This window comes from Ipomoea nil, unplaced genomic scaffold (genome assembly GCF_001879475.1).
Source record: "Ipomoea nil cultivar Tokyo-kokei standard unplaced genomic scaffold, Asagao_1.1 scaffold1259, whole genome shotgun sequence".
NCBI classification, from domain to species: domain Eukaryota; kingdom Viridiplantae; phylum Streptophyta; class Magnoliopsida; order Solanales; family Convolvulaceae; genus Ipomoea; species Ipomoea nil.
The window spans coordinates 3,079,276-3,151,364 of NW_017617687.1; the positions used below are offsets into that span (position 1 = coordinate 3,079,276).

At 38.5% G+C, this 72,089-nt stretch overlaps 3 protein-coding genes and 3 long non-coding RNA genes across 9 annotated transcripts; 2 read left to right on the forward strand and 4 right to left on the reverse strand.

The window, feature by feature from the left end:
- Positions 1 to 708: 708 nt before the first annotated feature.
- Positions 709 to 5,598, reverse strand: LOC109184383 (potassium channel AKT1-like). 4 transcript variants are annotated; one of them, XM_019334383.1, is made up of 11 exons: positions 5,169 to 5,598; positions 4,048 to 4,404; positions 3,867 to 3,924; positions 3,368 to 3,685; positions 3,042 to 3,287; positions 2,869 to 2,967; positions 2,291 to 2,704; positions 2,128 to 2,203; positions 1,401 to 2,009; positions 1,016 to 1,287; positions 709 to 746 (listed from the first exon to the last, which is right to left on the reverse strand). In XM_019334383.1, exons 1-10 carry the CDS (start codon positions 5,402 to 5,404, stop codon positions 1,022 to 1,024), a joined length of 2,679 nt encoding a protein of 892 aa, XP_019189928.1. In that variant the 5' UTR covers positions 5,405 to 5,598; the 3' UTR covers positions 709 to 746; positions 1,016 to 1,021. The 4 variants fall into 4 exon arrangements, with proteins under 4 accessions (XP_019189928.1, XP_019189930.1, XP_019189929.1 ...); XM_019334385.1 differs by lacking the exon at positions 709 to 746 and having other exon boundaries at positions 913 to 1,275; XM_019334384.1 differs by lacking the exon at positions 709 to 746 and having other exon boundaries at positions 914 to 1,292; positions 1,406 to 2,009.
- A 4,024-nt stretch (positions 5,599 to 9,622) lies between these two features.
- Positions 9,623 to 11,972, forward strand: LOC109184387. Its single transcript, XR_002054768.1, has 3 exons — positions 9,623 to 9,668; positions 9,784 to 9,852; positions 11,934 to 11,972. It is a non-coding gene; the product is annotated as an uncharacterized LOC109184387 (long non-coding RNA).
- A 4,046-nt stretch (positions 11,973 to 16,018) lies between these two features.
- Positions 16,019 to 17,481, forward strand: LOC109184385. The gene is made up of 3 exons (XR_002054766.1): positions 16,019 to 16,150; positions 16,541 to 16,598; positions 17,324 to 17,481. It is a non-coding gene; the product is annotated as an uncharacterized LOC109184385 (long non-coding RNA).
- Positions 17,482 to 32,902: 15,421 nt separating this feature from the next.
- Positions 32,903 to 46,262, reverse strand: LOC109184386. Its single transcript, XR_002054767.1, has 3 exons — positions 46,253 to 46,262; positions 33,046 to 33,184; positions 32,903 to 32,985 (listed from the first exon to the last, which is right to left on the reverse strand). It is a non-coding gene; the product is annotated as an uncharacterized LOC109184386 (long non-coding RNA).
- Positions 46,263 to 46,300: 38 nt separating this feature from the next.
- On the reverse strand, positions 46,301 to 49,192 carry LOC109184353. The gene is made up of 4 exons (XM_019334348.1): positions 49,011 to 49,192; positions 47,999 to 48,924; positions 46,683 to 47,903; positions 46,301 to 46,596 (listed from the first exon to the last, which is right to left on the reverse strand). Exons 1-4 carry the CDS (start codon positions 49,190 to 49,192, stop codon positions 46,301 to 46,303), a joined length of 2,625 nt encoding a protein of 874 aa, XP_019189893.1.
- A 9,028-nt stretch (positions 49,193 to 58,220) lies between these two features.
- On the reverse strand, positions 58,221 to 61,412 carry LOC109184354. The gene is made up of 10 exons (XM_019334349.1): positions 61,272 to 61,412; positions 60,897 to 61,167; positions 60,715 to 60,811; positions 60,504 to 60,631; positions 60,332 to 60,419; positions 60,124 to 60,256; positions 59,217 to 59,498; positions 58,848 to 59,084; positions 58,668 to 58,754; positions 58,221 to 58,307 (listed from the first exon to the last, which is right to left on the reverse strand). Exons 1-10 carry the CDS (start codon positions 61,410 to 61,412, stop codon positions 58,221 to 58,223), a joined length of 1,551 nt encoding a protein of 516 aa, XP_019189894.1.
- Positions 61,413 to 72,089: the final 10,677 nt, after the last annotated feature.

A 72,089-nucleotide genomic window follows, 5' to 3' on the forward strand; every position in this document is an offset into this window, starting at 1 on the left:
CCCATATGGTATTAACTCAATAATTTGCTTTACAATAGTTCTGAAGTGGCGTAAGCCTTAAACAGTTAAACTTTATATAATTGATGGATTCAGTTTCCATGAATTTAAAAAACAAAAGTTTGTTAATTTACTTTTGTATTGGTCTTCACTAGTCTTGTGTGATCACCTAGCCATGTAGGTGGATGGATGGTGTTCTTTCTCTTTAATTTGCACTTTAAAGTTACTGCTGATGCATAATTTTGTAAACTTTATTCTTTTTGTATAACTATTTGTTTAGAAATTAAAAAATAGGTTGAAAACAATTAAGATACTAAAACAAATTTGATATTTCAAATTGCACAAATTAGAAGCTCACAACAAATCCTTATAGACAATGTGCATATCTTAAAAGATTTTTTTTTAAAAGAAAAAATAAATAAATAAAAGAAAAAAAAAATAAATTTCTATGTGATAAGAAAATATAATAGCTAAGTTGATTGTTAATTTTTAAAAACCTTTTGACTCAGCACTCTTTGGGTGAAAAATTACATTGATCCAGCTAAGATTTGATATACAATTGTCTAAACCTAGCTAAAATGTAAAATTTCACCACTGGGCTGTATAAAAAGTAGGATTGAAGCTATTATTATTGCAAAGTTTTATATTATGTTAATATAAAAAAAAAATATTATATATACATACAGATGAGACAGTGATAAGAGGAAGTAGGAATTACAAATTGTAACCACCACCTAAGAAAAAAAAAGATTCGCTCCGTCCTATTTTACTTGTCTTACTTTCTTTTATAATTTGTCCTAATATAATGTTCTCTTTTCAAAATTGAACATAATTATCATTCTATATTTCTCAAATTATTCTTTTGGACTTTTTCACATTTTTAGACAATTAATGAGATAAGTACAATTGTACTTTGTACAAATGACACTTGGGACAAAACTGAAAAATTAGCAACATTTGTTTTGTTGCATTAAAAACGCAAAAAGCAAATGTGACGAGCAATTAGGGACGGAGGGAGTAATTATTAATCTGTATGATCAGAAGCAAGAGCTAGAACATCTCCATCCCTGATGACAGCAATGTCATCAATCAAAGCTCCCTCAGTGTTTAAAACTTTTGTGGGAGTAAACCCAAATTTCTGTGCTCCAATTTCCAACAGCTCTTTGATGGACTGAGGCAATGCCACCATCCTCCCACCTTTTTCACCCTTTTCTGGACAATTAATGGTCACTCTGGCTTGACTCTGCTGACCTCGGACTCTGAATGCTCCCTTTCCCTCTGCAAATGTTTCTGAAATGGGGGTTTCACACAAATGGTTAGTGCAACATTCTTATTATAAAAGGTCAAAAGTTGTGTCCTGGCTACTAGCTATAGCGGTTTTGGTAAGCGGTTAACATTCTCACCTTCGTTTGCAGAAGTGGGAACGGACATGAAGCCGATGAGTGATTTTCGATGGCCCCATTTAGGATTGGAAACAGTGCTACCTCCTCTAACATAAGCTGGCAATGATGGCCGGCCCTGAGACGACGAGGAGGGCCTTTGTTCTTGTATATCTCTAGAGTGCAACTGGGGAATTGCAGACTCACTCTGGAACTTCATGAGGGTATAATGCCCCTTTGGATGCTGAGGGGGCGGCTTAGACAAATCTGCAGTGAACACTTCCTTGATCTCTTCATTGGCTTGGTAATCAGCCAGTGCCCGGGGTGACCACCCGTGGACATCTGGCTTATCAACATCAGCTCCTTGTTCCACCAGGAACTTAACAATCTCCACATTCTCTTCAGAAACCGCCATGTGAAGTGCTGTCGTTCCCAAGCTGTTGAGAAGCGTCGGGTCCCCTCCGTATTTCACAAAGTCCTTTAGCAGTTCTAAGTTGGCTTGCTCGACTGCAGAGCACGCGAAGTGGGCAACGTCCCCTGACGATAAGGTTGCCCCATTGTCTATCAGTAGTGTTATAACAGCTCCATGCTTCTCAGTTATTGCATCCCATAAAGGGACAATGCCTTCTGAATCTGCATTGTTATATAGTATATGTTGAGCATATTCGTCAAGGTGGAGATGGTTGAGTTTGTCTCATACTAGGAATAAGAGTGAAACGGGTAATCCAGCATAAACAACAACAACCTTTACCTCTTTTATTTGGATCAGCTCCATAATCCAGGAGTAAAAGTACACATTCTAGGCTTCCTTTTGATGCTGCAATGTGCTGCAATATAGAATATATGAGTGATGCAAAAGTGGAAATTGAGAGGAAACTAAAAGTTGAAGCTAATTAAGAGTTAAGACGACGTACGAGAGCTGTACGTCCATTGGCATCAGACTCATCGGGATCCATGCCCCGTTTGAGCATTTGGTTCAACAACAGATCATCCCCTCTATTAGCTGCAAAGCATAAACTGAGAGGCATATCCATTCTTCCCTGAGCCAACATGTGCTCAGTCTCTGCCAAGATCGATTCCATCATTGGGTCTCTTCTTTCTTTCAGATGCTGAAGGAGATTGTTCATTATAGTTGTGCCATCCCCTACATTTGCTTTAACAGTATTGAAGAACGAAGTTCGATCCAAACGTAGCAGCTGGCTAAGTCTTTTTGTGCGAATCGTAAACAGTTGTGGGCGGTAGCATAGGATCCCTATTTCTCCACACACATCTCCTGCCTTCAACTCTCCCACCACCTGATGTACTCCATTCCTTTGAGATATCACTTCCTACATGCCACAAACATATTCAAAAACCTTAATTCAATCCAACTAACTAATTCAAATCTGTTATGTTAGTTGGTGCTGCTAATTGAAGCATGTGCTCCATCTCAACTAAAAGCCTAAGCTGATAGTTGGATTGCACATTAATGGCTATATGCTCAACTGCTTACCAGTGAGCCGGTTACAAGTATGTACAAATCTGTTGGTGCTTCATTTTGCAATATCACATCTTCTCTTGGAGGGAAATACTCCGCTTTCATCAAAGACACCTTCAAATATAACATAACATTGAGTAAGACTGAAAATGGTGATTATTGAAAGAATTGAAATGAAATTGTATTACCAATTGAAAGAGCAAATCGTCTGAGACTCCGTGGAACAAATAGACCTTATCAACAAGGGAATAGAATAGAAAATGAGAAATGCTGGATCTAATGGCTTTTGGCAGTGCATCTAGTGTTTCTTGCTGCTGCAGCCCTTCTGCATCGGTTCTATACCTCAAACTCAAGTGGGCTAACATCTGATCCTGTAGCCGAACTGGCAATTGGTTTCTTTGCCCGAAACTCGTTGCAGCTTGAATACTATCCCTCTGTTGTTGCAGATCAGAGAAGACTGAGGATTAGGATTAGGATTTGATTAAGGTACATATATGTATCTATTAATACTCACAAATTTCCTGGTTCTACTGGTTACATGAACAACCAAGTTGGTCATGTTCCCAATCAGATAAGCTGTCAACCCGAGATCAAACAGCATGTAAACCATCACAAATATCATTTCTGTCGTCGTCACCGCGTGCAAATCCCCATACCCAGTTGTTGTAAGGGTTGTAATGGACCAGTATATTGATGTCACATAAAGAGTCCAAATGCTATCATTCACACCACCATTCATGGTTAACGAAAGCCACGTTTCTTTTCGATTCGGGTTCAGCGTACCAATATGATAGTAAAAACACCCTGCACAGTGAACTGTAAACAGAGTAACCTGCATTGCAAACCCCCCCAAAACAAGCTAAATTAATCAAACAACTTTATTTCTGTAACACATTTTCAAGATGTTGGGTGCTGAATTTAGCCTTTTAAGCCACCGGCTGCTAGACTTGGCCTTTACTGGCCTCTGCCCAACAATATACAATCTTAGATACGATGATATATAAAACACTTACACTTATAAGCTTTGCAACCCGAACCCAAAAATAACTAAAGTTCTTATCTTTCTCCAACCTGCAATACCAGACAGACAGATTATATGGTGAGGTGAAATCACTTTCATATATATATATATATATATATATATATATATATATATATATATCTTAGAAGAGAAGAAAAACATATTAATTATACCTTGCAAACATGGAACTGACCCTCCTAAGACGCCAGAGGCGAAGCATAGTAAAGTAGCCATAGGGTTGTAAGTAGCCATGGGGTACAACTTCAGAAGGGATTGTGGAAATCACATCAAAAAAGAAACCGCTTTTTATGTATCTCCAAGCAATCTTTTTTGGGTCATCAATGAGAAGATAAGTAGTTTTATCAAGGTAAGCAACAAAGAATGTCAACACAATATCTATAGCAAAAACTGCATTCACAACATTGTCACAGATAGCAAGAGGTCCATTTGGCGTTTCTAGGAACCCAAACTCAAAAGGAGATACCCATGCTGTGTAGAACACAAGTAGTACTAGAAATGTCTCCCAGTTCCTGCATCCATTAGTATAATTATATATTACTTACAAACTCTCTCTAAATATATCACAAAAACAATATATTGTTCTCAAAATTTAAAACCCAAATTCAAAAACAATATATACACTCTTCATCACATATAATATATGCAACAAAACTCTGGTCTCCGGGAACCCTTCGCCTTAAAATCATTTAAATCATATCTCACATACCCAGAATATATAAGAAAAATGGGAGCTGAGCTTGGGTAATATAATAATAATGCCTACCCTTTTGCTACAATACACTGCTGAAAATTATGGAATTTCTGACCACCTGAAAGTGATTTTAAATCAAGTCGAAAGCCTTATTCTGACCACTTTTGGTATCCGGAAAAACCTTTGTTACTATTTCCAACCACTTTTTGCTTTCGACTTGATTTAAGATCACTTTCAGGTGGTGGGAAATTCCATAGTTTCCAGCAGTGATATGATGTTTTGTCAAGAAAGGAAATAAGAGATATTTTTTATAAAAGCAAAATACATTCCATTTTCATATTTAGAAAGAGATATGAGAGTAAAACACATTTGAGAATGAAAATTATAATGTGTATATATATGAACATGCATGCATTATATACAAACAGATTGTTGTATTGAAATCTCCACCTTAATTAGCTTGATCAAGATTCAAGATTACATTTTCAAAATATAATCCCACAAATATATGTATATATAAACAAGACATTCATAATTATTCCATATGGAATAGAGGGAGGGAGAGAGAATATATATAAATACCTGTAATAGGGATCAAAGGGGGAGATGATGGCGCTGCGCAGACTAGCCTTGCGGTTGCTGCTAAGAGCTCCAAGAGAAGGAAGAATGTTGTTGTTTAAGCTATATTGAGAGCTCATATGAGAGCTCAAATCATCCTTTGCCGAGAGTCTCTCTATCTCGCAGTCGATTTCTCTCATCCCACACATTAGCTTCCCCTTCCAGGATGCCCCCTTCGTTCTATTCTTTTCACTATTCATTATTATTCTTGCCACACACAAGCATATATTATATTAATATAATATATGCATGTGTCTGGCCGTCTTCCCTCGTACGTCTGCACAGCATGCAGCGGCTCGGCCACCGGAACCGCCGGTCGCCGACCACTACCGCCTCGTCAGAACGTGTCTTTCTTGCCTTCCCTTCTCTAGTTGAAGAAAAGTTTTCTGTTTTCTGTTTTTTCCTCCGGGCTGTTCGTTGCTTCCAACACAATTATATATTTATTGTGATTCTGTGGTTGTGAGGTACGGTCATCAAAAATCACAGACCAATGATTTTGTCGCTGTGGTATTTTGATTTTCCATCTCCGTTTAGGGTATCCCATGCATATTGGTTCTTGCATGGGATTTTCTTGGGCACACCTGTAATTTTGACAATGCCAACCACCTACATTTCATTTAATGCGTCCAATTCTAAAAAAAAAAAAAACAAGTGGATTTAATTTGATTAAGATTCAATATTAAAAAACTGTATGAGAATGAAAAAAAAAAAAAAAAACATTTTGTTTCTTATTACCTATGTATATATATTTTTTGAAAATTTTAAAATTGATCCTATCAAAATATATTGAATTAGAATTATATATATTGTGCTTTATTGGTTATTTGTGCACGTTGTGCTTTATTGGTTTTCATGCATACTCTTGTAATGATTGTGTATTTGGGATGTGCATTTGAATTCAAAAGTGTGTTGTTTTTCATTTTATCTTGTAATTGTGTGTGAAATGTGCAGTGACAACTTCAATTCTTTAAAAAAATTTAAAAATTGCTTCTTTAAACCTTTGTGGGGATTGCATAAGGCCAAACTAGGTTTATATTTCTTGCACCATTGTTTGAGATTCAATCCATTTTTTTCTTGGACCTTGGTATCTTGGATCCTTCCAAATGGGAGTGTACATGAGATTTGGTTAGTGAAAAAATAAGGTAGTATGACCCGGAATTGAACAAAATTTGGTATAACATGAGACAAAATGTAAGGTTTTCTTGTGGTGAGCTTGTGTGAATCCCTATTCCCAAAGAAAAGGCATTAGGGGAGGCAAAAGAGTCAATTGAAAAAGCTGAGACTTTAAGCTATCTTTGCTTGAGTGAGAAAAACATGAGGTGAGTCATCTCGTAGGGCGAGGCAACCATTGCACTCTTCGAATTCGTGTAGAACTCTACGTGAAGGTGGTTGGCTCGACGGTGTGTCCTAGAGGTGTTGAGAAGAAAAGAGATATCTTTCATGCTTAGCCAAAATGCGTGGAGAGGCTCATGTCATACCTTCACATGTGGCAAAGTCGATGAACTTGTGTACATCGTTCCCATTAGTACATTACATTACATTCTTATTGGGTCTTTGGGGCCAAATGTGGCAAAGTTGATGAGCTTGTGCACATCGTTCCCATTAGTCGCTTCTCCTTGGAAGGCCCTTGAGAATTGTGGATTGTTTCCTTTGCTTGCTTGTTTGGTGTGTAGAGAGGTGTCCCATGTGAAAACGTTTAGGAACAACACGTTATTGACTCCTTTTGTATAGCTTGACTACATGACTACTTAAGTTGTATGATTGCATTGAGTGTATTTGGTACTTATATTGGCTTGTCCTTGTATTGTCTTGCTTGAGGGCAAGCAAGGTTAAAGTGTGGAAACTTTGATAAGTGTCAAATACACTACGATTGTGGGATGTTTGGGAGGAGTTTTGTGCTTTAATTGTTGTCTTTAGAATGGTCTAATTGTTATAAATTGAGTTAAGGACTAATTTTGTGTACTTTTGTGTTTGTTAGGCAAAAGGGACCAAAGCAAGGGAAATCTATTTAAGAAAGGAGCCAAATTAGAAAGAACGCGGGATTGGACCATCACGCGAAGCATTACCACGTGACTTAGAGCGTGATACCAACTTTAGAGAGGTGTTTCTGCTATTCATGCCACACATCATGTCGTGGTGAAGCTCATGACACCAACTTCAGAGGACTATTTCTACGAATCATACCACACCTCATGCAGTAGGAGAGCTCGTGATGCAAACTTCAGATAACGATTGTTGCTAATCACGCTAGCCACCACGCGGTAACTCCGCTTGTGATGAGTAGAAGCCACATACTGGTTCTGCTTGTCACGCCTCTCATCACGAGGTAACAGGCCTCGTGATGAGGAGGCAATCACGGTATGATTGGCTCTTCATGTAAGGCATTACTGCGTGAAGAATCGTGTGACGTGGAGTTAAATTTCAGCTATAAATAAGGCCTTGTTCTCATTTGCAAGAGTAATCTAGATTTTTACCAATTGTTCAAAGTTGTACTTTAGAGTTTAGAGAGAGAATCCTCCCTAGGGTTCTTGGAGAAACTTGACACATTGATCTAAAGATTCTAGAGGGATTCCAACTACAACTGATTGAAGAATTGCTTGCATTGCATTGGAGATTGTTCTGGGAGATAAGTTGTTTACTCAGTAAATCAACGATTTGGTCCCTAGATTGTTGGCAAACTGGCAATGTTGTCCCTCAATTCCATATTCATCAATTTGATCCTCGAAATTAATTATTTTTGGTCGAATAAGTACTTGCACTGTGTTCCGTCATTCAACCGGTAAGAAGTCCGATTTAGCATGGCCATTTTGGTCATTTCCAATCTTCATCCCTCTTCTTAGTTGGCGACGTCAGTTCCAACGTGGATGTAAACGAAGTGGGTAAAATCCTACCCAAGAGTATCCGAATTGCCGCTCTAGAGGCAAAGCTCGAGGTCGTCCTGAGAATTCCCCTGAAGACACGCTCGGAATGGGTGTTCGATTGACGGAAGGAAAACGGTGTAGATTACTTTGTTCTCATCACCGTCGTTGTCGCCATGAAGGAAAACTCGTCTCGAAACGGTGTTCCAATCTTGAACCAGTGGCCAAGATCATCTGCAGGTAGTTGGCGACATCGTAGGGGCTTTTCCCTGACGAGCATGTGGCTTCTACTGGCAACTGGTTCAAAAACTTGACATTGTAAACCTATATAGGTTTCATGTAGAAGATGGGGTCCATGCCTTTCCGGACGAGGTCGCGACAGCGTGTCAGTCGGAGAGTGGGGATCGGCAAGAGGATTTCGGATAATCGCAAAATAGAGTAGGTCACGGCTGGAATTTTGCCGCTGGAGAACAGCGGAGTGAACCACATGATCCATTAGGGTTCAGTGGGTGCAGACGAAGAGCACGTCGGAGTCGGAGCCGGAGGCGGCCATCACCGCCTGCTGCGACGGCTTGCCTTTCACTATAACTTTGCCTCCTAACAATGGAGCTATGATAGGAATGATCCATATGGGGAGAAGTAGCCCTTGCTGCGGCGGCTTGCCGTTTAGCAACGCCGTCCCCGGTGTCGGCCGCTTTGCCAGGCAGCCGTCGTGGAAGAATCTTCATCCCTCTTCTTAGTTGAACAAAGTGGCCAGCGATGAAGATCAGAAATGACCAAAATGTCCATGCTAAATAGGACCTCTCACCGGCTGAACGACGAAGCACGGCCAGAAGGACTTATTCGACCAAAATTAATTGATTTTGGGGATCAAATTGATGAATATGGAATTGAGGGATTACATTCAGAATTCGCCAACAATTGAGGGACCAAATTGTTGATTTTTCCTTGCAATTTACTTTCATTTTAAATGCTTCCATTGATTCTTCATTCCAGTTATACAATTGTGACAATGTGTAGCTAATTCTTAATGGATTAGGATTAGGTTTACTTGTTAGGATGCTAGAATGTTCTTCTGACAACCCAAAATTTAATTTTATAAATCCAATTTTAAGAAATTCTAAAATAGTCATTTTCACTCTATTAAATTTTTTTTTTGAGATAAATTGGTGTTGGAATAAAATATTAGGAGTTACATTTTAAATTAATTCAACACCGAAACTTATTTTAATTCCAAATCCTAAATTTTTGGGTACTTCGTGTACCAAGTTTTAAACTGAGAAACCAATATGAGTGAGACCGGGAGAAACCTGAACCAAATGTTTGTTTGGAAGTCATCTTTGGAAAAATCTATTTTTGACCCCCAAACTATTTAAAAGTCATCTTTCTAGACTATGGTTCATGAAGCTTGGTGAACCACATTCCTCCAAAAACCTTCCCTGATTCATCTCTTGGCCAAGCAAATTACCATTTTGCCATCCACCAATCATTGTTGAGCTTCCTAGGGTTTTGTGCCTCTATATATTAGAGAGACATCAGACATTTGCCTCTTGACTCCCAACCTTGTCTTCCCCAAAGCCTTGCAAGAGAACCAAAAGAAAACACAGTAAGTTTTCCCTTCCTCCATTCATCCATTTTCCATCTAGCTTCCATCCCTTATCCTTCTATCTCTGAGGTTCTAGTTCTTAAGAGTTGTTGTGTGGTTTGTTTGTGAAGTCTAGGTGGTGAAGGAGGTAGTGGCTGACTTGGGAAGAAGGAGGAATCCCAACAAGAAGAAGAAGTTTACAAAGGTATAACCCCATGGACTCCCACTTTAGATTTTGGCTCTGTGAAGCCTTGTTTCTTAGGTAGAAATGAGTAGAAATGCCAGATTTTGATGTGTTTGAGCTAGGAAGTGATCTATTACTTGTCTATGATGTGTTGATAATGTTTTGGATGAGTTGGAGTTGTTTGAGCTTGATTTGCATACGGAAGTAGATCATCTGGTGCGCAGACAGTGTGCACCAGATGAAGTGACGGCCCTAGCCAACGGCCCAACAAGGGGACCGTTGGTTAGAGCCGTGGTCGGCCGGGCCTAGGGCACGGCCCTAGGAGAGGGCCGTTGCCTAGGTTCGGCAATCTAACGGCCTGAGGGGGCAGGCCATGCTGAGCCCCGCCCCATGGTCCCTGAGTTATATTTGTGCAGTGGCCGGGCCCTTGTGGCTCAGCCACGTGTCGTTTCAGACCAGGTGTCACGGACCCTTGTGGCTCGGTACCCCGGGGCCGTCTTAGCGCACGTTTTGGCTTTGATTTTGTTGAATTTGGATTAGAAATGAGCATATTATGATGGATTTAGGATGAATTTGCTTCATAATAGTATGAATTGTGTTCAATGCCTTTGGAAATTACTGTGTGTTATCTTCCTAATGCTAGTTGTGTATTAAATAGAGAAGCATGAACACTTTGTGAATAAGAATTATTAGAAAAGCATGACTAGAATGTGTTGTATGATCAATGGGATTTGAAGCCTATTTTGATGGTAGAAATGTACAGAGCATGTCTTTTTGCAAACTAGCATGATTGTATGTTCTTGAGAGTTCTATGTGATATATATGGATTTGTAGCATGTTGTACAGTAATTTGCATTCCAAGTATATCATGTTTTAAAAGTGCATAAGTGGCCAAGGTGAGCCTAAGTATTAATTTCAAAAATTCATGAGCATGTGGTATATCATTATCTTGTTGCATTGAGAAGTTGTTGAGATGTGGCATGCATAGGTTTGGTGCATGATATATATATATATATATATATATATATATTATCCATATCAGTGAGGTTTTAGAGGGCCCGTTGGGACTATGTCCTTTCGGAGTAAAAGAGAAAGTAACGGATATTGCGATCCGACAGATTTATCATGTAACGCGGTGCATTCCCACGTTACGAGGTTGGAGACTGCCCGCCAGGCTTGGAATCCTGGTTAGGGGGTGTGCACACTAAAAGTACGATACCTGATTCCACAGAGTATGAGTATTGGAACCACGAGATTGGTTCTGTGGGCGAGTTGAGTATGTGGCCGGCTAGATTGTCGAGCCGGTTAGGTCCATTCACGATTCGTGAAGACCTACCTCCCCACGAGTTAGAGGTTTCGTAGTTACGGATGTGGCGGATGCACGAGATTGCACCGTACGCTAGGGCTTCGCTGCGGCGGAGTACCTGCCTCGCACAAGAAGAGAAATGAGAAGTATGAGAAAGTTTGAGCAAGAAAGATATCGAGTCAAGAGACTCAAGAGAAAGAAAGCGAGTCTTCGTGACTCTAAGAAACCTCTACAGATCAGAAAAGTATTCTATTTTACAAACGAGTGCATGAGTATACTTATAGTATTGCACGCGATTGCATAATGAGAATGTTTGCACGAGATTGCATTTGAGTATAGTATTGCACTAGTTTGCATATGAGAATGACTAACCGAGATTGTATATTGAGCATGATTGCTTTAGTTACATTTTGGCGTCCTATATATCCAGTTTGCATGATGAGAACTTGAAAGCATGAAGATAATTTCGTATTGGTTGTTAGTATGAGATTGATTGATAGAATGAGTTCGTTATGATGAGATTTTTTATGGGAAATATGTGTTGGAGTATTTATGTTGATGAGCTTTATATATTTGAAGCATGTCTGTTGATATTATTGGTTGCAAGCATATAGAAAGTCTGTGATGTATCTTAAAGTTGTCCAAGTGTTGAGATTGCTTGATTAGAGTTTGTGAACAAATGTTTTTCCAAAGTATATACTGTAGTACTTTACAGGGTTGAGTGTGGTATACTTAGCTTCGTGCTAACGGGTGTTTTCCTCCTTGTCTACGTGTTGTTTTGCAAAACCCTTTTCAGGTGGGCCCAGCGTTTGAGAGATGATCGGGTTAGACTAGTCTAGTAGATCTAGTAGTCCAAACTCTCTTTATTATTATGTTGTTCTTTGACGGATTGTAGACTTTGAAGTTTATGTTTGATGTTAGACATCGGGGTGTTTATCCCCCAAAATGACTTTTAAGTTAAGTAATTCGAATGTTAGTTTGGTTCAATGATTTAGTTCCATCCTTAGCATGTGCAATCACCGTGGAGAGGTGGTTGTGGCGGTGACATTCCCACTAGTTCATTATTTAAGTTATTTATCCGCTGCTTAGTTTATCTTGATTTTGGTATTAGAACTGTAATTAAATTTAAGAAAAGTGGGGCGTTACAGTTTTGATTGCAATTAGGAACTGACTTGATGTATTGACTTAATTCTTGTTTGTTGGAAGTGGACTTTGTATAGACTATTGTATGGTAATGGCCACATTATCATGCAATAGGTATTGGAGGTGTGTAGGTTCTAAGAGATTGGGGCTATACTATAGCGTAATCCACTTGTATTTCCCACCCAGCACCAAGAGGTGGAGCTCGGAAGAAGATGTGGACTCTAAGTGTTCGATGAAATGTCTCAAGTAGTATGGTTGCTATGAGAGTAGGGCTCTACTACTTGATAGGCCAAATAGACCACGAGAGCGTGGCTTTGGCAATGGAAACATCTTCCAAGAATCATGATCAATGCATTACACTACTTCCTATACCTAGGCAATTCTATTACATCCAACCAAGGAACACCTAGTCCAAGTTCCCCTCCATTCACTTGATTTCAATTAGTTTGTTTACTTGATTCATTACATTTGCATGTTACTTTATTATTACATGTTGCTTTAATAATTATTTCTTGGTTAGCCTTTAGACTTAGCTTCCGAGTGCTCCTACGCCCTTGTGCTTAGCCACACATTGTTCCATTTTCATTCGTCATCCTTAGAGAACGACATCCCAGGGAACCTCCACCTTTCCCAACCTTCTTTCCATCCCACGCATACTATGATTATCAAAATGGCACTATTGTTGGGGATGGCAAACGATCTTTAAAAATGTGTTTACATCGGGTTGACATGAGCAAGCTTTCTAGAGAGGGAGTCTAGGACATTTCTTTCCCTTTACTTTTTCTTTTACTTTACCTTTCTATATTGCATTTATTTTACTTTGGCGTGTTTATTTTACGTTGTGTTTTTCATTCTTGTCTTGTGGTGTTCATTTGCTTTTCTTATTCCACTTTTATTACCTAGTTTTGTTGTTTTGTCTTGGTGCTTTTATTTTCTTGTGCTACTTGGTTTGATATTAACACTCTAAGCTTACTTGCAACTACTTTTAATTGCAAAATATTTGTCTTGTCTTTGTGATTGTAGGTTGATCCTTTATGATGTTTTCTTAAACAAGATTTCAGCAAAGGGATTACTATGCGGACCAAGGAGGATGTAGGCCACCAAGGGAGGCTATAATGCTCAACTTTCTAGCCCTATAGTTATGTAGATGATGAGGACAATAGCTCGCTTTTTCAAGGAAGATATGGACCTTCACAAGAAGAATATCAACCAAGAAGGCTACCATTAAGGACTTATGATGAGAAGGCATATGATGATGAGTATGACCAACCAAGGAGGCAACCACCAAGAGCTCAATATGATGATATCGGATATGGTAATTACAACTACTCAAGGAGAGCTTCACCACCACCTCAAGGAAGATCTGCATCTGATGATCCATTAGAGAGCTACCAAAAATCTTATTATGGTCATGATTATAAGCATTCAAGAAGGGCCCAACTACTAGAGAGAGACTTCTCTTAAGATCATTCAAGTGATTACCAACCACCTCGGTATCATTGGAATGATCATGAAGAGAGTTATCATGATCTTGAAGACTATACCTATGAGTACCGAGGAGATAGGAGTAGCAACTCTTATCAACTCGGCTTCCACCACCAAGTGAATGTTGTCCACCTAGAGATGAAGAGCCACAAGAAGGCTTTGAAGAGAAGTTTTTTATGCTAGAGTTGAAAGAAGATATGACTAGATTCCGGCAAGAGTGGAAGCAAGAGTTAAGGCATGAAATGTCCTCCCAAAGGCAAGACACTCAAACCTCACTTAGGGATTTGGAGAATCAAAGTGCTCAAGTGGCCATGTAGGGAAATGAATGGGAAAACACTTGTGTGGAGGAGACAAGTGAAAACGAGGGAGATTTTTAGGAGAAGAGGTAAGAAAAAGAAGAGGAAAGTGATGAAGATCGTGGTAGAAATCGTGTGGGAAAACAAATTGCCTACTTCTGGTGAGACTCTTGATTCACCTTATGGTAACAATCTTGATCCTACTTATGGTAATACCTATTATAGTACTTGTGCTCAAACTTGGGGTGATATGTGTGATGATGAATTTGCTTGTGATGATATTGGTGTGCCTATTTGTATTGATAATTGTAATGTTGATTGTGTTAGTGCTTGTTTTGAAAATATTGTTATTGATGTGATTGGCGAAATTGTGAATGATGAAGAGGATGTGAAATTGGATACCATAGAGGCAGGAGAGTGTGAAAAAGGAGTTGAGGAGAACAAGATGAGTAGTGACGATATTGATAAGATTGAAGAGGCTTTGGAGGAAAATATGTCAATTGAGGAGACTAATTGCAAAATCAATAAAGAAGAAAGGGGAGTGAAGACGAGGAAGTTGAAAAGAGTATGAAAGAAGAAGAAGATGAGGAAAAAGAGAAGAAGGAGGAATGTAAGATGTCTGAAGATTACGACATATTCTTAAAAGTAGTTCATTGCATATATTGGGAGGAGAATATGCATATAATGCACTTTAAGGAGTTTGTGATCACTTGAGAGCATATCTTGAAGATTGAGTGGATGGGGAGAAATCACTATTTTTCATCCAAGTGTTCAAGGATGGTCAGTTGTAAGTCGCGTCAAGCTAATGACGTTAAACGCGACGCTTCTTGGGAGGAAACCCAAGGTTATCTTAAATTTTTGTTGTTCTTTTCTCTTTTTTTTTTTTTTTTATTGTTTTGTGTGATTTTTCATTTGCTAGGCAATCTTTTGTTGGTCCTAGATTTTCGTGAGGAGGTACTTCGATAGAAAAGCAATCAAAGAAGAAGAGGAATGCACTCAAAGAGTAAAAAATAGGTCAGTTTTATTTTAGCTTGATCGCGTAGGGAATCACGCCGTGATAAAGTAAATTATCAATATTGAGGTGGAAACGTGCATTGAGTACTTGTCTCGTAGTATTGATATCAAGTTGATCGTGTAATGTTGACCCAACCTGCCCACATGGATAGGCACTAATGAGTGCCATGTTGTGTTGGCTCAGCCTACATTTTAAAAATCAAAGTATGGTATGACCTAGTTAATCTATTAAAATATTTAAATTCTTAATTTTTAAGTCTATAAACTATAATGAGTAAATACCTAAAATGGTCCCTCGACTATGTCATAATTCACAAATTAGTTCAAGACTATCAATTTTACCAATTAAGTCCTCAACTATTCAATTCGTACTCAATAATTCACAAATCAATCCTTCGTTGAGGACTTTGTTGAGTAAGAATTGAATAGTTGAGGACTTTATTGAGTAAGAATTGAATAGTTGAGGACCTTATTGATTAATGATTGAATAGTTAGGACTTAATTTGCTAAACTTGATAGCGAGGATCAATTTATGAATTTTGCTATAGTCGAGGGACCATTTTGAGTATTAACTCAACTATAATTTATACTTTTTAAATTATAATTATAATTATAAAATTTGATTTTATTGCATATTTATATAATTGTTAAATTGTATTGTTTATCTACAATACAACTTTAATAAGAGCCAATAATGTCAGACCCCTAACGGTCACTAAAAAAATATCGGTATAACAATAGCTATAAAAGATTGTACTCTGTGCTCTTCCAATTGAACAATTCCAACTTAAAATCCTAATATATCCTCACTTTTTTAAGTTTTACCAAACTAAAACTGTCTAATTAAACAGATCTATTAACTTCGGTGGAAATTTTGAGGTTTAGGTGAAATTGGATGGCATTTAACTGCTGGTCTTCTTCAAACAAATTAGGGCAGCAAAAGTAGAAGCGAGAAGCACAATTCTCTCTGCCGACTACCCAAAGGAGAAGCACAAGCCGAGCCATTCGATATCCGACAACCGGAAGAATTTTGGTCTCTGCCGACTACGGAAAGGAGAAGTACAAGCCGAACCAGGTTTTGTTTTTAATCTGTGAAGATATGGCCGAGATTTTGATTTTAAATCCACTAAAGCAGTTCTGCTGGTAGATATCTAAGAATACAAAGCGCAAATAGTTAATAACAAAATATAGATAATACGATAGTATGTAGCGCATTGAACAACAACGATTAAAAATTTTAATGAGAAGAGCATAACCATGTTGGCGGTGGCTGAGCATTTTTTATATTAAAAAGCATTATATTTTTAGAATTTTATAGAATACTGCTGCAAACATGACTACTACTGCAAAGTTATATTTTTAAAGAATACTACAGATTTTTAAAGCATTATTGTTACATGTATCTTAAGAAAAACAATACCTTTAGTGTCCTTTAATTTCAATGTGTATTATTTTCTATGTAGAGGTTACTAAAGAAGTGGAACTTGCATTGACAAAGCTAGCCCTGCCAAAATTAATGCAAGGTTTGGCTTCATATATCATTGCTTATGGTTTTGAGGGAGAGAGTTAATTTTCTCCAATATTGTTTTTTCTGTTCTCATTCAACTATTTAAGCTTCCCTGGAGTTTCAAATATCCACAACTTATTAGGATATGGTGAAAGTGAGCTATGTTGGGATTCCAGAGACCTTTTCCTTCTTTCTTTGTTCTTTGTATCCCCAATATAGAAGGCAATTGCAATTGCTGATCAAGCAAAGTAAGAATTCATGCATCCCATAACTTTTTAAGCTTCTTTGGATTTTGAAATAAACACAATTTCCCTGGATTATGGTGACAGTGCTTTAAGTTGGAATTCTAGAAACCTTTTCTCAATCTCTTTGGTCTATTCCTTTCCTTTTTGTATTCTTATGAATTTTTGACAAGGGAAACACAAAAAGGCAACAGAAAAAAGAAAAAAGGAAAAAGAAAAAATACATAGGAAAAAATCCCCGATTTCCACTCTCAACCAGCAGAATTGTCCTCCTCCGGCCTTCTTGTACGGGTAAATTTTCCTCCCATTAAGTTGTATATGTGTAAACCTTGTTTTTTCATTGGCCTTTTATTGGTACAAGAAGATATTAAAAATATATTTATTTTGGATGAGATTCCAAGGTAATTGCTTCACCTTTTTCCTTCTTGTTTTGAGAAACTTCCTGATTTGCTTATACAATTGAAAGTAACTATTTCTAAAATACTTCATGCTATCTTAGGTTTCTAATGTCAGGAAAAGTTTAAACATCGTGAATTCAGCAGCAGATCAGGCAAACTTTCTTTTTCCCAAACCTTTCTCTACTAGTTTTCTTATATGTAAATTGAAGATATATATCATTGCAGATATGTGTTTCTTGATTATGTTTTCATCATATTAGGGGTTCAGCCAAGTTGTAAAAGAATTATGCAAACAATTAGGTTCCTGATGTGGATTTAGTGTTGTGTAGAATTCAGTGCCACAGGTAGGGTTTTGATATAGGGAGTTAGGTCTAGGGTTTACTGGATCACATTGTCCTGCGTGTGTTTATTTGAAAATTTCAACAACAGGAGGAAGAAGAGATGCTTGTGCCACACTCTGATTTGTTTTGAGGACAATATTGGTTTGAGAGATTATTGAGATTATCTTTTTAAAAGAGAAGTGATTTTAGCTGGGAATTTCCTACAGTTTATGAATTTCTGTATGTGACAATTAATTGATTAAGTATGATGTTAATAGTAATACCTTGTTAGATCTTAAATAAAATTTCATTATATTTGAAGTTTTTATATACTTTTAAATTTTTATATGTTTCACTATATCTCATAATTACAAGCAGAAGCTCAGGAAAGGCCTCTGGTCTCCTGAAGAGGATGAGAAGCTTATAAAACATATCACCAAGTATGGGCATGGCTGTTGGAGCTTAGTCCCCAAACTTGCAGGTCTTTTTTTAATTAACATCTATCACTTGATGTACAAAAGAAAGCATGAAATTTGGGTAATGAAAAAAATTTGATTTTGATGTGGTTTTCAGGTACGTAGAATTGAGGCCTGGTTTCAAAAGAAAGACATTTTCCCAGGAGGAAGAGAGTTTGATTGTTGAATTGCATGTAGTTTTAGGCAATAAGTAAGCACACTACTTTAATTTAATTTATTAGTCCTATAAATATTTTATTAGTGACCATTAATCTTGAAACTCTCCATTTGCCTTCTACTTAATATATTGTTTATGTTAAGCATATGAAGGGTTGTATGGATTAGTATAAATACATGTGAAGGCTTAATGAAATGGAGATCTTATGTTTGTGCTCTACATCTTGTGTCCTTCATCTAATCTCTTCTTACTTCTCTACACTTTAAAATCTTATATATATATAATCTCCGGGCAATTACCGAACAATCATCACGCGAGAACTGAGCTAATTGATATGCCAAATTACAACATGTTATCAGCACGAAATAATTGGGCTAAGTTTTTTGTTGCTAAGTCACAGAGCACCGATGCGTAGAAGGCACAAGCTCTCATTTTCATACGTCACCACTTGAACCACGACCTTAAAAAATGAGTATCTGATTGAAAAAGAACCCATTGAATTAATGGAAGTCACTGAAGGACTATTCCGACTAGAAGTCATCAAATGTTCTTCCTCAGACACATTTTGACTAGTTTAATCTTATGTTTAATTTTGATATTATAATGTAAGTCAGTGATTAACTATAATTCAGCTATGCACAAAATAGTCTCGCAAGTGAAACTCTAAACAAGAAGTTTTAGAGAAATATTTAATTGGAAAAACATTGCCAACTTTTCATGTGAGTAATTTGTACTCCAGTAGTAATACAAGATAACAAATTATGAGAAGCATCCTAAGCTAATTTAGTACTCCTTGTGGCTAAGAAACATAACTAGTTGTTGATGAAGAATCAAAATGCATATTTAGTTAGTTTTGCATTGGTGCGTGAAGCACATAATGTTACCTAGTTGTGTAACTTTATAAGGGGTTGCGGTCGAAATTATAACCGGTGTGGTATGAGTTTTGAGCTCAGAATAATAAATAAAGTGATCAAGATATTCAAGGATGACCAAACTCATCGAGGCAAAATCCTAGCCAGAAGCAGGTTTGCTAACAATGTGGGTCTAAAGGGCATTGATCCATACGTGCCGCACATCAAAGCAATTGGTCATTGGAGAATGAACCTCATCTTGATGATTCTAGATAATTTGTCTGCAGCAAATATTGCGATAAATGATGATAAGGAAATGATGAGGTATTGATGAAGAAATGATTGGTGTCATGATAATATTTTGAACAATGCATGAAAATATATTCATGGCCGAAAAAGTTAGTTCATGCCTGAAGCGTGAAGTATCCGAGTAGGTAGCTCATGCTTGAAGCATCCAAGAAGTTAGCTTATGCTTGAAGCATCCGAGAAGTTAGTTTATGCCTGAAGCATCCGAAAAGTTAATTCATGACCGCAATATTCGAAAAGTTAAGTTATTTTTGGATACAAATTATTATGAGGGCAAAGTGATTTTACTTTGCTGGTTTTACTACTTGGATTAACTATTCGAAATTTACTATTCGGGAAGTTTACTTCTCAGAGTTACTTCTCTTAATTTGCATGCTTATTTACTCAACTAGTTTTTTCACGCGCATTGCCCAATTGAGATAATGCCCAATGTTTATTTTTAAATAAGTACTTTAAAGTATATCAATGTAATATTATATATGATATGTTCATGGTGATTGAATGTTTGTTTTGCTTAGATAATATAGAAGATATTGATTATAATTGTCACTCAAATAATTGTTTGCAATTTTATAAAAACGTTAGTCTAAATACTTAGTTTAAAAACGATAGTCTCAATGGGTGATACATTTCAAACATATTTACTTCTCGAATCTCATTCGCCTCTAATTTGGTTCATTAGCATTCCAAAAATTTACCTCCCCGTATAATAAGTTTTTTTTTTTAGTTTGTGTAGGGATGCAACTTTTAAATACTATATCAAATATTATAAAAAACTTACAGGTGGAATGTTGTAAGGTGAGGAGCCAGACTTTTTTGATCGGGTCCAATCCGATTAACTCCGAACTTGGTTAGTGGTCACCTCTTTACAGAACACCAAGATTCTCAAAATTATATTTCCAATCAAATGATCCAATTCCAATCTTTATGACACTGAGCCTACAATAGCTAATCCGGAGTATAATTTACATCAATTCAATACAATACAATACAATGCAATCAATAGCAAGACCACAATTGATTGTGATGTGCTTACAAGAAAAATATCCAAGAATGGCATCACCTGTTTTGGGTTTCTGGTGCTTGGAAAAAGCACTTAAATATCCATTGGAATGACCTAAGCAACAGAGCTCTCTTTTTTCTCTTGAACCAGATTGCAGAGCTGTAATGTTCATTGCGAATCCTTCTCGTTGCTGCCCTCCAGTCATACTTCCCCATCTCCTCCCGTGCAGCTTTTCCCATTGTTTCTTGCAATTCAGGGCTCCACAGAAGAGGCTCCAGTTTATTCAAACAGTCATCAAGAACCTTGGGATTGTACCCGATCTTGCCTTGCTGGTCTTCTGGAATAATTTTTGGGATTCCCCCCTGCACGAGCAGCCACCACGGGGAGTCCAGACGACATGGCCTCTAAAACAAGTCCAAGCGTCTCGGACTCTGAAGGCATGACAAAAACATCTCCACTGACGTATGCCTGAGAAAGATCTTCCCCGAGTAGCATAACAGTAAACACTGCAGGCATGCCAGATAACATCTTCTCCAGCTCCTCTCTACAACGATTAAATGGAAAAAGTAATCACTTTGCGAATCAACAAATACTCGAAATCCTAACAATGGTCGTCTAACGTCTATTGTAGCATTACTTTAAAAAGCGAAAATAATGGCAGTCAAAATTTTTTGTTGTTTATCAGCTGAACTGTTGTGTCTAATGGACTCAACTACCTGTTCTACTTGGAAATGTTGTGATAGATATTGAGATACTCATCCTAGAATCCTAGGTTGTCTAGAATAACCACAATTTGGCCTTTTGGTGCAAGAAATTACTATCCTAAGAAACTTTGTATAGTAATTATTAGAGTTTCTGCAATTCTGAGAAATTCAGCAAGGCTTTCAGATGTCGATGCAACTCACCTGTATGGTCTATCCCCAATAAAAGCAATCTAAGCGTCTGGAAGCCTATCCATAATCCTGTTTTTAGGAATAAAAAATGTCAATGCTGCAGTTGAGCTACAGCCTGAAATGAAGATTAAACTCCAAATATAGAAAACATGCATTATAGTATTACGTTTGTGCTCCTCGGTGACCAATACCTCTTATTAGCTAAGAAAATACGAAGCCAACTAAACTCAAAGTTTGTAATTTCACCAGGCATTTAAGGTTATAATTAAAACCAATGAATTGGTATATTATCCTCGAAAGAAACAAGATAATCTACTAATAGGAAGATGGCAATGACGGCACAAGCAATTGTTAACACTCAGCTAAAATAGCATAGTACCTTTTAAGGAAATCCAAATTCTTCTCAACCCCAAGTCGTCCAACATGGATTATCAATGGCTTGTCAGGTTCCCCATTGCTAATTAAGAGAAACAAAACAAAAATGAGAGAACTGTTTTTTTTTTTAATCTGTATAATAAAATAATGTTGTAATTAAGCAGCCAGAAAAGACCAACCATCAATATAAACTATGCCCATGTCATGTCTAAAATCTATCAACTGCTGCCTTAATTGATATACAATATAATCCCTAATAAAAATGTTTAGAACTATATATAGCCACATAATTATCAGATTTGAGTTGTTTATCATCAGATTCTGCATATGCAATCATCACCCATGTCCACTAAAATTACAATAAATAAAATAAGTAGATTGTACAGAAAAGATAGAGAACAAAGGAGTGAATGTGGGAGAGAGTTCTTACATTGAGTGCAACGCGATGATCTGTTTCACTTACTTGCTTTAACTTGGCAGATTTATCTTTCACGAACTTAAGCCCTAACAAAATTGGGGATTGAATTACAACGCAAATCATCCAAAAGAAATCCACAATGTTAAAATAAGCCATATCAAACCAGAAGATTTGCTTGGATAAATTTTCGCCTAGACATCCAGGAGCATGGGGAAAGACAGATTTTTCTGGAGGGTGTGTTCAGAGGACACCCCTAAAATGTCAAAATACATTCTCAGATGGATTCGTGAAGTACTCTGGTATTAAATTGTCAGATACTCAGTTTGCATGGTTCAATAGCAGTATGAACCTTCAAGAGTGTGAGCATGTTTGCCTCAAAAATTGCTCTTGTACGACTTACTCAAAGGATAGTTCAATTCAATTGTACTCCCTAATCTTTATTTGTTCAACTCTACTCATTCTATTCTATTCTATCATATTCTACTCTAGTTAAAATTCTGAACTAACTTCAACAAGAAATCACTGGATTTTTATAGGTAAAAAAGATTACCTCAATACATAGATCCCTTCACAGATTCAGACCTTCAGTACCAAACTTAAGATCATAGTACCTGCAGAATTAGTATTCCCACCAGAAAGTATATTAATTATTACAGGAAATATAGGGAAGTCCAATAAACATTTTTAACAACTTCCTCTAGCAATGGAGATTCCTTAAGCTTGTTCCAACTCAAGATATACAAAATTGAATCTTGTTTCACTGAAAAACTCATTCCAAGTTAACATATATTCTACTCTAGTTAAAATACTGAACTAACTTCAAGAAGAAATCACTGAATTTTTATAGGTAAAAAAGATGACCTCAATACGTAGATCCCTTCACAGCTTTAGACCTTCAATACCAAACTTAACATCATAGTACCTGCAGAATTAGTATTCCCACCAGAAAAAGTCAAGTATATTAATGATTACAGGAAATATAGGGAAGTCCAATAAATATTTTTAACTACTTCCTCTAGCAATGGAGATTCCTTAAGCTTGTTCCAACTCTGTTAGGATCGAAACTGGTTCACAACACCAAATTTACAATAGCAACTTGAACTGGAAAATATTGAGAATAAATTCTAGTGTAAGATTTAAAATAAATCATACACAGAGCAAAGAAAATTGAAGAAGAATTTTTTTTCTGTATTGGCAAAAGGATAAAACAATAGGAATTACAAATATAACTCTCTATTTTTTCTCTACAGAATTTTGCTATACTCTCTGTATATTTCGTATGAGATGAGAAAGAATGGGATGGGATAATCTGATGAAGATGAAGGATGCTGCCTATTTATAACACCAGGAAGGTCTAGAGAATTCTTAAGCATTTAATATAATATTAAATGCCTAGAACTTGCCATGCAAGAAAAACTTCTCCTGCAAATTTCCCCAAAGCAAATCTAGCCCCTTAGGAAACCTCCTCCCAAGTCCCTTAGGCAAATCTCCACCCAAGTCCCTTAGGCAAACCTCCACCCAAGTCCCTTAGGCAAATCTCCACCCAAGTCCCTTAGGCAAACCTCCACCCAATTCCTTTGGGAAATCTCCTCCCAAAATTATCCCAGGCAAACTTCTGCCCATTCCACATTATGAATTTAATATTTACAAATCTCCCACTTAAATTCATAATGTGGGTCTTCATCCTTTTTGCCAATCCCCTGCTGCTTGCATTCCTGTTAGGCCAATTGAGGATCTACACCATACGAATTTATCGTTGGTAACAGGCTTTGTTAACATATCTGCCAGGTTATCTTTAGTATGGATTTTTTGTATATCCACACTACCCTCTTCCACCTTCTCACGAACAAAGTGATACTGAACCCGTATGTGCTTCGTCTTGGAATGAAATGCTGGATTCTTTGTCAAGTACAAAGCGCTCTGACTGTCACAAAATAGAGTCATTTTCTCTAATTTGTGCCCGAGCTCCTCCAATAACATTTGCAACCATATTGCCTCTTTACTAGCTTGAGTAGCCGCAATATATTCTGCTTTCGTCGTTGAAGTTGCCACAACCGACTGCAACTTCGAGACCCAGCTTACTGCTCCGCCAGCAAGAGTAAACACATAACCCGTGGTGGATTTACTACAATCAAGATTACCTGCATAATCTGAATCAACATAGCCTTTAATGACGAAGTCTGATCCTCCATAACACAATGCAATATCTGAGGTACCCTTGATATATCTAAGGATCCTCTTCACAGCACTCCAATGCTCTCTACCAGGATTCGCCATGTATCGACTGACCGCTCCCACTGCCTGTGCAATGTCTGGTCTAGTGCAGATCATAGCAAACATCAAACTACCCACTACTGATGCATACGGTACTCGAGACATCTCCATCCTCTCTGCTTCGTTGCTAGGACTCATACTTGAGGATAACTTGAAATTAATAGAAAGAGGGGTAGAAATTGGCTTACAATCTTGCATGTTGAAGCGCCGCAAGATTTTCTTCAGATAATTCTTCTGAGAAAGCCAAATCTTCCTATTATTTCTGTCTCGGTGAATTTGCATCCCTAGAATCTTGTTTGCTGGTCCCAAGTCCTTCATTTCAAATTCCCTAGCCAGTTGAGCCTTCATCTCCGTGATACGATCATTGTTGGGGCCTACTACCAACATGTCGTCAACATACAACAGCAAGATGATAAACTGATTATCATCAAATCTCTTGCAATACGCGCAAGGATCGGAATTAAACCTGTTGTATCCAAGGCTCAGAATGAATGAATCAAATCTCTTATACCAACATCTCGGCGCCTGTTTGAGACCGTATAGAGATTTGGTCAACCTGCAAACCAAGTTCCTTTTTCCTTCTTCTTCAAAACCTTCTGGTTGGAGCATAAAAATTTCTTCTTCAAGTTCTCCATGTAGAAACACAGTTTTCACATCCAACTGCTCAAGATACAAGTCATACACAGCACACATCGCTAGGACTGCTCGAATCGTTGTAAGTCGTACAACAGGAGAAAATATCTCGTTGAAATCAACTCCTTCCTTTTGAGCAAATCCTTTCACAACTAATCGAGCACGATACCGTTCCACTTGGTTGTTGCTATCTCGTTTGATCTTATAGACCCATTTGTTTCCAATAGCCTTCCTTCCTTGTGGTAACGGGACAAGTTCCCATGTTTTATTCCTATGGAGAGCTTCGATTTCTTCTTGCATTGCTATCATCCACAGAGATGCATCTGGACCTTTAATAGCCTCTTGGTAAGTTAAAGGCTCACCATCTTCTATTAGTAGACAGTATGCAATATTTCCCTCCATAGAATAATCTGAGTGCCAAGCTGGTTGCTTCCTCTCCCGAGTTGATCGTCGAACTTCAGAAGTTGAAGACTCAGCTTGCTCTTGTTCATCATGCTCTATTGTTGCCTTAGGGGAAACTGGAATTTCTTCTTCCTTCCTTCCCTCAACTTGTACTGTAGTTGTCACTGGTTTATCATTCCCAGTGCTTTCACCTTCTTGTACCTTCCCTTCTACAAATAGAACATCCCTGCTGATGATAACCTTGTGGGCAGTGGGATCCCACAGGCGATACCCCTTCACTCCATCAGCATACCCCAAGAAAACACATCTCCTTGATTTTGGATCAAGTTTTGATGTTTCTTGGGCGTTGTATACCACATATGCCGGACTCCCAAATGTATGTAAGTGAGAATAACTAGATGGCTTACCCGTCCACATCTCCATTGGCGTTTTCAGATCAATTGCGGTTGATGGTGACCGATTGATCACATAACAGGCGGTCTTGACTGCTTCAGCCCAAAATGAATTTGCCAAATTTGCAGTCCTCAACATTGCTCTTGTTCGTTCCAACAAGGTTCTGATCCGCTTTGCCACTCCATTTTGTTGTGGAGTATACGCCACTGTGAACTGTCGTTTGATACCTTCTTGCAAACAGAATTTACCAAATTCATCACTAGTATATTCTCCTCCATTGTCCGACCTCAAACACTTGATCCGTTTCTCGGATTCAAGTTCCACACGCGCTTTGAAGAATTTGAAAACTTCAAATACATCCGCCTTCTATTTGATTGGATACACCCAACATCTCATCGAGTAGTCGTCGATGAAGGAAACAAAATATTTTGCACCTCCCAGGGATATAACTGGTGCTTGCCAAACATCAGAGTGGATCAGCTCCAAGATAGCCTTGCTCCTTGCTTTAGAGCTCTCGAACTTCAGTCTATGCTGCTTACTTGTAACACAATGCTCACAAAAGGGTAATGATACCTTTGTTAGCCCCGGAAGAAGATGTTGATCAGCAAGAATCTTTAGACCTCGTTCCGACATGTGGCCAAGTTTCTGATGCCACATCTTCGTTGATTCCTCTATAAGATTTTCTGCTGCAACGGCTGCTTCTCCTTGTAGTTGTGTTTCTCCTTTAAGCATGTATAGATTTGCTGCTATCTTCTCAGCTTTCATCACAACAAGCGCGCCCTTGATTACTTTGATGATCCCATCCTGAATGTGAATTTTACATTCACGGCTATCTAATTGTCCTAGAGACAATAGATTTTTCTTCAAGCCCTTCACGTGTCGTACCTCTTGGATAGTGCGAACCGTACCATCAAACATTTTTAGTTTAATAGTACCTAAGCCAGCAATCTCTAAGGCATGGTCGTCTCCCATGAACACAGATCCTCCAGAGACAGGTTCATATTCATGAAACCATTCTTTCCGTGAGGTCATATGCCATGTTGCTCCCGAGTCCATTAGCCAAACATCAGCTAGACTTTTCCTGCCTTCAACAATCGTTGCTGCTTCACCAAATAAAACTTCGCATTCATCCGATGTACTCACAACACATCCCTGAGCATTTGATGTCTCGGGATTTTTGCCTTTGGTCTCATCCTTCTTGAGTTGCCAACACTCATTCTTGTAGTGCCCCTTTTTGCCACAGTGAAAACACTTGACATTCTTCTTACCCCTTGACTTTGATCTACCTCGATTGTGACTCCCACTGGAGCCAGACACCGTTGATCTTCCTCTCGTCACTGTCAACGCCTGGAATTGTTGTGAAATTCCAACTTTGTCTTCTTTGTTTTTGCGCCGACTTTCTTCTTCAAGAACCGCAGCTGCAATATCATCGAAGACAAGTACCTCCTTGTTGTTGACTAAATTGATAATGAGTTGATCATATGAATCTGGTAGACTTTGGAGTAAGATTTCAGCACGTTCATTCACTTCTATTTTATAACTCAAAGCCGAGAGTTGTGAAAATAGAGTGTTGAGAGTGTTGATGTGCTCAGTTACTGAGGATGTCTCCATCATCCTGAGAGTGTATAATTTTCTCTTCAAGAAGATCTTGTTGTGCAGTGATTTGGCCTCATACAAATTTACGAGAGTATCCCATACCTCTTTTGCCGTACCTTTTTCCGCCACACTTGACAAAACTTCATCAGCAAGTGCTAAGTGCAGATTGGCAATAGCGTTGCTATCCATTTCTGTCCACTTTGCATCGTCAGTGAAATCGGTCGGTCTTTCTTCAATTGCTGCTACGCAGTTATCTTTCCTGAGAACTGCTTTCATTCTCATTTTCCACAAAGAGAAATTGTTCCCTTTGAACTTTTCGATCTCGTACTTGGCCGCCATTGTAAGTGGTGTTCTTGATTCAAATCCTTAACAATATATCTAAATAGTATTGTATAATAGAATAATACCGGCCGTGTGAATTTATCAGTATTTATTCTAACATAAACAATACAACAAGATATATCTATGAACCAACCTGAGGCTCTGATACCACTTGTTAGGATCGAAACTGGTTCACAACACCAAATTTACAATAGCAACTTGAACTGGAAAATATTGAGAATAAATTCTAGTGTAAGATTTAAAATAAATCATACACAGAGCAAAGAAAATTGAAGAAGAATTTTTTTCTGTATTGGCAAAAGGATAAAACAATAGGAATTACAAATATAACTCTCTATTTTTTCTCTACAGAATTTTGCTATACTCTCTGCATATTTCGTATGAGATGAGAAAGAATGGGATGGGATAATCTGATGAAGATGAAGGATGCTGCCTATTTATAACACCAGGAAGGTCTAGAGAATTCTTAAGCATTTAATATAATATTAAATGCCTAGAACTTGCCATGCAAGAAAAACTTCTCCTGCAAATTTCCCCAAAGCAAATCTAGCCCCTTAGGAAACCTCCTCCCAAGTCCCTTAGGCAAATCTCCACCCAAGTCCCTTAGGCAAACCTCCACCCAAGTCCCTTAGGCAAATCTCCACCCAAGTCCCTTAGGCAAACCTCCACCCAATTCCTTTGGGAAATCTCCTCCCAAAATTATCCCAGGCAAACTTCTGCCCATTCCACATTATGAATTTAATATTTACAAACTCAAGATATACAAAATTGAATCTAAATGGAAAACCCAAGACTGAGTTTAGACCATTAGGAAGGGTAAGTAAACCCAATTGATTAAACTGACTAAAAGACGAGATTTGGATTGTTGCCCCCGAAGATGGTGAAGAGCAGAAATTGAGACACACAAATATCCAACAAGAAATTCAAACACATACCTCGAATTTGGAAGTAACTGGAAGCGCAGTGGAGGCGGAACCCTTGTTGGCGGCTGTGGCAGAGCAGGAGGAGTCTTCCGTCGTCGTCGTTGGCTCTTGCTCGCAAGAGAGGAGGAATCGTAGGGGAGGCGGAAACGGAGTAGGAACACAACAAAAACTTTTAAAACTGCCGTAGCCTTGGAAGTGACCGGAGCCGAAAATTTTTATTTATTCTACGAAGTACTAAACGGAGAAATCTAAGATTATTAACAGATTCAATAACAGTGTGTGGGTATTTAGGGAAAACTCATTAAAAAATTAAAATTGGGTAATCTGAGCTATTCATTTAATCTAATTATTTGAAAAAATTTAAATTGGAGTAACCTAAGCCATTCATTTGATACCGCCATTTTTTCTACCCATTATAGGCTTAACTCTCTTGGGCTCTTATTAGTATAGTAGATTTTGTTCTCATGCATGCAACATGACTCTCGTATGTAATTGACTGGTTGCTAATTCAAAATTGAATTATTATTTGTTCCATAAATCCTATATCAATCCCGGAAGGATTGCTATTATCAACAAATTATCATAATCCTCTTTTGACTAAATTTATGATGTCAACAAAAATCATCTCCGACTATGACTTAGTACAATTCTGTGCTGTTTAAGGAGTGGTATACTCCTTTATAAAAATGATATTTGACTTATTGCCATACATGATATGATTGATTTAGATGTTATTGGTTTGGAAGAGAAAAACGAATTATATCATATCAGTTTGCCCGAAGTAAACGAGAGAATGAATTATATCATATCAATTTGCCTGAAGCAAACGAAGGAATAAATTATTTCATATTAGTTTGCCCGAAGAAAATGAGGGAGTGAATTATATCATGTGAATTTGCACGAAGCAATTCCCAAACCAGTGAGTGAACTAATGTAAAGTTGAGGATAAGGATTTTTGGAAGATCTTGAAGATCTATTTTATTTGACAAGCTTCACAGCTTCCCTATGATTGTTGTGTACCCTTGTAATATCATTTGATATGTATGCTTTCATATCTGATTACATATTTTCTTGTTGGGGACATCAGTTTTATATGCTATTGTGATTATCACAATCTGACCTACTGCATATCATAATAATTCCCCCTAGAACCTAGTACGTGGTATAAAACCAAACATTTCCCATCCGCGTTTTATTCACAGTGTGTAGTCCTTTTCTTATATCACCACCATAGCGTACCTTGTGGGCATGTATATGTTAATGATAAACCTCCGTCTGTTATTTAAATTCTTAGAGCCCATGAAAAGTGATAAATATATAATTAGATACGTTGACTTTACACTTTATGAAGATCATTTCATGGCATTAGGGGGAGATAAAAGTTCAAATTTAAAAGAATGCCGAGAAATTCTATGGATGATTGATGAAAAAGATCTTCAATATTTGAATCCACGTACTAGGTAGACTGAACTAGAAGTTCATAAGAAGTAAACTGGACTGGAAGTTCAGAAGATAATTAATTTGTCAATATATATACTAATAAAAAGAGTGACTAGGTCCTATATAATTTCCCCAACTTGGACCATATGTATCTACCAATGCTCCTTGACGCCAGAAGCGTGGAGACATGTTGGTATAATCCGCGGAAAGCTAAATCTAGTAGAAAATGGTGTCACTCTTGAAATCGCTTAAAGAAGTATGTCCTGAAGACATTCGTCCAGAAGGCGAAAACCCCCAGTAAAATTATAGGTGCACCCAAAATCATAATACTGGAGATGCGGAATGACCAGATAAAAATATCTTTGGGAAATGGCTAGAGTCTGGTTGAATTAGAAATCGCCATTATTTTATGGGAGAAATTTATGAAAAATGTTATAGTTGTCGACAACACAATTGCCATATAAATTGCTCTTAATATATGAGAATCTGGATCCAGAGCTAGGCACTAGTAGTGCCCTGATTTTTTTTAATGTATAAAAGAGCAATTAAGGCATGTACAGCTCAACTCGCTAAAACTGTATTCTCTTTATAACACGTACACCATTTAATGTTAACCTTGTAGGTTACAAATGGGTGTTTGTACGAAAGGTAAATACAACCAATATGGTGGTATATATAAAGTGAGATTGGTAGCTTAAGGGTTTACGCAGAGACCCTGAATTGATTTTGATCAAATATTCTCTCCCACAACAAATGGCATTACGTTCCGCAAATTAACATTATTGGCAGTGAATTGTGAATTTAGATATGCAGTTGATGAACGTCATGACCACAAACTTATGAGTCATTAGACGCTAATATTTATTTGTAAATCCCTGATGGATTCAACATTTTTTTAGGAAAGTGAAAATCGCAACGTGTATCATTAAACTACTAAAGTCTTTGTGACTTGAATATTATTGACTGAGCGTTTTCCTCCTGAAGAAGGAATGTACAAATAATATGTACCATTATGTGTTAGCTAAAGAATTGCTAATGGAGTTATTTATTTATCATCCCAGTCGATATTGATGGTTTAAATATCATTGAAACACATAGAGAGCTTGGTGATATCAGCTCATGCCAAAAGACGGAGTTTTGAAATAAAAGACTTGGAAATCCAAGTATTGTCTCGACCGGAAGATCGAGCTTCTCCTTGAAGAAGTTTCATACAACAATTAGCCTATTTGAAAAATGTCATGAAGATGTTTTATAGGGATAAGTATTATTTTCTTATCACACAAATCGTTGTCCAATAATCTCTTGAAGTAGATAAAGGACCATTTAGACTCGAAGATGATAATGAGGATATTTAGGGACTGGAAGTCCATTACTTCATTCCTATTGGAGCACTATTATTGAACTAGAAGTTTCATAATCACATCAGGCCTGGTATTGAATTTTCGATGAAATTGCTAACAACATTTAGTGCTTCCCCCTACAATGAAAATTGGAATAGTATTTAACATATCCTCCAGCATCTTTGAGGTACAAAGATTTTGACGTTTATATGAGAAACTCATATGTGGTTTTGATGGGCTACTTGAGCACTGGCTCTTTTATTTGATCCCTATGATGCCAAGTCCAAAACTGGTTATGTTATTTTTTTGCCCCCAATGTCCCATATGAGGACAAATAAGATTGTGTTGCACAAGCAAGTAACAGGTTTGTTAAGGGGAACCTTACAAAACATGTTGCACATAAGTCCTTCTACACACATGAACTATAGAAGAGTAGTAAAATTCTTGTTGAGAAAGTTTGTCCCACTAAACAATCTTGCAGATATGTTCACTAAGTCTCTGCCTACATCCACTTTTGAGTAATATGTTTATAAAATTGGGATGCGTAGGCTTAGAATATTGTTATCTTCAGGGGGAGCGATAATCCCTAGCTGTGCTAGAATGGACAATCTAGAGGATTTTTGAAATCCTGAAGATTATGTTATGAAAACATATGGTTGTGCTCTTTTTCCCTTAGCTAATTAGTTTTTTCCCACAGGGTTTTCTTAGGCTAAGGTTTTTAATGAGGAAACCGATGTTGGTGCACTTGAGTGGATAGTCCTGAACCCTTGAAATCTTGAAGATTATGCCCAGAAGGCTTATGGTTGTACTCTTTTCCTTGGCTAAGTTTTTTCCCACTGGGTTTTCTTAGGCTAAAGTTTTTAATGAAGCAACCTGTGCAACACATGGATCAATATACTTCGTGTACTCTTTTCCTAGTCTAGGTTTTTCCCACTGGGCTTTTCTAGCGAGGCTTTTAACGAGGCATGAATATAGTTATTTAATGGCCAAGGGGGAGTCTTATAAATATTTTATTAGTGGCCATTAATCTTGAGATTCTCCATTTGCCTTCTACTTAATATATTGTTTATGTTAAGCATATGAAGGGTTGTATAGTTTAGTATAAATACATGTGAAGGCTTAATGAAATGGAGATCTTATGTTTGTGCTCTACATCTTGTGTCCTTCATCTCTTCTTACTTCTCTACACTTTATAATCTTATATATATATATATATATATATATATATATATATATATATATATATATATATATATAATCTCCAGGCAATTACCGAACAATCTTCACGCGAGAACTGAGCTAATTGATATGTCAAATTACAACAATTAGTAGTATGTAGTCATTTAATTTGGTGTTTGTTTCCAGTGCAATCCCAATTTTTTATTTTTTGTTTTTTATGTTGGGCAGATGGTCTCAGATTGCAGCAAGATTGCCAGGAAGAACAGACAACTAGATTAAGAATATGTGAAATTCTTCAATCAAGAAGAAGTTGAGGCAAAAGGGGATTGACTCCAACACTCACAAGACATTATCATAGGTGGAAAACGATCAAGAAAACGCGTCGGCGGCTAGAAGAATGGAATTGCTTCCCATGAATCCTGCGAACTTTCTCTAATGAAATCTGAACACAATTCCCAGTCCCACCAATTTGATAAATAGGTTTGTCACACATGTATGAAACGTGCTTTACTACAGAGTACTATCAGCTTGTAATCTATAAGATTAGGGGGTTATGTATGAAGTTGGTCACAAATCGAAGTGCATGATCTGCCATTCTATTTACCTCTTCAAATGTTATGTATTAAAATAATAGATTTTAGCTTCTTTTTTTTCTCTTACATTATTATATGATATGACTACTTTAACCAATTAAGAAACACAAATTTTGTTTTCAAAAAAAAAGAACACTAATTTAAAAATACACATTGGACATTAGTTTTATTGCGCAAAGCACGTTGATAACTAGTACGTTTATAAAGTTAAAAGTTAAAACTATACTTTATAAATAGAAACTTAAAATTTTAGAAATTAAAATTAATAAAATCTATGACGAATAAATTTAAACTAATACGTGAAGATTCTTATAATTCATTAGTACAAGTGTAAGATTCTTTGTAAAATAAATTTTACAAACATGTAAAGTAAATTTAAATAACTACAATCTTAGCCTATAGGTTTAATTTTGAAAAAAAAAAAAAGTAATGTGGATTTACTCCAGACTGGCTTAGCTCGTTACGTTGCATATTACATGGAGGCGGACACGGTTCCACAACATAATTTGTCATCCTGGCATGGCCCTATATATTGGATCATGTCATGCCCTCCCAAACACAATAACCTTTGAGTTGGGCAAATTATTGTATAGACCATGGTTCACACAATTGTGTGAACCATGAATATCAGGTACATTTTTAATATATTAAAGATACATTATTTTTGTATGGAAGGTACATTATTTTTGTACTGAAAATACAATATATAAAATAATGTATCCTTAGTATATTAAAAATGTACTTTCAAAAAATGTACCTTACGTACATAAATAATGTACCTTAATATATTAAAAATGTATTTTTTATTTATGGTCCACACAATTGTGTAGACCATGATCCATGCAATAATAATTGCTTTGAGTTGTGCCTAGGCTTGCCAATGGGGTTAAGCTCATGCCAATCCTTATAACCTTAAGCACACATTAGTATCTCTAGTAGTAGATGAGAAGTAGATACTTAAAATTTTTACCTAAAAAAAGAGTGAGTCAAGTACAATATGAAGATAGATTCATATGATTCAAAATTGATTCATTATCATATCCAAACCGAATCTTTGTTTATGGCTTTACAATGGACCATGTTTGATAAAATAGTTAGCTTATCAGTCAATTTTGAGTTATTTGATCACTGTTAATTATTTGGCTTAGTTAAAAAATAATATAAATGTTTGGTTAATTAGCTTTTTGTAACTCTAAAATGTTAAAATTCAAAAAGTTGTTCAAAACAACTTTTTCAATTAGCTTTTTGAGAAAAGAAATTAGAGTGTGTTTGGTTCGTACATGGGAATCGGAATCGGAATGAGTATCAAATACTTGGTAATGGTAATGAGTTTTAGTGAAAGTATTTTGCATGTTTGGCAGTAGGGTGGAATGGAAATGATTATTAATAATGTTGTTTGGTTATGTATGATCCAATAATGGGAATAAAGATTTTAAAAATACAAGAACACAAAATAAAGACAACTGAATCTAATATAAAGACATCCAAAACATCAATATGAATAAAAAAAATAAAGACAAAAATCTAAAAGCGCCTCACTCCTTTTGATACGATATTTCCCTTCAAGTTCCAGCATAAACAATTCCCTTTGATGCTTGCATATGCCAATATTCCATGACTATGAACAAAAGTCATGGTCAAACACTAACTCACGTTGGGTTATTGTTAAAAAAATTGGTCTTTAATCACGGACAATTGTTTCTCCCAAGTCATCCATCTTGATGGACTGAAGGTGTTAGCTCTAGACAAGGATGGACAAGATTGTGTTGCGACTACCGATGTCGTCTACAAAGAGGTTTTCAATAATGTGTAAATATAATCGATGATATTATGTTTTTTTTTTCAAAATGACAAAATTGCTATATATCTAGACAAAAATATATCCTTTATACAAATGAATTAGGATAGCAATTGATTACTATAACTAAGTTGCTAGAGAACGAGCACATTTGCCCAATTTATAAATGATGGATATCATACTAAGTCTGGGCCATATGGACCGACCCAAGAGAGCGACGAGATTAAGGAAGCCCAAGAAAGATGTACAGAACGGAGCAACCCAAGAGTTTGTCAAGGATTGGGCCTGTTATTCTCAATATAATTAGAATTGGACTCAATATGTCTAGTACAATAGGATTAGGTCTCATTATGTAACTAAGACTCTCAATATGAGATAGTCTAGAGTTCTTATTCCTTGTAGGGTTCTAAGCTCAAAATATGTATAAATAGACCCTTCACATAAAGGAATGGGACGACTCTCAATATTGACCAACAATATTCTTCAGTACAACATTCCTATATTTTCGCCATATATTTTTCCTATATTTTTCATATATTCTCGTCATTTTAACGATAGTGTTGGCCTGCCGTTAACTGCCCAAAAGTCATAAAACTAACATTGGCGCCGTCTGTGGGGATCGATACGAAAAGTTTACGTTCGTTCCTCAAACCTAAGACACACGATCGAAACCCTAATCATGGGGAGCACTCAACGTGGCACCCATAATGGCCGACCCATTCGAGATCTGCGAGAAACTCTCAACCGCCCTACCTCTCTCATGATGTCCAGTCGGTCAGTGCTCCTAAGGGAATGTGTCAATCTAGAAAATCCTCGAGAAGAAGGGGGAGATCCATCCCAGCACACTCTTACCGATCACTGGCATCCCATAGACCCAACCAATCGAACTTCCTCTAACTGTAGTGGAGGCCACTGAGCACCTCCTGGGAGTCTTGCAGTGCGACTTCATACTGAGAGGCGAGTCCCCACTGGACCCCCCTCATCAATATCATTCTGACAGAGCATACAACAGGGACAGACCAACCGAGGAAACGCAAGAATCGGACTCACCCAGAGAACATCGCCGCACGATCTCAATCCTCAACCGCCTAGGATCTTCAGGCAAACGACCCCCCACCGCACGACATAGACAAGACAATCCAACAGTTGAATGACCGCGACGGAAAACAAGGCTCAATCCCCAACAGCGAGCGAAAGCCGCTCAAATGGCATTCCTCCGCGCGCAGGAATGACAAGGAGAGGAGCGTAATAGAGAAGGCTCTCCAGATGGCCTGGTAGAAAGTTGTGGTGAGACCCCCGACCTCCATATGTAGACTAAGGGTAAAAAGGACCGACCGGCCACTCGGTCTCCGCTGTCCACCAACCTATTCACCATAGAAATCCAAGAATATCGCACACCAAGAGACTTTGAATGCCCGGCGATGCCCGCCTTTAACGGGACAGGCAACCCTAATGACCACTTGATCAGCTTTCGAACAGGGATGAGGATGATAGGAGCAGAAGATCCTATGTAACGCCATGCCTTCTTCTCAACACTAAGTGGGGCAGCGCAGCAATGGTTCATGTCACTACCACCCCAATCTATCAATTGTCTCAAGACCCTAGCAAAAACGTTTTTAACGCACTTCGCTGGAAACATAAGAGGCAAAAAATACTCCAAGGCCTTAACTTCAGTACAACAAAAAGAGTCAGAGAGATTGGAAAAATTTCTAAAGCGATGGCAAGAACAAATGCAGATAGCAGAGGACTTGGACAATCGAGCAACGCTAACATTGTTCATGGAAGCATTAAGGTCTGGGGATCTACTCACTAGCCTGCGAAGAAAAAACCCCAAGACCTAAGCCCAAGCCATCCAGTGGGCCCATAAATACGCAGATGCAGAGGAAGCCTTGCGACAAAAAAAGGAAGAGGAAAGAAGAACGACCCTGCGAAGATATAAGAACACATTTGGGTGATCAACCGTCGGAAAAGAGAAATAAACCAAGTGTCCACAAGGAACACATCAACCACTATTACAAAGCGATCCCCGAACTAGGGTCCCAACCAGCGTGTAGGGTAAAATTACCCCGCTATACATCGGCCACGAGCCGACCACTACCACCCGTCTCACAGCCAATCAACCGGTCGCTGTATATGAAACCGGCAGCTAGGGGACCTAAATATTGTCGCTACCCCCACCTGAAAGCAGGTCACACCACCGAAGAATGCACCACTCTACAAAAGGAGATCGGAAACCTCATCCATAAAGGAAGACATGCCACTCCCTCAAACCAGTGGTCACGACAACCCACAGAGCCAGCCGAAGATCCCGTCCATAGAGGAAGACAGGCCACTCGCCCCAACCAGTGGTCACGACAACCCACGCAACTAGCTGAGGATCCCATCCATAGAGGGAGACCGGCCACTCGCCCTAACCAGTGGTCGCTACTACCCACGCAACTAGCAAGGGACACTATCCCTACTGAAGAAAAAACAGAACCCTCACTGGAAAGTCCCAGTTGGCGAGACAACGACTACAAAGAACAGGAAGACTGAAATTGGAAACACAAGCCCATAATTCGCTAGGAAAGCAAGACCTACAAATCCAAACCAAGAAGACACATTCAGAATTCAAGGCGGCTCAAGAAACACTATTAATTTGGAAAAATAATCTCGCATGTAAATGCATTCAAAAGCCACAACAAGGAGGAAAGATTGATGGTCAATCGCACCCTGGTAGTCCTGCCACTCTCTAAGACAGGCACCACAGAAAGACAATAGGGAGCGTCACACGACGATGACCTCCAATATACATAAAATCATCCAGAGTAAAGCAATCAAACTAATAGAGACAACATACCTCCAACATCAACAAACCACCTCAAATGCCCTCTAAATTCCGGTAGTTAGTTTGGGCAAACTGCGCAGGTAGTGTAACACCCCAGATTTTCAAGATACTTAAAACTTATAAAATAAAGGTGAAATCTCATTAAATCCCAAAACATAATACAAGAGTGCGGGGTGCTATGCCACACCTGAGCTAGAGAACTCAGGTGCACAGGCTAACTATCTAATATCCTTAGTAATGTAAATGCATAAACATGGCACGCAGGCCGGAAGGGAAACTATATACTTCTACGCTCCAAGTTCTAGCGCGCTCCAGTGACTTATGCTTCTGTGCCTGAAAGCCAAATATATCTGTTCAGCGAGAGATGCTGGTAACCCACTCCAACGCGTTGAAATACAATACATATAGAGATATATATAGATATACGAAAACCATTTTGAAGCATGGAGATATATCCTACGAGACTCTAGCTTTTAAAACCGGGAATGACTCGACAGATAAGGCTAGACACAAGCAACAGTTATAATCAAGCGTATACAATCCACAACAGGCAAGACAGATAAAGCTGATCACGAATAATAATCATAACCCATCATACACAATCCCTAGCATAAATCCCATAGTCAAATCCCCCAATATACTCATAAACACAACTCATCCATATCTCATCAAATAGCACACTTTGTTGGCGCCACAGGACCAATCGCATGCCCATACATGAGGGTCAGCGCATATAGCTCTGACACGGCCCCGCAGCACCCTGCCCCGTCTCACATTACGGAGGAGCCGATCGCAACCGGCTGATGGACCTTTGTCCTACATAATATTTATATACCTGACCGGTCTTTACCAGCCTGGTTAACAGTTGAGATGGTTCTCAGCCCATTCAACTGCCCGTATAGTGGACCTTTGTCCTATATAATATTTATATACCTGACCGGTCTCTACCAGCCTGGTTAACAGCCGGTATGGTTCTCAGCCCATCCGACTGCCCGTATAGTGGAACTTAGTCCTATATAATATTTATATACCTGACCGGTCTCTACCAGCCTGGTTAACAGCCGGTATGGTTCTCAGCCCATCCGACTGCCCGTATAGCCCGATTGATCTCAACCAACTCGGGGTTACACACACACATAACATATAGCAAGTACATGCAACCCACATTAACATGTTGGGAAGGGGGAGAAAACGTATAACAAAACCTATGCGTGATCCCTCACATACTAAGAATAGTCCTAAGGGGTTCATGATTCTTCCACCTAGGTCAACGGGATACCAATTCAACTAGCATGCAATATAATAGACCCATAACCTACGAACGGTACCCGAAATATCAAACTAGACATAGGCACGATAAACGGAGTCCGTTGGGACACCACGGGGAACGGGGGAACATCAAACGGGGAAGCCGGGATCCCAAGGTGGGATAATTTCCAGCGGGTAGCCGGTGGGTGGGGGGCCACCCGCCGGATAATACTGTTCCGGGCAGCGGGTCGCCGGCGGGCAGCTGCCCGCCCGCCGGCCACCCGCTGCCGGGCGGTGTTTCTCGGCCGTGGGTAGGTGGCGGGTCCCCTACCCCCCACTGACTCTTTTCATCACTTTACGCCCCGGGAACCGTTGTGGAACCCGAAACCATGCTTAGACACTTTACAACGCAATTAACGATAACACGCAGACAATTAACAAATCAAATACAAGAAACGAACGGCACATAACCTATCATGCTTTTCTAAATATAATCAACACCCAAACATGCGATTTCCCCACCCGATAATCCAAGAATAAGATCATACGATACAACCTAGGGTTCTAATCACTTTTATATCAACAAGAATACGGTTCGTCTTCTAATTGCAAGATTCGGTAAGAATAACACATAAACATCAAGAGCATCACACAATTATCAAGAACAACACATAATCATCAAGAACTTCATATAATCATCAAGAATCTCTCAATATCAAGATTATCAAGATCCCTCATGGGATCATCACGTCAAACATCAATAATCATCATCATATCTCGCCAATACACAATAATATGGGGGAAACCCTAAGGGGGAATCATAGCTATGAAAATAGGTTTTGTTGAGACATGGGTTACCTCTTGGCCTTAATTAATTCCTTGGCTATGAAGGGTCTTTCTTTAAGCTTTCTTGCTTTCTTGATTTCTTCTAGGGGGATTCTTGGAGCTCTTCGGGGAGGTGGGGCGTTATTCTTGTGGGGGTTTCTAGGTGCCTCTTAAGTCCCCTATTTATATATTTAGGTGTCCTAGTTAGGAACTAATATTATGGGCTTGCTAGTTCTATTTCTTTTGGGACTAAGGATTGGGTTTAGGGGTAAGGGCCCGTGGACTATGGTGGGCCTTCCTAATTAATTACTGTGATTTAATTCTTTCTTTTGGGTAATTGATTAAATGATTTAATTGATCTTAGGGGTCGTAACACGGGGTGTTACAGGTAGGCTGGTCACCTCAACTGGTCATCCAGACTAGTCATCCTAACTCGTCACCCCGACTGGTCATCTTGGTGAACCAGTCATCCTAACTCGTCTTCCCAACACTCAGTGGTCGACTCATCCTCTCACCACTTCTCGGTGGCCGACGGACCTCCCCACCACTCAGTGGTCGACTCATCTTCTCACCACTTCTCAATGGCAGACGGATCTTCCCACCTCTCAACGGTCGACTCGTCTTCCCACCACTCGGTGGTCGACAGACCTTCCCACCTTTCAGTGGTCGTCACGCATGGAGTAGGAATCAGATTATAGTGAAACAAGTGCATATAACTGCCGGAGTAAAGAACCTGGCAATATCATATAACGGGGAGTCTAATAGATAATGGGGAGTTATGGCTGAAGGTTTTAGCGTAGAGTCTAGAGGTTATATGAATGAAATCTGGTCGGTATAGGGTATAGGGCTATAGGGCATAGGGCCAAGTCTAGGAGTCATCAAGGTATAGAAAATGGTTAGTAGAAAGTAGTCAAATGGAGTATGGGATATCGAAATAGAGAACGGGCGACATTCTCAAAAGCCAATGACGGAGTGGCATACTGACAAGGAACGGGCGACGTTCTCAAAAAGCATTCGGCAATTGGGCATACTAACAGAGAACGGGTGATGTTCTCAAAAATCTGTTGGGCGTATTGACTGAGAACGGGAGATGTTCTCAAAAAATCTTTGGCGGTTGGGTGTACTGGCTGAGAACGGGATACGTTCTCAAATGCCTTTGGTGGATGGGCATACTGACAGAGAACGGGAGATGTTCTCAAAAGTCTTTGGTGGATGGGCATACTAACAGAGAACGGGAGACGTTCTCAAAAGTCTTTGGTGGATGAGCATACTGACAAAGAACGGGAGACGTTCTCAAAAGTTTTTGGTAGATGGGCATACTGACTGAGAACGAGAGACGTTCTAAAAAATCTTTGGCGGTTGGGCGTATTGGCTGAGAACGGGAGACGTTCTAAAAAATTTTTGGCGATTGGGCGTACTGGCTGAGAACGGGAGACGTTCTCAAAAGTCTTTAGTGGATGATCATACTGACAAAGAACGGGAGACGCTCTTAATAGTCTTTGGTAGATGGGCATACTGACAAAGAACGTGAGACGTTCTCAAAAATCTTCGGCGGTTGGGCGTACTGGCTGAGAACGGGAGACGTTCTCAAAAATCTTTGGAAGTTGGGCATACTGGCTGAGAACGGGAGACGTTCTCAAAACTCTTTGGCGGTAGGGCGTACTGGCTAAGAGTGGGAGATGTTCTCAAAAATCTTTGGCGGTTGGGCGTACTGTCTAAGAACGGGAGATGTTCTAAAAAATCTTTGACGAACGGGCGACGTTCACAAAAATCGTTGGCGGTTGGGCGTATGGGCATACTGACTAAGAACGGGTGACGTTCTCAAAATATTTGGAGGATGGGCATACTGAATGAATGAGATAAACTTGAGAACTAGACACGTTCTCAAACATATTTGGCGGATGGACATACTAGATGGATGGAACTGGATAAAGCTGGAAATAACATACACAAAACAAAAGAGTAGAAAAAGAACAGGAAAGGAAAACAAGCTGAATAGAAATTGACACTACAACTCCCAGTTGTACCAAAAATTAAAAAAAAAAAAAAAATTGCTACACATTATCTAAGAAGCAGGATCACAGCTGGAAGCATCCCCTTGCTCGACCCCATCCTGGCAACCACTATCATCAGCTCTTGGCCCTACACAATCCAAAAGACATGTCAGCAATAGAAAGGTCAGCCAGCAAAATCATTAGAAAGGTCAGCCAGCATATGAAGATCGACGGTCGAGTCCAGATAATCATCATCCAGAGGAATCTCTCACTGCTCACTTAAGCCCTGCGACATTCCAGAACCTGGAAAAAGAAGGGCCAGGAGTATGTTGTGACCTAGACAAATGAATAAAGTACACCGTGCGTAGTATTGAGTTGGAAGAAGCAAGAAATAGATAAACGGCTTGAAAAAGACTAACTGATTGAGAGATGTCTGATAGAAAAAAGCAGAAGAACCACCATCTGACAACAAAAAAAAGAAAAGAAAAACACCACTCGGGCTGACCGACCAGTCACAATGGCGACCGATTGGTCAGCCACGACCCGTGAAGTATCAGTCCCCCAAATGTCGATGACAACTGAGCTGTCACTCAACTCCAAAATCAAGTTCAAAAAAGAAAAAAAAAATGAGAAAATGATATTGAAACTATTTATGGAGTTTCTGTAAGTTTTTGGGGGGAATCCCATGGAAACGTACTCTCACCCTTGAGGGTTTCTGGTCATCATAGTTGAGATATAATGATATGATCCAAATTTGATTTGATTTTCTTGGCTAAATGTGGGTTGAGGAGAAAGGGCGCGGCTTTGCTTAGTTTAATTTTGGGACACACAATCTTTGCATAATCTGAAACATGTGAAACAAAGAAAGGGCATGGAGAAAAGAAAAAAAAATGAAAACTCCATTGTCGACTACTCGACTCCTACTACAACAAACAACACTGGCCAAACAACAACCAAGAAGATGACTTACCCGCAGCTGTGACTGTTGATGCCGCCCGGAAAAAAGGCAAAATGGAAGGAGAGCGCCAGACCGTTGATGGCGTCCATTGATTCAGGTAGTTTTCCGTAGAGAGGAGAAAGGTAGTGAGTTATCTAGGCTGGGAAAATATGAAACTCCATTATCAACTTTTACTTGCCTGGATATGTTCCTTTCGCAAAGACTGCCCTTTGCGTAAGTCAGTGTACATATAATCACCACTGACCTCCTTCCTTTACACTGCTACCGACATGGGCATATATACAATGCATATACACACACGATTAACCATCACCATACCTATACATTCAAATTGCTTTGCAGGAGAGGATGTTTTATAAACACAAAGTATACATGCGAGGACCACGGGTCACTTCGCCGATGCTGATATATTTGTAGTGTCCACTGGTCACTCATCATCTGTTATCACTGATACGTCGGACACCTCTATGATTTCCCCTCGCCGAATATCACATACAGAGAAATAGTCATGCATGCTTTACCATAAAAAAAAAAAAAAAGGAGAGGAATGACGCGAGAGGATGCAGAGATGAATTTTGTTCGAAGACTTGGTTGGTTCTCACAGGCTTTTATGGATTTTAGTGCTTTGCATTTGTTTTCTCAATACTCTGGCTTTGTCCCAACACTGACAAGCAAGATTTGACTATGGAGAAACTGGATTTAAATAAGGCTTGACCCTCCTTTTGCTTAGCTTTGATTTTCCTTTACCCACATGGGGCACACCGCACACACGTATATGTATGTATAAATATATGCACTACTGTAAGTATGAAGCAAACCCACAATGTGTACATTTATTACATTTATGACTTATGAGAAGAGCTACAAGCACTTGAACTTTCTCATCATTTCCTATTCATAATGACGTTGTCATTATTATTATTACTTTATTATTATTACTAGTAATTCACCCGCGCGATGCACGGGAAAAATTATGTTATTATAAATATAAATAAAAAATAGAAAAACTAAAGTATTTTAAATTATTTAATATAATAATATTTTTGAGCTTCCATTGGTCAAGTATTTATTATTTTTATAGAATACAAAATTACAATTAAAATTAAAATTATAATTATAATTTTGTATGGTTAATATAATCTCTAATTATGTGCATATTCAAATAAACTTATAGAGAATTTACATAATTACATTGATTTATTCTTAATTGTATTTCATCTATATTATAATTTTCACAATACGAATAATAACTAAGATAATTACATTTGGAAAGCAAATTTTAAATTTTGTATGTGTAAATTTAAACTCTAATTGAACACATTTTTTATATGATTATATAATATATAGCTATTTTATTTTTCAAAAGTATTTTTTATATGATTATATAATATATAGCTATTTTATTTTTTAAATGTTGTGCTTTTTTTTTTTTTTATAATAAAGGATGTTGTGGCATTAATTGTAACGGTGGATGATGGTGGAAGTAGTAGTGGTGGCGGCAATGATACCATACAATTAGATATGAGTGAACAAGACCAAATGCTACAATTGCGTGAGGACATCGCAAATGCACTCTGGGCAAATTATAATCATTGATGGTGTAATCAATTTTATTTGCAATGTTTTGTAATCACATCTCGTCACGAACAACTTATTTTAAATTATTGCAATTAATATGTTTTCTAATGACATTTTAATTTGTCACGAAATAACTTATAAATATATGTATGTAGTATATTTTTAATTTAGTAAATGGAGAATATGATTTCGAAAATAAGTACAGGTAAACAAGTTTTCAACTTCAGTTTTCGAAAACAGAGAATTGAAGACAGAGAATTGAAAACAGAGAATAGAAAACAGAGAATTGAAAATAGAGAATTATTTTCTGTTAGTAAACAGGCCCTAATTATTTCCCAAACCATATAGCTTTATTATATAAAGGATTACTTTATCATTATTATTGCTTTATTATTATTACTAGTATTTGACCCGTGCGATGCACGGGATGTTATTTAAACAGTTTTAGTTGTGTGTATTTTATGTTAAGATTTGTGTGATATATTGGGGAATACAGTGCCAAAACGTAGGAAAATTGTGTCTTACTAATAGTTGCAAGGTGTTGGTAATATAAAAACAATACATTACAAAATTACAAATTATTGAAAACTTCATGATATACAACATTAGTGGTTGATGTAGTAGTTGCACTTGAGTCTTTTACAATCAGTATTTTCAAACCGTCTGGATTATTAACCCGAGATGCAGCTACGTACAACTGACCGTGTACAAAAACCGGTTTCTTTAGTATTAACCCTACATGACTCAACGTTTGGCCTTGACTTTTGTTTATGGTCATCGCATATGAAAGCATCAATGGGAATTGCCTTCGTTGAAACATGAACGGCAATCTTGGATCCGAGGGTGACATTGACATTCGGGGTATTAACACTTTTGTACCTTTGTTGGGGCCAGTGAGAAGCTCGCCTTCAATAACATGGTCTGCTAACTTTGTGATTATCAACCGAGTTCCATTGCACAACCCAAGAGAATGGTCAATATTTCTCATTAGCATTACTGGTGAGCCAATTTTCAAATTCAGTGTATGATTTGGTAGACCCGACACACGAATGCTGTTTAGGAATTCCGGGGTGTGTACATCTCCAAGTATACCATTATCACCGTCGGCTTTGCATACTGCGTCTGAACTATAGTAGGACCTGCTTTCGGCATCATGCAACTCAGTCATATATTCATTAACTGCGTTGACAACGTCCAGTGTTGGTGCAAGTATAGCACGACCTATCAGATGCTCGGGGTCAGTGTTTCCAACTGCAAACATTGGAAATGTACTTTCCACAATTGCTTTAATGTTGTCACCCCCGGATGATACTAACATGTGATTAGGTATTTGAACCCCTGCGAATCCGTCATTCCTCCCACCAAGCTTTCCATCGCCGATATAGGCAATCCAGTTAGCAAACTCTTTTAATGCCTGCCGGTTCACACCATTGTTTACCGAACTTAGCCTTAGGTTTTTAGTCAATCTTAAAACTTTGCAAGTATCCCATAAATATGATGAATTTATAGCGGACGAAACAATGTCTTGACGTGTACCTTTTGGAACTACTGGAAGAATTTGGCGGAAATCTCCACCCAGGACCACTGTTTTACCACCAAACGTCTTCATTTCACTGTTAGGGTCAACAAAACGCAACAAATCTTGCATGGTTCGATCTAACGCTTCAAAGCAATGTTTGTGCATCATGGGAGCTTCATCCCAAATTATCAAACTCGTTTTTATCAACAATTCAGCCAAGTCGCTACCTTGTTTAATGTTACATGTAGAGTCCTCATTTATTGCAATAGGTATTGCAAATCTCGAGTGAGCTGTTCGGCCACCTGGTAACAACAAAGAAGCTATGCCACTTGATGCGACATTTAAAACGATCTGGCCTTTGCACCGAACTGAAGCAGATAATGCTCTCCATAAAAAACTCTTTCCTGTCCCACCGTATCAATATACAAAAAATAATCCACCTTTATTGGTTGAAATATCTTGCATAACAGTATCAAAAATGAGACCCTGTTTTTCTGTTAGTTTGACACACATCAGTTCAGAACCTGCCTTCAATTGTTCTGAATTGTAATTCAGTTCTTCAAACACCAATCGATTTTGAAACAACCTTGTATTATCGGTACTTGGTGTGGGCATCGGAGGAAAGTCTTTTAAAGACTTGTTCTGTTGCCCCAACAGGTTTTCCAATTCCAATAATCCAAAGTTCTTTTTCTCTTCCTCTGTTAAGACCAAATCTGTTACAATAGCAACATCCAAATTGTTATACTTATAACATAACAAAATTGTTGAAAAGTATATTGTAAAAAAAAAGATATTTTACCTTGTTGTTTTAATATTCTTCTTTGATAGTGTTGAGCATCTTCACACAGATGTTGCCAAACTTGATTCCAAACATTTTCGGGTCTAATAATTGAGGATGATGTTAGTAAAACAACAAATAGCTTCCTCAATGAATGTGCAGTTGACCAGTAGCTTGCCTCATTTATAGCATCAACGTACTCTTTATCGTCGTCTAGCAATCCATGCGCATAACACGCATCTCTAAAGGTCAAGTACTCAAAACCGTTAACTGTCCTAATATCTTTGAAACTTTTTGGACCACGGACTATGTTCAATAGACATCTCAAATAATATATTTCACCTGAAGCTGGAGGTACATAGAATATTCGACCAATTGAGGATCTATTTGTCTTTCTTGGATGCCATTCACAGATGTCTTTTTTCCAAACAAATTTGGTAGGCATCTCAATGTAAGTCAACAAACTCGCTTCTTTGAAATTCTGGTTGGCTAAAAACCATGCATTAAACATGCTTTGACCAACGGTTTCTCTATTGAGTACATTATCAATGTTATCATGGTCTTGGAAAACAACTGATTGGCAATCAGGCAAGTGGAAGCTTAATCGCACAACCAGGGGAGTCCTATACTGGACTTCAAAACTAAACAATCTCCAGGCTGCTTCGCATGCAGATACGTATCTGCAATCATAGTACATGTTTATCTCATCCACAATCTCATTACCCGCTTCATCCATCGAAGTCTTATAAAACTCAGCAGTTACACGGTCATTGCCCTTATTTACGTACTTGAAGAGGTACTTGATTGACCTAGATTGGTTACACCACTCTACACTAATTTGAGATTTGTATTTCAAAAGCAAGTACCGATTATGTGGTACAACATATCTATTATCCAACTCTATTCCATTCTTTTTTATTGTCCTCTTATCATCCCTTCTTCGATACAACAGGTAACCATCTTGGTCAAAATGTGATGCATCAATGTATCTTTTTGGAAAATGCTTTGAACACTTGCCATTTTCCATGCACGGGGATTTAGTCCTTGCAGCACCGCATGGGCCGTGGAGCATGAATTCTTCGACAGCTTTGTAATACTCAATGTCTGAACGCTTGTCGGGAATCTCGGCTGAAATGATCGTGTCCATAAAAGCCGGGTTGGCAAAGTCGTTAGTCGCTTGTAGGAACAGTAATATGTGCGCATGTGGAAGACCACGTTTTTGAAATTCAATTGTGTATATTACTGTCAGAAAAACATTCATATTGTTAGATAGAAGTATTATAATAATAATTATTATTATGCTAAAAATGACAATTATAAGCTCATGCAGTACGCACCTGCCTTTACACGACCAAATAGTTTTCCATTCTTTATTTCTTTAATTAAACAGTCTAGCTTCAATTTGAAAACACGGCAGACAATGTCGGGACGATCTTCAGCTTTCAAGTTTCTTTTCTGCAAGAATCGTTGTATCTCTGGCCATTTAGGATTACATGTAAAAGTAATAAACAGATTTGGATAACCTATGAATCTGCAAATTGCCATGGCGTCTTGATAGTTCTGTATCATGTATCTTGCTCCTCCAGTGAAACTTGATGGTAATATTATTCTTTTCCCTTGAGAGCTGGGTTGAACTTCACCGCGAGTCAACGCATCAGACAAACCTTTGTACACCTCACACCTCAGAGCTTTTTGATTTAACCTAATATAGAGCAACCTCGAAGATTCAACCATAGTATAAGCATCAACCAAGAATTGTTGGAATAACCTTCTGCCATACATTATTGTTGAGATCTCATTTAATCTTTCGTGTATACGGAACGCGAAGTACTCTCTTTGTGAAACACTCTTTCTTGAAAAATCTCGTTTTGTACCAAGTGTTGCAAAATGTATATCTTCTCGAAAACCATCCTCCCCGTATGGAAATAAGATTGCGTATTGCAATGGTAAATAGGCCAGGTTTAATTCATTTATTCGTTTCAGTCCTCCAGACCTACACTTGACCACAATATCCCGTTGACCCATGTAAGGGTCTATATCTCCAACAATGAGTGCAGCAACCTCGGAAGTAGTTGGTAACGCATAAGTCCTGGCATCTTTAGTCCTCTTTCCTATTAATCTCATTCTGATTTGACTTTGAGGATTAGACTCCAGAAACGACTTGGCCATTCGGAATGACTTAACCAACACGTTGTGTTCATCTAGAACTTGCTTAATGTCATTTACTACCTCACTATGCAACGCAGAACCATTGTTTTCGGCACTAAAAAAGGAAGAATAAATAATATAAGATACTTTGTATTAATCCATGATATACCAAAAATATTGCAGTAACACAAAATAGTATACCTCAAAGAGTTTAAGCGATTTTCTATCTCATTCTCTGTATCGTGAATGTATAATTGGGCAAATTTCGGTTGAATGCCATGTGAAGGTAATAAGCTTCCAATCCGATGAAAATTTTGACCATTGATACGGAATATCGGAGGCGATGTTCCGTTGTTAATAGTTCTATCTATTTTTCCACCCATCGACGTAAAGCAAAACATGTTGTTATATGACCTTATATTCTTTAAAAAACATTTGTTTTTATCGTTTGATGTAAAGAATAGCTCATATAGCTTTTGAGGAGGCTTTGTCATAAACGACAACTTTATTTTACCATTTACACAACACGCAGAGTATTTTGGACTTTCACATGACTTTGAATTGCTTGACCGTTCATTGTACCAAAAAATTGAATTACAATGCTCGCAAAGATACTCTGGATCACCTAGATCGAAATAAAAATCTAAAAAAAATATATATATTAGTTAGCGCGATAATGTATTTTACTGTAGTCCAAATATAATACGTTTTTGTCCTGCCACATTTCATATGAACTCACCATTAACTGAGGGCATATTGTCATGTAACGGTTCAACAACTTCCTGAAAATCTGGTAACAAATTGCGGTACTGCTCGATTCTTTCACTCTCTGGCTCTACCAGGACTCTTTTCATATTATTGTCATTTGTAATGCAACAATTACTTTCCATACCTAAACGAACAATATCCAATTGTACTTAATTTGGTTTTATATTAAATGAATAATTATAAATGTGTGCCAATTAAAAACCTCTTCTTGAAAATATGTTTATACCTATCTGCGACTCTGGTGATAGATTTAAGTCGAAGCAGAAACTTGGACGGTCAACTTTAGGTGGGTTGCTGCGAATCAAATCGACTTGACCGCAACTTGCTTTAATAAAACATATTTTTTAATAAGATTCGTTAGAACAATAAATATTAATTTGACTATACATATAATTACAATATATTTGTTGAAGTTCATACCATTCGATATGTTGCTAAATGGCATCATGCTACTCAATTCTTGCGTTGGTGTAGTATTTATGGTCATCCGTAACGGAGAAGATACTGTGGATTTCAACAACCACGATTATTATTAACCAATATAAAATTATAAATGGCTACCGAATTCGTAATTAGAATGTGTAGTTTGCTATAAGGAATAAATACATCGATGGATTGGAAATTTGGATACCTAGTTGTGAATCTGGGGTTCTATTTAAGTCGATCGAATGATTGTGGCGCTTCGTAATAGGTGCTTTCTCACGGTCCCCGTCAACCCACGCGATATTTTCTTTAATTATATAAGAGCCGTAAAAAAAACTTGTTAGGATGTTAATTATCACAACTTAAAAATTTTTTATAGACGTTAAAAATGATTGTTCAAGGTCGTACTATTGGATATGTTGCTTAATGGTATTCTGCTACATAAATCTTGCAAAGGCAAATTCCGAATTGTCGTACGAATTGCGGTCGAAGCTGTGAATTTCATAACCAAAATATGGTTAGCAACAATTAATTAGATAATTTAACTATCATATAGAACACACTTACCATTTGTCACAATACTTAAAGGCGTACTTAGCGAACTTTGGAAAACAGCACGTAGGGGTGTACGATTGTGTGTATTGTTGTTGCATTCAATGGATGACATGTACGATGCATCCATGACTGTACGATTCTCATTCTCTGTAAAGGAAAAAAACAATAATATATACCCATACGGTGTAATGTTATAAACATTTTATGTTAACAAGTCGCAATAATAACAAATTAGTATAAGAATATTGATGATGAGGATTAATGTTATTCAAACAATTATAATAATTATTATAAGAAGAATAAACATAAAAATGGTAATCATATTATTAATAATAATATTATTATTAAGATTAGTAATAATATATAAGATATATTAACAATTTCTGGGATGTTTTAACTCTATTTTATAATAATAATAATAATAATAATAATAACAATAATAATAATAATAATAATAATAATAATAATAATAATAATAATAATAATAATAATAATTATAAAGTATGTATTATTCGTCTGTTTTGGCAATCACACCCATCTTCATCGCCGAGTCACTTTACTAATATCCTAGTCCACTCCATTGTGAACCTACATCGCCGGTGAAGTACGGTGGTTTCTCTCACTAAAAATGGGCATGATAAAGGGTTTAGGGTTCGATTGTGAGACTCGATTAAGGTATTAATCGTTTCTCGACGGTCGTTTCGTATCGCTTGGCTATGGATTGATGATGAAGAAGATGGTACTGTGAAGCATTCACTCACCCAAACCTTTCAAAATTACTACCACTCTGAGTGTCCATAGTAGTGTCAAAGCAGTAAATCGGAGTTTTCCTAGTGTCAATCGTGGAATAGAGTTGAATCCGGTCAACATAATGTTCGCCGGAGTGCATGCGTAGCTAGGGATCTCCCAGGTGAACAGAATTGTGTGCGATGTTATCAGGCGGTGAACCATTTCGGAGAAGCGGCTGTTCAAACACACGATGTGGACAATCACAACAAAAATTGGGTATTGATTTCTAACCCTAACTGTTCTAAGATTTCATATCAAAGTCTCGTTTATATACTATATTTGTAAATCTCAACTTAATATGGTAGACATGTATCTCGATTTTGTTAACCTGGAAATCTGTCTAATGAGTTTTTTTTTTGTGTGATTAATCTTGTGTTTCGATATTTTGTACAATCCGTTAATATTGGTTGGGATCGTTTTTAGTCCTTTTAGTAGAGTTTAAAAAAAATCGTATAATCAAAGTATAAACTAAGACCGAATAGTATAATAAAGATAGAAGTCAATAGATTTACCTTGGTTGTTGCTGGGATGCTTGCGCTTCGACCCAATTGTGGTTGAAGAAGTAAGTTTCCTCATGTACTCTAGGGGAGATGAATTGCCTAGTATAGGATTTGTGTAGTTGTGGTGCTCAACAGAGGTTAATAATATGTAATTGTTGAATATATATAGGTCTAAACTGGTCAATTAATATTTGGAGACAACATTGGTGTTAGCAATATTATTATCTGTTACTTTATTATTAATGTTATGTTTACTAGTCTTTACAGTAGGCCTAGTCTTATGTAGTTTCCCTATTTGATAGGAGTTGTTATACTATTAGTATTGTAATCTCTATCCTAATTTACGTTGAATGAAATTCAAATTATCTCATCTGGTATCAGTTAGACCAGGAATCCTCTTTTCCCTCCCCGCATCCGATCGCCTCTCTCTCTCCGTAACCAATCCGGCCGATCAACGCCATGTCTTCCAATTCCTCTGAGCGCACCATCACTGTCGGTGGCGCTTCCTCTCCGACCACTAACCAAAATACTCTCTCCGGTGCCCACCATTTTGTATCGATAAAGCTTACATACCGTAACTTTCTTTTCTGGAGAACTCAATTAGTCCCCTTCTTACGTGGTCAGGAGCTCATGGGGTATGTGGATGGCGAGTTTCCATGTCCGCCTCCAATGATTGACGCCACTCCGGTCACAGGCGAGTCCACGACATCCACCTCCACTCCGGTTCTTAATCCGGCATATAAACCCTGGATCAAACAGGACCAAACGTTGTTGTCTCTTCTCATCTCATCCCTTTCGGATGAGCTGATGCATCTTGCGGTTGGCAAATCCACCTCTAAAGATGTTTGGGAATCCATTGGCGCAGCACTTGGCAGTTCAACCCGTGCGAGGACTCTCGGATTGCTCGGCCAATTTCATGGCTTGCGACAGGGAGGCAGTAGCACGTCCGAGTATCTTGGGCGTGCGCAATTATTGGCGGAGGACCTCGCGCATGCTGGCAGACCTATATCACTCGACGAACAGAATATGTTCGTCTTTCGGGGGTTGCGCCCGGAGTACCGGGCGATGGCTTCTTCGTTGACGGCAGCCGGGAACGCGGTGACCATTCCGCAAATTGCAGATTTTCTACGCGCCCAAGAGTTTATACATGCGGACGAATTTCCTGTGTTTGGTGAGCCTGCGAATCCAGCGGCGTTTTATGCTGGCAGAGGCCGGAATGGAGGCCGAAGCAGTTCCGGCAACCATAATCCCGGACGAAACGGCGGACGCGGCAGAGGTGGCTCCGGTGGTCGCGGACGCCATGGCAGAGGTGGCGCGCCTCGTTGCCAAATATGCAGGGCTCAAGGTCACACGGCTGCCTTCTGCTACAAGTGATACGCACCGCAGCAGTCTCCGCAAGCAAACTTGGTGGTACCGGCCGAAGAGGATGCTGCTGCCGCATCTGGTTCTGGGTGGTTTCCCGATACGGGCGCCACTGCTCATGCCACGCCGGATGCATCTATGACGACACAGTCTGACGAATACACTGGTGGTGATGTTCTGCGTGTTGGAAACGGCACAGGTTTGACGATCTCACGAGTTGGCCATGCTGTTATACCATCTGTGTCTAAACCATTAAGTTTCACAAATGTCCTATATGTTCCTAAGCTTTCGGTTCCATTACTATCTGTTTATCGTTTAACAAATGATAACCGTGTTTTTGTTGAGTTTCATAAAAATTGTTTCATTGTGAAGGATTCGGTCACTCGGGCAGTTCTGCTTAAAGGGTCCACAGAGGGCGGTCTATACAAGCTTCCTGTTTCCCAGTCGCATTTTGCTTTTCTCACATCCCGTGCTACACCGGTTGTCTGGCACCGCAGGTTGGGCCATCCCCATGCGCATGTCCAGAATCAAGTCTTAAAGTTGTGTCCAGTCACACCAAATAAAACCTCACCGGGCGGGTTGTGCACCTCGTGTCAGCTTGGAAAATCGTCCAGATTTCCATTAAATAGAGTTCCTTTATCAAGTAGCAATGTGCTAGATTTAATTTATATGGACATATGGGGTCCGTCACCTGTAATCTCTACTAGTGGATTTCGTTATTTTCTGCTTTTTGTAGATGATTATTCTCGCTTTTGTTGGTTTTATCCCTTACGGGTAAAATCTGATATATATAAAAATTTTGAGTCGTTTCGAGTCATGGTAGTACGCCAATTTTCGCGTTCTATCAAATCTGTTCAGTACGACTTAGGTGGGGAATACCGTAAATTACATCACATATTCGAAAATTGGGTATTGTTCACCGTCAATCTTGTGCGTACACGCACGAAAAAAATGGCAGAGTTGAAAGAAAGAACCGTCACATAGTTGAAACAGGATTAGCTTTATTAGCTGAAGGCTGTGTCCCACAACAATATTGGGACTACGCCTTTGAAACAGAAACAAGCTTAATCAATTATTTACCAACCCCTGTACTTAATTCTGAAAGTCCATACAGTCGTCTCTATAAAACTCAACCACCATACACGTTTCTCCGTGTCTTCGGGTGTCAGTGTTATCCCTATCTTAGGCCCTATAATCGGCATAAGATAGATTATCGCTCGGCACCCTGTGTCTTCCTAGGTTACCCGTCTTCCTTTAGGGGGTATAGATGCATGGATTTAACAAGTGCGAAAGTCTATATTTGTCGTCATGTACGCTTTGACGAGACTGTTTTCCCTTTTTCAGAATTAACAGCTGAAACCACGACTACACCGGAACCACCAGCTTTACCTTGGGCTGTTGGCCCAGTTGTATCTCATCAGCCTCCTGTAGCCGTTATTGACTCCGGTTTACACAGGCCGCCGAGTCCAACACCTTTTGCACAGGAGGCAACTCCCTTGGCTATTGAAGCACCAGTTAGAGACGTGACTCACAGAAAGCGAGCTGCACGGACCGAGCCTCAAGATCGAGGGCATACAATGAGGCTTCGACATATGACCCGGGGAACTAGTGAAGATTTTCAGGCTCTCAGTGTAACCACTGATCCCACCTGTTACTCGCAGGAGGTTGGTCACTCTGAATGGCGTGATGCGATGGACCAGGAGTTCAATGCCCTGTTGCATAACAACACTTGGGCTCTTGTTCCGCCCAAACCAGACATGAACATCATCGGGTGCAAATGGGTCTTCCGTACCAAACGCACCGCCGATGGCTCAATCGAGCGATACAAAGCTCATCTTGTGGCGAAAGGGTTCAATCATGTTGCAGAAGAAGACTTCTTCGACACCTTCCGTCCGGTAGTCAAGCCGACTACAGTAAGACTACTGTTTTCACTAGCTGTCTCACACAGCTGGACTCTGAGGCAACTCGATGTCCACAATGCCTTCTTGAATGGGCACTTAGCGGAAACAGTTTATATGAAGCAACCACTGGGATATTAAGATCCGACACACCCAGATCACGTGTGTCACCTACAGAGATCTTTGTATGGGCTTAAGCAAGCTCCTCGGGCGTGGTTCAAGAGGTTACATGACTATTTACTATCTGCAGGTTTTTCATCATCCAAGACAGATGTTTCCCTATTTCATTACTCCACGGCTGACTCACGAGTATACTTGTTAGTATACGTCGACGACATTATTATGATGGGCAATGATCCATCTCTTATCACCTCTCTGCTGCAACGTCTTTCATCGACGTTCAAGATTCAAGATCTCGGAACGCCAGGGTTCTTCCTTGGAATTGAGACTGTCAAAACTGACATTGGACTCATGCTATCCCAGCGCAGGTACATGAAGGACATTCTGAGTCGAGCCGGCATGACTGACTGTAAGCCACTAGCCACTCCGGCTGCAGTTACTCAGCCTGTCTCGTCTACTGCTGAGCCGCATGATAATCTAACTCAGTATCGTCGTGTGGTAGGTGCTTTACAGTACTTAACTATCACACGGCCAGACTTATCATACGCTGTGAATCGGTTGTGTCAATTCATGCACACGCCAATAGCTGATCACTGGGGGTTGGTTAAAAGGGTACTCCGATATATCAAGGGTATTTTAGACTACGGCTTACAGCTCACTGTCTCCGAGTCTTCTGCTCTGCATGCTTATTCTGACTCGGACTGGGCAGGCTGTCCTCTTGACAGGAAAAGCACTGGTGGCTACGCAGTGTTTTTTGGATCCAATCTGATCTCATGGTTATCCAGGAAGCAGCGCACAGTAGCTCGTTCGTCGACTGAAGCGGAGTACAAGGCACTAGCTGATGTGGCAGCCGAAGTTACTTGGGTTGTGTCGTTACTCCGGGAACTTGGGTTACACACTGGTGTTCCATCGACCCTCTGGTGTGATAATCTAGGAGCGACCTATATGTGTGCTAATCCAGTTTTTCACACCAGGACCAAACATGTGGAGATAGATTTTCATTTCGTCCGCGACAAGGTAGCTTCTGGGGAGTTGATGGTTAATTATGTCTCCACTAAAGACCAGCTAGCAGATATCATCACGAAGCCGTTACCAGGACCGCGCTTTGCAGCGCTACGTGACAAGCTCAATGTTGTGGCATACCATCCTTGTGCTTGAGGGGGTGTGTTAGCTATATTATTATCTGTTACTTTATTATTAATGTTATGTTTACTAGTCTTTACAGTAGGCCTAGTCTTATGTAGTTTCCCTATTTGATAGGAGTTGTTATACTATTAGTATTGTAATCTCTATCCTAATTTATGTTGAATGAAATTCAAATTATCTCATCATTGGAAAATGGTTATCCTAATTGGTTTTGGAATACTAAAAGGTTTTGATCAGCTACTTAATGCAATGTGCCATCAATATATTAGATCATTGATATTCTGACTACTTTTTTTTTTCATTGTCCAAGTGGAATTCACAACTTTGTTTGGATGCTAATAATGTTTATTATCCATAATGTCAGGGACTTAAATTTTTATATATGTTGTTTAATATATGTTGTTTTCCAGGTAACAAACAGTTTGGTGCTCTAATGTCAGGGAGTTATATTGTGATGCCAATAAGTTGCTTAGGGTTTCACATCAAAAGCAACTCTTAACTGGATGACCCTGAGTGGAATAGAGCACAGACTGTATAGATGACGTGATATGTTTTTAGCACATAATGGGAATTGTACTAAAGAGGTTGTGACACTTTGAATAGAAAGATAAGTTTTACATTTATCAAATCCTCTAATATAATGTTCTTTAGGTTGAGTATAATATTCTTTCAGTGTACTTTGATTAGGTGATGTTTATAAGATTTAATTCGGTGAATTGAAATTCTCCAATCGCAGGTCTGATATACACAATCTGTATTCAACTCTAATTCTTTGAGTAGTCTTCCTAATAACAAAGAGGCTGTCAAGACTATTGGCCAAACAGTTACTAAGCACGGCTCAAAGATAAGTTTTAATAGACTTAGAAATGATCAATATAATGTGATTAACAACAATAATATCCTTTCATTGTTACTAAATTAGATGGTGTATATAATGAGTTATCTCTTTAATTCACTATTTGGCCACTGCAGGTAAGTTGCTGCACCAACGGTCCTCAACTAACATTAATTTAGGAGGCTTCCTAATCCTACAGTTGGTGAATTCAAGGGTAATTCACTATTCATCACTGAGTCCATAATGAACTTTGGGAAGTTAATCCATGTGTTAGAAATTGACTACGATGTGGCTGCCATTAATATTTTTAATCAATAACTTTTTGGTTAAACTGCAAGTAGGATGCTATAAAGCAAATGTTGCATAAAGGACCTCTCCAGTTTAGTTAAAAGCACCTGGCAGTTCACTTAAAAGGACATGCATAAAGGACCTGGAAGTTCAGTTAAAAGGACGTTGAAATGAGTTTTAAGATGACAGAGGCTGGTAAGTTCCTAATCAGGTATAATCATGCCTACTTGGATTAAACTCTATATATTCATTACCAAAGGGTGTTGCATTACTTAGTTTTAAAACTATTTTAATTACTTTTACTTTCTAAAACTTCTAAGGGTGCTGTATAGTCAGCAAGGGTTGCAACTGTAATGTTTTAATACTACATTCAAATTTTCAACTTAGAGTACAATATTACTTTTGATGGTTTCTATACACTATTTAAAATTGATATTCTGTTTACATTTCTAGTGGAGTTAATTTAGGATGTATTTGTAGTTGATTTGTTGTTAGTATTTAATATAAGGCAATTGTTAATTATGACACAAAATGGAGGATTTGAATTATTAGCTGGAGCTTGGAAAACTTAGAATAATATTTTACAAATCTTATGACATTACACTAATCTACAATAATGTTGTGCATCTAAAAAGTAGTCCTTTGCATGTATTACATTTCACTACAAATACAAATTGATGGACTGTTTGCTAGAGGTTATCTATATCTTCAAATGATTACTGTGCCATCAGCTTCCATTTTTAGTGATACCTCTGCCATCTTCTTCATTTTTTTCTGCCATGTCAGCCATCTCTTGACCTCTTTTACCATACATCTGCATTCATTTTCCATCATTGTGCCACACTAAGTGAAAAAAAAAAAACCTGCAAAAGGAATATAACAAAAATCCAGTACCCATAACAGCTCCTAGGAACAAATTATGAGAATTCAACAAAAAACAATTATCTACTAATATAATCCAAAATGATTCAAAGTTTCAGTCTAGCTGTTTGAGTGAGTCACCAAAATGTCACCATAAAAAACCATTGTTAAAAAAAAAAGACACCAATAGAGCACATTGTCAATCATTAAAATCATTACAACTCTGCTTCCTTCTCAATCTTGACCACACATTCCTTGCTTTTTTTTTTGAACTTTGTGTGCTTGAAAATTCATCGATTAGTGATCTCTTGACTGTTCCATTCTCAACACTATTCTCTGTAGTGAGTCTCTGTGCAACAACTTGGAGTGGACTTTCAGCTTCATTTGCTTGGTCTGCTTCCTACAAAAACAAAAGTTCAAAATGTTTAAGTGACCAATAATAATAAACTATAAACTAATTGCTACAACATGTTACTCGGTATACCAAGTATACCTCTAGATCCCATAGGTCCTCATCTGTAAGCTCCAACTCCAACTTTGAACTGAGATCCCTGTCCCTTACTCCTATTAGTTCTGGGCAATGCTTTTCTACAATCTTTTCGTCAATGATGATCCTCATAACAGGGAAAGCATTGAGATAATTCTGGAACTGTTCTTTGCGAACGGCAATTCGAAATAGGAGATTCAGTCTAATTAGAGTCTCGAGCTCCTTAGGTAGACCCTTCCTTCCCTACATAAAAATTTACTATAGATTTTAATTTTCCTATATACCATATGTGAAACAGTATTTGAAAACACAACTTATCTGGTTCAGGTACTAATAAGTTAATAGTCTAGCTAAGATTGAAATATAGTTTTGTACCTTAGTATGGGTATCCTTCAGATCATCCGCGGTAATTCCAAGTAGATCGAGGCACTCCCTGTCCCATAGAAGGAAAGGAGCATTGCCATCCAAGTCCACAACCCTAACCTTAATTTTGTACCTGAGTGTCCCGTCACCCCAATTTCTGTCACATGTACTACACCATAGCCACTTTCCTTTGAGTTTCAGTTTTTTGTTGCACCCCTTTGTTCTACACGAAGCATAGTACCACTCTGGATCATCAATGAATACAATCCTTGTTGCCACCCAAAAATCGTCAAACTGCATCATACGTTAGACTGTTAACAGAGTTTATAACATAGACCAGATCAGTACATGTGTGATTATTTAGTACAAATATCCACACCATTTTTTCTCTAACATTAATTAAACCATCAATATGTGTTTGATTGTGCAGGTTTGTGGACAAACAGGTGGTATTTCCATCTCATGCTTATTAGCTAATACAGGTTAAACAGCCCAGAAATTGGATCTAGTGTGCAGCTTTGAGCAGAACTGCAAGCATGGATTGCAATCGTGATATATCATAGAGGTATTGCTTTAATTAACTGATTGAGTTAATAACACAACTGTACACAGGTTAACACAACTATAATATTTTTCCATCTCATGCTTATTAGCTAATACAGGTTAAACAGCCAAGAAATTGGATCTAGTGTGCAGCTTTGAGCAGAACTGATATCATGGATTGCAATCATGATATATCATAGACATGGATTGCAACAAAGTAAAGACATAGAGGTATATTTTTAAGTGCATAATGCCATCTATAAAATCTAAACATTAAAGGAATTGTTTGGTATAATGTTTTGGTTAGGTAATCATTTGTTGTTTTAACAGTCTTAGGGAAAATGAATAGGAGCTACATTCCTTAAAACAGTCTTACCTCCTTGTCTCTGTAGATGTCATTGATAGTACGAACTTCCATATCAGCAGATAGGGAAACTGAATAGGAGCTACATTCCTTAAAACTTGACTGGGAAATTATACTGCGCATTGGAGTCTGTTCTTGGCTAATACTGTAAAATGATATCATAAAATCAGAATACATATTAGATGTAAAATTGCAGCTGCAAAAAAAAGGGTGCAAGTACCTTTTCCTGAACTCCTCAAATGGGGGAGATTCTTGGTTGAATAGCAGCTGTGTTACATCATAGGAGCTGCAAATCTTGACATCACCACCTTTAGGAAATAATGGTATAATACACATTAGAAAGGCTTCTTGGTGAATAATTTAGGAGCAGTTATAGGATTTACTGTACTTACTTTTTAGACACACCCTAGCCCTACAAAACTGTATCAACACCAATAATGGCTCTTGTGTAGTAGAATTGTAGAATGCCTCAATTTTGCTTACGTGTTCATCCCACAAAGTACACATTAGTTGTATTCCACTAAAAATTATTAGAAAATATATTAGAAACTCATAAATCTGTAAAATAGAAAATAAACCATAGCTACTGGAATTCAGTAGTACTCAGTATCTTCAATGGTGAAGTCAATCAGCCTGGAGTTCTTGCCATTGATTAGTTTCTCCTGTGGGCAGTGTATTTCAATCACTTGACCAATAACATCTACAAAATAATGCTTTAGAATATAGAATAGTAGACAAAATAGTAAATAATTAGAAACCATAGATTGAATGAGAGTACTGATTACCAAATAAGATTTTCTCATCAAGGCCTTCATTAGACTTGATCTCTCTAAAGGTCTTCAGCCGATACATTTTCATAGGAAATTTAACATGCTTTAAATCCTTAACCACAGCCTTGTAGTTAAATTTTATCATGTACTTCTGTGGGCTGGTTTTGTATGAGTAAAAATTGGTGATAACACAAAAATTTTTTATAGCATATACTGAACCTTCAGCAAAACTGCTGAGGTACTTTTCCACGTACTCTTTGGGTATATGAGCATGCAAGAAGGACCCCTGTGTATGTGTAAATAACAAAAATAGGGACTGTATGAATATCTGACCAAAATACGAACTGTATAACTAAAACGATTGTCTATCTATTTTTAAAGAGTACTTACCTCTTCATCATGAAAAACAACCTCTTTTGATCTAAACTTCGATGGATCACTTCTCTCAGGAATCTGATATGCTCGCACCACCCGTAGTCTAATAGCCTGCCTGGTATTCATCGGAGATATCTGGCTAGCAAGGACAAACATTTTTTGTTATTGAAGAAGAATCAGAGAGGCTGTTGTAGAGGGAGATTGCGAATGTATTCAGTAGTTGTATATGTGTTGTATATATAAGGTCTGATGACCTTTCGTTATTGATCATCATCATCCTCATCAATAAATACCTAGAGAATAGGTATGGGTTCGTGGGCTCAATGTCCCATATGAAAAACTGATTGCCTTAAATACATTCTCTAATCCCATTGGATGGGAGAATGATCTGTGTAGATATTTTGAAAAAATTAGGTTTTCTATATACTTTAGGTATTATACTGCGTAGACCTTTGGTTTTCCGAAACAAATACAATAAATTTCGCGGCTTAGTCCAAAACTTCGACGTTCGGTTTGGGCGGGATTTTTTTGCTCCTATTGTTTTGCTTTAATATATATAGAGATTATTATTATTATTATTATTATTATTATTATTATTATTATTATTATTATTATTATTATTATTATTATTATTATTATTATTATTATATCAGAGAATAGTTCGAGATACTTTCTTGTGACGCGAAATCTCAAGAAAGTGGGGGGACTAAATGATGAATATCATACTAAGTCTGGGCCATATGGACCAACCCAAGAGAACAACTAGATTAAGGAAGCCCAAGAAAGATGTACAGAACGGAGCAACCCAAGAGTTTGTCAAGGATTGGGCCTGTTATTCTCAATATAATTAGAATTGGACTCAATATGTCTAGTACAATAGGATTAGGTCTCATTATGTAACTATGACTCTCAATATGAGGTAGTAGAATTCTTATTCCTTGTAGGGTTCTATGCTCAAAATATGTATAAAAAGACCCCTCACATAGAGGAAGGGCACGACTCTCAATATTGACCAACAATATTCTTCAGTACAACATTCCTATATTTTTTCCATATATTTTTCCTATATTTTTCATATATTCTCGTTATTTTAACGGTGGTGTTGGCCTGCCGTTGACTGCCCAAAAGTCATAAAACTAACAATAAAAATCCTAAACAATGATATATAAAAATCTCTAAAGTTACAGCACCGCATGCGTACATCTACACATTAACTATTAATTTGAGCAATTACTTGCTCGAATTCAAGCAATGATAACATCAACAAACATAAATGATCCAAACCATATCTTCAATTGCATTATATAATACGGAGTATTTGATGTTATAATTTAAATAATTGTATAACGATCCAAATATTTTTAATATATTATAACAAATCAATTCCGTGCATCGCACGGCTGAAAATACTAGTTAAGGATAAATTTAGAAATCTAAAAAAAATTAAAATCTGAATAATATGAACCAGTCATTTCATTTAATAATTTGAGGGGCATTTCTTTCTATCAATTATAGGCTTAATTTTATTGGCTATGTTGTTTTATAACTCTTTAGGTTGTCCTCATCCCAGCCAATCTCTTCCTTGCTAAATGAGGTAAAAAAAATAGAAACTTTTCCTTTTTGCTAATGGCAATTTTTGCTGCCAAATGATAGAAAAAGTTGCCATGTAGTACTTTTTTTTTTGAATTAATGTTTTAAAGTGATGTGATATTGGTCCCACTTTTAAAAATGGATTGAATTTGCAAGGATGTAATATGAATTACAAATTTAGTGATGTGTAAATAAGACCCACTTTTAAAAGTTAAATAGTATTGTAGGAATAAGGATAGCAGCAAATTATTTTGTGGAATCGTGTCCACCTTACAAGGTGGACGCGGTTCCAAAACAGAGTCATTTTGGTGGAAAACTACGTCGTGTCAATTAAAAAAATCGCTTTCTTTCGCCGTTAACAACGTTTGTCTTCAGATTCAGCAGTTTCCTTCCCAAACTCTATGTTCACAATTATAGATGGCTATGTTCATAATTACTGAACTCTATGTTCATAATTATAGAACTCTATGTTCATAATTATAGAACTCTATGTTCATAATTTTTGAACTCCATATTCATAATTATTGAACTCTATATTCACAATTACAGAACTCTATGTTCATAATTATAGAACTTTATGTTCATAAATTTTTAACTCTATATTCATAATTCTTGAACTCTATATTCACAACTGCAGAGCTCTATATTCACAGTTACGTAACAATATATTCACAATTATTTTTTATTTTTTTTGGGTCGCTTAATTCTTTTGACAACTTTTTTTTTTTTAAAAATCTGATTGGTGGAGGGAAAACGGTGCCACTAACGGCACCGTTACTCCCGAATTGCAGAACGACGTTGTATAGGAGTAGGACCCCTGTCCACCTTCCAATACGGCGTCGTTCTGCAATTCGGGAGTAATGGTGCCGTTAGTGGCACCGTTTTCCCTCCACCAATTAGATTTTTTTTAAAAAAAAAATTGTCAAAATAATTCAACAACATAAAAAATTGTGAATATACTATTACGTAACTGTGAATATAGAGTTCTGCAGTTGTGAATATAGAGTTCAAGAATTATGAATATAAAGTTAAAAAATTATGAACATAGAGTTCTATAATTATGAACATAGAGTTCAATAATTGTGAATATAGAGTTCAATAATTGTAAATATAGAGTTAAAAAATTATGAACATAGAGTTTAGTAATTATGAACATAGACTTCTTGAAGACAAACGCCGTTAACACCGAAAAAAAGTAAATTTTTTTTTAAATAACACGGCGTCACTTTCCACCAAAATGACACCGTTTTGAAACCGTGTCCACCTTGCGGTTCCACCGCATAATTTGCCATCCATGGCATAACAGTCCAAGGATAGCCGCAAATTATATCATGCACCACGGTGCATGATCGATTATGCACCGGGACATGAAGCGACGTCGTTTTGTCAGTAATTAGGGTGCGACACAGACATCGCCGTTAACTGTTGCCGGATGACTAATTGGTACCATTCGTCGTTATTTCTTTATTTCGAATTCGTTTTTCTTTCCTTTTTTTTTTCAGATTTGTCGTTCTTTCCTTTTTTTTTCAGATTCTTCGGTATTTCCTTTTTGCATTCGTTCACGTTGATGTAGTTTTGATCTCGTTCGCATTGTGTGTCCCCTTCCTGTATTCGGAAATATGAATGAAACAATTGTTACAAGCAACATGATTGACGAGATTGATTTGAATTCGAGGATTGTTGATGATAACAGTTCAGTTTTACCAGGTGTGTATCATCTTATGTATTGCAAGTATATGTAATGTTGTTATTGTAGGAGTATAGTTGTTTTATAAGTTTTGGTTTTTGTATGTTGCAGGTAAAGATGATATTCCGGTCGCCGGTGATTCGATTTTTCCGATTGTATTTGATGTTCCGTCTAGAAATTCTATCGACGATAATGGATATATTCCAGGTTTTAATTGTATTCATGTTCTTATTAGAGGTCTACATTTTTTTAGGCCTTTGGAATTCGGTTTCATTTTGTTATCCCAGTAGTTTCATTTATATAACAACAATATAATGTCAGTTGAAGTGTTCTGAAATATCAATTGATAATTGTGTGTTGTTGCAGATGATTTTGACCATTTGATTGCAGTTGATGGAACATTTGACCACGATATTGTTGAAGAGTCATCTATTCCAGGTTCTATGTTTACTTGGATGTGTTAACTAGGTTTGAGTTTGTTATTTTTCAAAAGAATGGTAGTCAGTTTCATTTTGAATGCATATTAGTTTCATTAAAATACCAATGTAGTATCAGTTTAATATATGTGTAGTTTCATTAGAAATATTGAATGTTTGCTTTAATAAATCACAGATTATGAAGACTTGTTGGGACTTTCTGTTAGATCATTAGAAGATGCATTTGATCTATACAATGCTTATGTTTTCCGTATGGGATTTAGTGTTAGGAAGGGTAAACAATATTATGTAACTGGAAGTCAGATTTTGAAGGTGAAATTGTTTTCTTGTTCTAAGGCTAGGTTTAGAATAATACCAGATACTTCTAATAAGTGTCTTTCAAAGGTAGTTACTAGAACTGGATGTGATGCAATGTGCCAATTTGATATAGATTCAAATGGGAAGTGGGTTGTTACTAGACATGTGAAGGAGCATAACCATGATTTTTGTCCATCTTTATCAAGTTACATGCTTAGGTCGCATAGGAAGGTTTTGGAGGATCAGTTGACATGTTTAAAAAACATGAAGAGGAGTGGAGTTCCCTTATCGGATGGTATTCGTTTTTTAAAATGTCAGTCAAGAGGGTCACCGTTTGTGGGATTTACTTCTAGGGATGCTTACAACACGATTTCTTTACATTCGGTGAAGCATTTGGGTTTTATTGGACCAAGTATGTGTTTCAACTATTATTCAGTGATTTTGCTTTGCTTATCAAATGACAATACTTGTTTGATGAAATGATATTTCTAATTTCTCAAAATGATACTATGTTAGTCTTTTATTTTTTATTGGATTGTTTCTGTATTTATCATGTTAATACCTTCTTTATTAACTGATACTACAGTTATGGTGAAATGATACTGTTTGTGTGATAAAATGATATTGTGTCAGTAGTTAATAGTTGACGATTTTATTTGTTTGTAGAGTTCAGCTGGATTTAGTCGGCATACCCCAAACCCCCTCTACTTATAAATATGATCTTCAACTTAGAAATATGTTGTATAGATTTCAATTCATGTTCCTTTATATATATATATATATATATATATATATATATATATATATATATATATATATATATATATATATATATATATATATATATTCAGGATGATGACAGAGTATGGGTGCTATAAAAATGTTTGGTTAAATAAGCTCTATGGTAATAGGAAGAAATGGTGTCCTCCTGCATTTAGTAAAGACTATTTCTCTGGTGGTATTTTATCATCACAAAGGAGTGAGTCTACAAACCATTCAATATCAAGAAGATTATTAAAAACAGCTGGATTGTGTGATTTTTATAATTCATTTGTTAGTGTAGTTTCTGAGTGGAGAAGTAGGGAAAATGGTGAAAATGTGCGGTGTTCTCAAGGGGTTGCCCCTATGGTTGTGAATCATGTGAAGCTTGTAACACCCCTAAAATTTAAAACTTTGAATGCTTATAAAATAAAGGTAATACTATCATTAAATCCCAAAACAGAACATAACTAAACATAATTGTTAGGGATGCTATGCCACGTCTGAGATGGAGAACTCAGACGCATAGGCTAAACTATCTAAACATCATAAATCCTCAAATCCAAGTTAAGTACATCATCATGGCACGCAGGCCGATAAGGAAAACCATTTTGAAGTCGAAATAGATATATACTTATGAAACTCTAATTTAAAATTGAGAATAGACTCAACAGGTAAGGGTAGGCACATTCATCAGATATATTCACGCATATAAAGATGTTATCATACACCATAAGGTCACAAGACTATTTCACATCATTCATATCAGTATTCAATCATTATCTCAACATGTAAACACATTTGGTGGTGCCGCAGGACCAATCGCATGCCATACATGAGGGTCAGCGCATATAGCTCTGACACGGCCCCGAAGCACCCTGCCTTGTACCGCAGCACAAGGGGATTGATTGCGACCAATCGATGAACCGCAGCTCATTTATAACGTTTGATCGCAACCAAACGGTGGATTGCAGCCCGAATAATATGTATATCTGATCGCAACCACATTATGGACCGCAGCCCTATATATATTAATATACCCGGCCGTTGTACCCGTCCGATCGCAACCGGCCGGGTTAACAGCCGATGGTTCTCAACCCATCCAATTGCCTGTATAGCCAATTGATCGCAACCAATTGGGTATCATGCACAAATAACACATAGCCAAGCACATGCAACCCAAATTAACACATAAGGAGGAGGAAATCATACATATATAACCTATGCGTGGTCAGCCACATTACAAGAGATACGCCTAAGGGGTTCATGCTCCTTTCTCCTAGGTCAATGGGATACCAATTCGACTAGCATGCAATACACAAGACTCTCTTATCTTACGAACGGTGCCCGAAACATCAAACTAGACTCAGGCACGACAAACGGGGTCCAATGGGACACCACGGGACACAGGGAAACATCAAACGGGGAAAACCACCACGTTCCACACTGGAATTCCAGCGAGTGCCCGGCGGGTGGAGGGCCACCCGCCGGCGGCACATCACGAGGTAGCGGGTGCCCGGCGGGCAGATGCCTGCCCGCCGGCTGCCCACTGCCAGGAGGCCTCATGGGGTAGCGGGTAGGTGGCGGGTACCCCTGCCCCCACCTACCCCCCACTGACTCTTATGTAATAATTCGGTCCCGGGATCCCTCGTGGAACCCGAAACCATATCCAAACACATTTAAACACAAACGACGACACCACGTGATCAAGTAATGGATTGAAACCAAGAATCACATTAAATACATCCTAACATGACTTCTAAACATATCAAAACTCAGTACCCGAACATGCAAAATCCCACCCAAACATACCAAGAATATCACAATACGAAATCCACGTATTAACTCTAGGGCTCTAGTCATAATTAAAACACAAGACCATTGATATAATTTATCTTAGAATCAAGAACATCAAGATTATCATATAAGTATCAAGATTAGCCTATAAACATCAAGATTATCTCATAAACATCAAGATTATCTTATAATCAACATATCAATCTCAAGAAAAGCCTTATCAAGATGCAAACACGGAATCATATATCAAAGGAGCCAATGAAGGAGATTATAGCAAGGAAAATAGATTTTGTTGAGACATGGGTTACCTCTTAGTCTTAATTAGAATCCTTGGCTACTAAGGTTCTTTCTCTAAGATCTCCTCTTCGTGATTTTTCCTACGTTTGGTGATAGGGGAATTCTTGAGAATTCTTGTGTGGTGGAATCTATTGTGGTGTGAATTCAAGGTGCCTCCTATGTCCTTATATATATCTAAGAGTCCTAACTCGGGTCTGAATGGTAGGGATTTACTTATTCTATTCCTTATAGGACTAAGGGTTTGGTTTAGGGATAAGGGTCCATGATCCATTGTGGACCCTTCTTGATGAATTAAGGTAATTCAATTCTCTTTTAAGGGTAAGTAATTTGATAATTAGTTTGGGTTAGAGGCCGTAACACGGGGTGTTACACCCTCCCCCCCTTATAAGAGGCTTCGTCCCAGAAGCCCGTGCGTGGTCCATGCTTTCACCCCTGGACGTCACGTATTTGGCCTCCTTAATTTAGGAAATGTGGCTCCATGTGTTGTTTGCTGGGGGTAGAGTGGAGCTTGGTGAGGTGGTGTTTGGAAAGTTTGGGTCTACCTATGTTTCCTTCTCCTGAACTAGACGCCCCGCGCGTGCCCAACATGGCCTTGATTGCCGCCACTCTCCGATCTAATGAGTGTGTTGCGAGGATTAGGGATGAGAACCCTTCATCCATGATTCGGTTCTACCGGGTGAGTTGGGCGAGGATGCGCTCATTGACGGACCTTTCATCTTGGCCTTCCGTGTTCCCTCTTTCTTGCGCGGGTGCAGGTGGGTTAGGCTCGCTATCTTCTTCCTGTTCCTCTTGTTCCCCACATTCTTGCATTGCCCGTCTCAGTTTCTTGTTGGAAATTTCCAATTGGTCAACCAACTCCCGTCGTTCTTCCGTGGCTTTCAGATAAATCTCCTCGAGGGTGATGTATTATCCCTCTCCGACATGATAGATGTCATTGCGGTGGAGGTTCTGGGCATTGAAAATCATCCCACTCGCGGGTTTGGCTTCCGTGTGGCTTAGGTCCACCCCTTTTCTTTCCATGATCCAACTTAGGATCATCCCGTAGGGCAAGCTGAGCCGGTTGCTAGATTTGCAGAATTCCATGTGCTTCAACATAAGGGCTAGCAAATTGAACTTGACTTTATGCTTAAGGAAATAGGCAAATGTGTACTCTAAGCTCCCCACGTCCTTGCTCTTGTTGTTCGTGGGCAACAAGCTGTCAGTTACAATCATGTCTAGCAACTTTTGTTCGGCGGTTAGCCATTTCCTGTTTGGCCAGGTGGCCGAAGTGAAGCCATCTTCTTTTCCTAGTAGGTACCCGAGGTAATCCTTGTACCCCGTGCCTTGGGTACCGATCTATGCTTTTTGGTCTAGTCTGACACACCCGTGGTGGTCAGTTTCAGGAGTTTGGCCAAGCGGCCCTCGGAGAACACTATTTCTTTGCCCCAGACCTTAGAGGTGACTTCCAACTTGTCCCCTCGTTTGGTGGCTATCAAGTGGCAATAAAACTCCTTTACCAACTCGGGGTACGTATCTCCTTTAATCGTGAGATAGGTATCCAAAAGCCCTTGGAAATTAAGCATATCGACCAACTCCGAAGAAAATTGGTCGGGTTCGAGGGCTTTACCGCAGATCACCGTGTAGTCGGTGTTGTTCCATTTCGGGGTTCGGGTACCAACGGGTTTTTTCGGCATTGTGAGATTTTCCAAGAAGCGGTGGTAGTGCGGTTTGACGTTTTCTGGCGAGGCTCCGGTGAGACTCTGGCGACGATGGCGGTGGCGTGGCTCGACTTCGGTGGCGATCCGGGGTCGGCGGCGAGGGCGCGTCTGATCTTGGTGGAGCCGGAGGCGGTGTGCGGCAGTGGGGGAGGCGAGCGCTGGTCGTGGTGGCGAGCGGTCTGGTCGCGGTGGGGGACGGCGTCGCGTTGGGGTCGCCGGCTGGCGTGACGGCGGCGACAGGTCTCCGGCGGGAGCTGGGCGGTCGGCTATCGGGTGGTTGACGGCGGTGAGGCGGTAGGCTGTTGGTGGTGTGCGACAGGGTGTCTCTCGGCGGCGTGGAGGGGGAAGAGAGAGAGAGAGATTGTGTGGGAGGAAGAAGAAGAAGGGTTTTTTATTTGGGGATTTTGTGGGTTTTAGGGATTTAGAGGGGTTTAAAAAGGGAGTGTTCCCTTAAGGTTTTAAGAAACACTCATAGCTTAGTGGTCAAGGCTTTGGTCTTATAAGTAGGAGGTTTAAGGATCCATTCCTATTGGTAACATTAATTCTTTTTGTTGTGTATCCCTTGGGTTTTCCTATCCTTCTTTTGACCCGATGTGGCAATTGGCTTGACCGGGTCCTTAGACTCTTGCCGTCACCGTGTGTTGGGTTTTGTGACTCGTGGATCAATGGGGGATGTTAGTCCTCCTTTTCACAATTGACATTGTCTTTTTTTTAAAAAAAAAAAAATCTAAATAGCTAAACTAAACAAGCGATTTTACTAAGAGGATGGTTTACAGGGGTTCACAGATCCACCTAAGCAGAATTCTTCTCCCTGATTTTCTTCTGATTGATTAGTGTGATCTTCGTCCATTAGGGCCACGTTTTCCGTGTCGAAGTTGCCCTCGTTTTCAAGATCAGCCTGGGTGCGGCTCATGACGAATACTTTTCCGGGTGTACCGTAACTCCCTTGGTTGTTTGCGCCTCCTTGTTGGCCCATGATCGTAGGGCGTGAGTTTGGGGATTGAGTGCACTGGAAGGACTTGTGTCCTTCTCCCCTGCAGTTGAAGCATCGCCAGGGGTTCCCTAGGCAGTCATTGCCTCTATGGTCCTTGTTGCATCTTCGGCAAAGGAATGGTCTGGTATTTGCTTCGTTGTTTCTCATGGGCGGCCCTTGGCTAGTTGGGTTGACCGGCCTCGTGTTACGGTTGGTTCTAGTCATTTTTACAGGTAGCGCTCCGCTTCCTGTGTTTCTTTTACGGATCTGTTCCTAGACTCCCAGTTGTAGTAGTTGGATTCGATAGAGGTAGGCGGCGCTGGTGTAGGCTTCGTTAAGTGTTCGGGGCCTGCTTACGATTAGGGCCTTTCGTGCTTCGAAGTTGAGGCCTGACACAAACTTCTCTATCTTGATTGCCTCTGTTGGAACTAATTCGGGCGCGAAACGAGCCAGCTCAAGGAATCATTTGTGGTATTCCATGATGGTGGCCATCCCTTGTTTTAGGTGAAGAAATTCCTCGTACATGGTTGCCCTTACGTGCGCGGGGTAGAACCGTTCTCATAGCCGTATTTTTAGGCATTCCCAAGTTGAACTCCGGTTCTTGCCTATAAGTGGGTCCTTCGTGGATCCACCAAAGATCAGCTTCGTGTCCGAAGTAGAATGAGGCTATCTCTACGCGGCGTTCCTCTAGGCACTCCAGTAACCCGAAGATTTTGTCGAAGGTTCGGATCCATTCTTCGAGGATCGTGGGTGTAACACCCCGTGTTACGGCCCCTAAAACCAATTAATCATTTAATCAATTATCCAAAAGAAAGGACTAAATTCCAATAATTAATTAAGAAAAGGCCCACCATAGTCCATGGACCCTTATCCCTAAACCCAATCCCCTAGTTCTAGAAGGAATAAAACTAACCCAAATTAGGGACTCTTAGGTATATAAATAGGGGGGCATAGGAGACACCTAGAACCCACACCACAATAATCCCTCACCACACAAGAAGTTCCAAGAATCCCCCTAGGAGAAATCAAGAAAGAAGGAATCTTAAAGAAAGACCCTTCATAGCCAAGGAAATTAATTAAGGCTAAGAGGTAACCCATGTCTCAACAAAACCTATTTTCTTAGCTATGATCTCCCTCTTAAGCCTCCCTCTATATTCTTGTGTCTTGATGAATCGTTTATGATATTGATGATGTGATCTTGATAATTGGTGTTATGATTTTATGTGTGATCTTGATAATCTTGATGATGATAAGGGATTCTTGATGATTGTGTGATATTCTTGATGAATCTTGATGTTT

Bases quoted from the DNA above. Each gene is read 5' to 3' on its own strand.
- LOC109184354 (XM_019334349.1), bottom strand. From the start codon at position 61,412: ATGTTTGTCCTTGCTAGCCAGATATCTCCGATGAATACCAGGCAGGCT. The intron at 60,812-60,896 runs GTAATCAGTACT...ATTATTTTGTAG, and splicing joins TGATGAGAAAATCTTATTTG to ATGTTATTGGTCAAGTGATT. The intron at 59,499-60,123 runs GTAAGACTGTTT...CGTATGATGCAG, and splicing joins ACATCTACAGAGACAAGGAG to TTTGACGATTTTTGGGTGGC.
- LOC109184353 (XM_019334348.1), bottom strand. From the start codon at position 49,192: ATGGGTGGAAAAATAGATAGAACTATTAACAACGGAACATCGCCTCCG. The intron at 48,925-49,010 runs GTATACTATTTT...TTCCTTTTTTAG, and splicing joins AATCGCTTAAACTCTTTGAG to TGCCGAAAACAATGGTTCTG. The intron at 47,904-47,998 runs GTGCGTACTGCA...TTTTTCTGACAG, and splicing joins ATTTGGTCGTGTAAAGGCAG to TAATATACACAATTGAATTT.
- LOC109184383 (XM_019334383.1), bottom strand. From the start codon at position 5,404: ATGAATAGTGAAAAGAATAGAACGAAGGGGGCATCCTGGAAGGGGAAG. The intron at 4,405-5,168 runs GTATTTATATAT...TAATGGATGCAG, and splicing joins CCCTTTGATCCCTATTACAG to GAACTGGGAGACATTTCTAG. The intron at 2,968-3,041 runs GTAATACAATTT...TTATATTTGAAG, and splicing joins ACGATTTGCTCTTTCAATTG to GTGTCTTTGATGAAAGCGGA.